The sequence below is a fragment of the Panthera uncia genome, chromosome X (assembly GCF_023721935.1).
Source record: "Panthera uncia isolate 11264 chromosome X, Puncia_PCG_1.0, whole genome shotgun sequence".
In the NCBI taxonomy this organism is placed as follows: Eukaryota; Metazoa; Chordata; class Mammalia; order Carnivora; family Felidae; genus Panthera; species Panthera uncia.
In genome coordinates, this window is record NC_064817.1 from 29702864 (window position 1) to 29774952 (window position 72089).

Genomic DNA, 72089 nt, shown 5'->3' on the forward strand with positions numbered 1-72089 from the left:
TGACTGTAGAAAAGACGACTATTTTTTTAAAAAAATTAAGTTTATTTATTTTGAAGAGGCAGAGATAGCATGAGTGGGGGAGGGGCAGAGACAGAGGGAGAGAGAGAATCCCAAGCAGGCTCTGCACTGTCAGCACAGAGCCCAACACAGGGCTTGAACTCATGAAACATGAGATCATGACCTGAGCTGAAACTGAGAGTTGAATGCTTGACCTACTGGGCCACCCAGGTGCCCCGAAATGCCTGTTTTTAGGAGATAACTTTCCTGCTCCTTCTTCATATAAAAATATTTTGAAATTGAGGAAAACCTACACACTCACACACACACACACACACACACACACACACACACAATCAACCATTCCCTCATTTTTTTCCTCCCTCTCATTTTCATTGCATATACTAATTTACCTCCACAGATGCAAATACTGTATGTGGTTGATATCCGCAAGTATTTCCACTTAATTATTGAAGCCTTTATGGGAATGGTGGTGTCAAAATGAAACTAAAAAATGAGAAACTAATTTTAGTTTCTGAAGCATTGGAACTCCTTTGCAGATCTGTCTGTATAGCTGTAATAATTCTGATTATAAGAATATCCATTGGTAAAAATAGAGATGTAATTATCAGCTGAGGACAGAAGGTGAGGAAAGTAATAATCATGTGAGCATATTTTTCATGCTACATATATCCCCCTGTCTGTAACTCAAATATGTTTGATATAAGCCCCTATGGGAGAGGGACAGACCCACCAATGACAAAAATCATGATTAAAAAAATCATGCTTCTACATTATGTCTTAAAACTGATCTGTTAGAGTCTCAATATTTTATATGAAAAATCATGTTATAAATTAATAAGCCTTTTGCTATGTTCCCAATTTGGACAGAATCTGTACAGTCATTTTATGTGGATTGAGTTGCTAACAGCTAAGTCAGTGAATAATCTGGTTGTTGGATAAAATCAGTCTCATGATAAACATAGCTGCCAACTTTAAGAGAATAAATTCAGGTTTCTAAAATAAGTATTTTAAAAAATCAAAGTTGCAACTCAACAGTCCTTAGTACTAAGGTAATAAACCTTTTAATATTAGAGAAATTTTCTGCCCTTTTAAAACAAATGTTTAGAAAGACACTTCATAAAATCAGTATTCAGAATAAGTATGTATTTAACTATAATTGTGTTTGAACAGGTATGTAACTAACTTCTGTTGTTTTTTCTTTATTTTTTTTTTAATTTAAATGTTTATTTATTTTTGAGAGAGTGAGGTAGGAGCAGAGAGAGGGAGACAGAGAATCCCAAGCAGGCTCCGAGCTGTCAGCACAAAGCCCAATGTGAGGCTCAAACTCATGAACTGTGAGATCATGACCTAAAATGAAATCAAGAGTCAGGCACTTAAATGACTGAGCTGCCCAGGCACTCCTATTGTTGTTTTTTCTATATTATAATATATAATAGTTAGCACAGGCTGGTCTTCTCAGAACTCCTCCCATTATCTGCTGTCCTCCGTGCTGTGAAGATATTTATGAACCACTAAGACCTTTAGATTCCACCCCAATGAAACTTTCTAGCCATGGCTAAATTCACGAATATGGGGTAGATAATTTTGTTTCTACAGCCAGTATCTAAACATACTTTTAAAAGAACATTCTGGGGTGCCTGGGTGGCTCAGTTGGTTGAGCGTCCAACTTCGGCTCAGGCCATGATCTTGCAGTTCATGGGTTCAAGCCCCGCATCGGGCTCTGTGCTGACAGCTCAGAGCCTGGAGCCTGCTTTCGATTCTGTGTCTCCCTCTCTCTCTTTCTTTCCCCCACTCACCCTCTCTCTCCCTCTCAAAACTGAATAAGCATTTAAAAAAATAAAAAATAAATAAATTTTTAAAAAGTACATTTTTTGGGATGCCTGGGTGGCTGAGTCAGTTGAATGGCTGACTCTTGATTTCAGCTCAGGTCATCATCTCACGGTTCGTGGGATGGAGCCCCACGTTGGGCTCTGCACTCCAGTGCGGGGCCTACTTGGGATTCTATCTCTCCCTCTCTCTTTACACCTCCCCTGCTCGCAATCTCTCTCTGTGCCTCAAAAATAAACATTAAAAGAAGAACAATTTTCTTATGATTTATATTTACATTGTCATTCCTTTATTCATTTATCCTTTATTATTTATATTTACATTTCCTTTATTATTATTATTATTATTATACATTATCCTTTATTATTTGTATTTACATTTCATTCCTTTATTCATTCTAAATTGCAAATACTAATTGAGGACTTGTTAAAATGAAAACTATGATTTTTTTCATTCTCATGGAGATTATGATCAATAGAATAGAACTGACAATAAACTGTCAATGACACAACTAGTTTTAGAATTATTGCTGTGATAACTGCTACCATGAATAAGTAAAGGAGGCTATGAGAGCATAGGGTGCTGGGACCCTGACTGCTAAGGATTCCCCAAGAGGAGACCAATATTCCAGACCTGAAGGTGAGTGAGTAAGAGTTAGCTGAGCATAGAGGGACAAATCACCTCCTAGCTATCAGAGCAGCATGTGGGAATTTTCCATGATGGAAACCAGCTTGGCCCATTTAAGAATTTATGTGGGTGGGACAGAGGGAATGGGAAGAATTTGTGAAGAGATGAAGCAGGCACATTAGACCTTAAGGCCATGCTGGGTATGGTGAGGATTTGAGACTTCTAAGAATAATAGTAGGCCATGGAATATTTTATGTGCTTATGGAGGTAATGTGCTCTTTTGATGGTAAAGTGAGCAAAAGGGGATTAGGAGAGAAGTTAATGATATTTCCGCAGTAGTTCAGACCAGGTAGTAGCTTGCACAAGGGTGAGAGGAAGATAAAGATTAAGATCAAGAAATGCTTTGCTATGTATAAAGTGGGAGATACATGAGCAGTCATGACTGGCAATATAATCACAAGATTATCATTTCTGTATTCGTACCCTTTACATATATACAAAGTGTTTAATCAAACAAGTTTCAGAGAATTGCACAGTATGATATATGGATATATATATTATATATATTATATATATATATAATATATTATATTAAATATTATATTAAATAAATAAATAAATAAATCAATATGGTAGAATTAGAAAAATTTTTAGACAGAATACTTGATTGACTTTGATAAATAATTTAAAACTATTGAATTGTAACATATTTATTTACAAAATCAATAACACTTTAATCTTACATTAAATACATTTTATGGCAAACTCAACAAAAATATCTCAGTGATGGAGAAATGAGTATCAAAGTGTAATGGAAATTGTTATCCATGTCACTTCCCTAAATCTCTGTAGTTTCCTGTGCTTTAATAATAAGCATCTAGGGGCGCCTGGGTGGCTCAGTCGGTTGGGCGTCCGACTTCGGCTCAGGTCACGATCTCGCGGTCTGTGGGTTCGAGCCCCGCGTCGGGCTCTGTGCTGACTGCTCAGAGCCTGGAGCCTGTTTCAGATTCTGTGTCTCCCTCTCTCTCTGACCCTCCCCCGTTCATGCTCTGTCTCTCTCTGTCTCAAAAATAAATAAACGTAAAAAAAAAAAAAAAAAAAAATTAAAAAAAAAAATAATAAGCATCTACATTTGTTTAACAAAGAACACAACAAGCATATAAGAAATGAAGGCTTTTACTGACGACAAATTTGAAATAGGATAGATTACAAGGTATTCAAGGAAAATAGAAGATGATGGATAAACTACCAGAAGCTACTTTCTTTGAACATATAATTAAGAAATGCCATCTGCCTACTATTATTTTTATGAAATTGCATCTTTTTGAAGGGGCATTTCATTTACATGTTTTTATTTCACTTTCATAAGGTCATTTAAAAGACCAGACATTTTTATTAATTTAAAATAATGGCATTTTCATCTGCTATGATTGTAAGAACAGTAAGCAACAAAATGAAGATTGGCCCCACATCTGATGCTCTTCTTACATGTTTTCTTTTGAAAAAAGATACCAGAAATGAAAGATAAAGGAACTTCCTGAAACAAATATTTTATCTGAGCTCTTAGCGATCACATCTAATTTCAGACTCTATCCATGATTTAGATATCATATTTTTATACTTTGTTTTCATATAATGTTCTTTTGTGTAACTCTGAAAAAACTGACTTGAGGATGAAAGATGGGCACACCAGTACTTCACTGTCACAGAATATCCAACTAGAGCTGGAAGTGTGCAGGGCATAACCTATAGCCCGCACGATAGAGTGCACTGGCCCTCAGGGTCAGAGATCAGAGGAAGAGAAGGTGGTAAAAGAGATGGAAAATGGACAGCCGCTGAGATAATAAATTAATAAAGATAGTCATGAAAACCAAGAGCAGAAAGAACTTCAACTGGTCAAATGGTAAATTCTGCTGATGGGTTGATTAAGTTTTGAGCACAAATCTGACCATTAGATGGAAGGCGTAAAAGACAAAGTTGGAGGTCTAGTCAAGGACAGTCCAACTAAAGTGGGGAGGACAGAAGCCTTAATGAAGTGAACCGACCAGAGAAGACAAAATGAGGAGAAACAAAACAAAGGGTCAAAGGGTAACGTGAGGTCATGGGGGAACCAATTACAGGTTTTTCAGGAGGTCTTTGTAATTACAAACCAAATCTCACAAGAGAGTTTACATATAATGTACAAACAAAATACACCAAGCTGACTGGCCTTGGGTGAAATGAGACCAGCCAGACTCATAAATCAGCAAGTCAAAGACAGAAAAGACAAGTTAGTCAAAAAACAATGCCCTTGAGCTGCAAAATACCTGGGAAATAGAAGAGCCATTAATCCCCTCAGGAGAACATCCCACAGAGAAACGTCACTGAACTAATCCCCAGAAAGTCACAAAGAACACCTGGACCAAGAGTTACTTAGGAAAAAGAGATACAAGTATAGGGGAACTTCTGCCTTCAGAGAATGATTTGTAGTCTTACAGAAGTGACATGGTGAAACAAAGTCTAAATATTTAAGGAGAATAATATCCTGGTAGGACAATACCACCTGATTTAAATAGAACGATTCATACATAAAACATGTTGGATAGATGTTCATTGAACCTCCTGACAACTGAGTCTGTGTTTTGTTCATTTCAGCATCTGAGACTAACCCTGGTATCCAGGAGAAAAAAGACTCACTTGACTCTGATTCAATGATAAAAGTATTAAAATGATCAATCCCAGTTAATGCAGGCAAATGGTGCATGTGAAGAGTAGGGATGGAGAGAGAGCATAGGGCTTCTGGAGTTTGCATGTAATGAGGCTTGATAGTTTTATGGGACAGGTGGAAAGAAGATGAAAATAAATGGAGAATGATAGGAAGAAAGTGGTGGAGATTCTTATATCCTACTTACTATGTTCATGTAAGGGGCCTATTCACTCACAAGGGAAAGTGTGGAAGCGAAAAACTTCCACCTTCAGTCTGCCTCCTCCATCATGACTTGCCTTCAGAGGAAAAGCAACATAGTAGATCAGTGAATTTGGGTGAACAGAACATAAGCAGAGCAGCAGACCTTTCTCTTTCTTTCCCAGTAAGTTCAATCTAGGAACCCAACCTTTCTTCTCCCCCTTCATGTGCAGGTTCCTTTTTCTCTGCACAAAGTCAACTACTAGCCAATGTGATGTGCATACATTCAATTTCAGGAAGGTAGTAATAAGCCCACTGTGTCCAAAATTCCAAACCACTTTCCAGTTTATCTTTACAAAGAAGCAGCTGACATTTTAATCTCCATCTGCCTTTTTTCTACAAGTACTTCTCAATTGGTTAGAAACTCAGATGAGGGTGTAATTAATGATCACTCCTGAAACCCCATCACAGTCCAAGCCACAGAGTGAAGTGTTTTAATTTCCACCATAAGGGATTTAACAGAGGACAGGAAATACAAAATGGCATGAACAACATGACTCTTTGGACACTATTTAATGTGCTGAGTAAATTGTATTTAAATTACACTCCTGGAGGAAAATAACTGGTTTGCCTCTGCATATACCAAAGAGTCAAATCATATTCAGAGTTGTGGCCAGAGTTGTCCTTTCATAAAGAAATAGGGGAGAAGGCAAGGGCAAGCAGGGGCACTTTGAGAGAGGGCAGGCAAGTTGGTTACACTCTTGGAATAAAGGCAGGGAAAGGAATCAAATTATTATCAGACATCTTTAAAAAGACAAGACAAGGGAGGGGTCAGCATGAAGACAGAGAAAATATTAAAATTGAGAGGGAACTGATCAAACCTACTTCTGTATAGAAATACATGCTTCAAGAGAACAAAAAGAACATTCACAAATTAAAGTGTCTTTAGCCAAAAAATTAGCTTGTTGAATTTGGTAGCACTAAGCAGAGAAAAAAATCTTTCAAAGGGAATGATGGATGAAGATAAGCCTGCAATATTTCCATATAGTTATTTTCAACATTAAATATTATTTTCCATTATGAAAAGTAATGAAGCAATACAATTAGGATCATATCAAAAATTATATTTTCAAGAACTTTTGAGAGAGGTTATTTTCCTAGTATGTCTTTCAAATTTCCCAAAATAGTTTGGCAGCTTCCATAGAGATCTTGCTCATCTAGGAAAAAGTGGACACTTTTTAGGTAGTAACTTTTAATTTTTTTTCAGTTTTATTGATATATAATTGACATAAAGCTCTGTATAAATTTAAGATGTTTAGCCTAATAGCTTCATTTACACATATTGGGAAATGATTACCGCAGTAAGTTTTGTTAACATCTGTCACCTCATGTAGTTCCAAAAAATACATGTTTTTTTCCTTGTGATGAAAACTTTTAGGATCTACAATGTTAGCAACTTTCAAATATTGTAGGTGGTAACTTTTAACCAGTTCCTATTATCAGATTTATAATTTCTTTAGGTTACAAACTGACGGATATACAAGGCAGTGAAGTAGTAAGAATATATTATGATAATTCCTATATACGAACCTTTCATTCTACCTTCCTGTATACATAGAGTCATTTTCCTTCATTAGGCTAGGTTTCCAATAGAAATCAAGCTTTGAACACTTAATCCCAGTTAAGTTTCTACAATGAAACTTAATCAGCTATTAAACGTCACTTAAGTATAGCAAAATGACACAAAACAGTCTTTTCACATCTGAATGACTGGCCGTTACTGAAGTACTATAAATATCATTTGCCTGCTCATTAAAATTTTGTTCCATTTTAATCATGAAATACTTAAGAAATTTACTTGACCCTGAAAATTAGCAGTTAAGTGTTACATATTTGAACTCTGAGTCTAATCCACTCTAGTATCTGCTTCCCTTATTTGCCTATTAGTTTTTGCTATTAGTTGAAGAAAGGAAGGCTTAGAGGGTTTAATTTGTTAAAAATTGAATTTCCAAAATTCCTTTAATTATTTTACTAAGGGAAATTCTGGATCCAGGTTGTAATAATATTTCCAAGATAAGTGAGACTGGTTTACATCTGTCTAATTTTAATTTGAAGAAATAACAATTCCATAAAGAGTAATTGTGAAAGTTGGCAATTGAATAATAGTCTATACTTTCCATGTGGATATATGCCAATTTTATTTATAAATTTAGGCCCTATGTGATTAATTTGGCCCTATCTGCAATTATAAAATTAGAATTTACTCAGATTAAAGGAAATAACTATTAAAAAGAGCATTATTAAAATTTAATTGTGTGACTTAATAATACTGTCTCCTTTTTTCTTGCAAAATGTGTATTACTAATATCTAACTAGTAAATAAAAAGAATGCAGTTTGTGTGAGGTATCAAACTTTTTCTGTAATTCCAAAGAACATACGGGATATAGTTGGGTATATACAATAGCAGATATTGATTTCATAATTCATTCTCCACTTTATTTTATTTATTCTGAGAGAGAGAGAGACAGAGAGAGCACACACATGCAAGCCAGGAAAGGGCAGCTAGAGAGGGAGAAAGAGAATCCCAAGCAGGCTCTATGCTGTCAGTGCAGAGCCCTATGTGGGGCTTGAACCCATGAACTGTGGGATCATGACCTGAGCTGAAATCAAGAGTCAAACCCTTAACTGACTGAGCCACCCAAGTGCCCCTCATTCTCCTCCTTAAAAAAAAAATAATTTCATTTCATCCAGTACCAATGGGAAGAAAATTATTCTGATTTTTTTGTTTGTTTATTAAGAAATATTTAATAGTTCCTGAACCCTACCATGTGTGTTGTCAACACTATTGTTTACAAAAAACCCACTGAAAGTTCTGTGTCCTATGCAGCATTTTAACCATGAGGAAACTGGGATTATTAGTCACCCTAGTCCTAGTCCAGTACAGTAGAACTCAGACATTTCTAGTCTCAGTAGGGGATTTGATGTATTGCCAAGAAATTGCCTGGAGCTCTATTGTAAAGAGTGGAGGGGCACCTGGGTGGCTCAGTGGGCTAAGCATCTGACTCTTGATTTCAGCTCAGGTCATGATCTCTTGGTTCATGAGATCAGCTGCCCACCATTGAGCTATGCGCTGAGTGTGGAGCCTGCTTGGGATTCTCTCTCTCCCTCTTTCTCTCTGCCCCTCCACACACACTCTCTCTCTCAAAATAAAAGATAAACATTTTTTAAAATTAAGAAAAAAAGTAGAGATAGCAATCTGATGGTAGGAGAGAGATGGTGTGATGGTGTGCATGAGGACAAGAGCTCCCCACAACATGGTGTCACCAGCACAGAAAAGTATTTCATGTGTGATGGGGTGCTCAGTAAATACTTGTGGATGGATATATGGATCGATGGATAGATTTTATAAATCCATAGTAAATAAATGATGGCAGAGACTGCTAATTGTCTCCTCAATATTTATTTCCTTCTTTCTCTTTTGTTAGTAATAGAAGGTCCCCCAATTTTATCTTGACCTGTCAAGAGACAACATTTCCCAGCCTCAGTTGCAGCAAGATGTAGCCATATGACTGAGTTCTGACCAATGAGATGCAAGTAGAAATGACGTGGGCATCTTCAGGTCACAGCTTTAAAGGGAACCAGCTTACTCTCCACTGCAGATGTCCCTGCACAATTGACATGCAGATGAGGACAACACAGTGGATGGTGCAGCAAAGGGAGAAAAGGAACCTGGGTCCCTGGATGATCTCAGGGGACATAGGCACCACACTCCCTGGACCTCCTACAAGTCTAGGCTCTCGTGTGAAAGAGAAATAAGCCTTATTTGTCATTGTTATTTGCTCACTGTTAAAACAACTGAAGTACATTCTTCATTAATATGTAAGATGACTCATTGGTTTTCTGTTTAAAATTGTTTCTGCCCCCCCAAGTATGCATGGAAGCATGGAAGATCATATGCCTAATTGATTAGGGTGTAACATCATGTAAGTGAGATTGGATTAAGTTTGGGGAGGGGCTATTAATATTATGTCAGGAATTACTTGAATTGTTAAAAATTAATATTTTTAAATGAAGTAACAGAAATAGCCATTATCATATAATATTAAAACTACAGTTGCCCCTTTAACAACATGGGTTTGAACTGTGTGAGTCCACTATACACAAATTTTTTTTTCAACAAATACAGGACAGTATTGTAGACATATTTTCTCTTATAATTTTCTTAATTTTCTTTTCTATATTACTTTATTTTAAGAATACAGTGTATAATACATATAACATACAACATGTTAATCGCCTGTTTATGTTGTCAAAAAGGCTTCCGGTCCTCAGTAAGCTATCAGTAGTTAAGATCTGGGGCAATCAAAAGTTACATGCAGATTTTCAGTTGTGCAAGGGGTCAGTGCCCCTACCCCTGCATTGTTCAAAGATCAACTGTTCTTTACCCTCTCCGTAACTCCTTTAGTTATATTTCATTTATACTCTTTTATCACTGCAAAAATTAGATCAGAGACAGAGCTGATAAAACTGGAATCAAAGTAAAACAAAATAGATATGCATGGAGAAAACTAGGTGTGTTGGGGGACCTGAAGCCTGCCATAATTATGGAGATTATGATCTGCTTAATGAGGAAGCACAAGCCACCCACAAGAGTTTAGCAGGTAGCTCCCTCAGCATCCAGTTTCCCACATTGGTGAGGTGGAAACCCCAGAATCGTTTTGCTTGAAGGTGCAGTTTCCAATATACCTACACAAAAGAAGTAAAGGCACAAGATTCATTACTTACAAGCCCTGAAAACAAGGGTGGGTGGGGGCACAGTGAGCCTGGGGAAGGGCAGTCCTCCCCTCCCAGGTCATTAGCCATCAGGAGATAGAGGGCAGGGTAGCAAGCACCTATTACTTCTACAGTGTTTGGGGCAGAGGTCACTAACTTTTTGTGGGCTTCACTCCAAGTGGTTACTTTATTTATTTATTTATTTATTTTTAATGTTTATTCTTGAGAGAGAGAGAGACACACACACACACAGAGACAGAGCATGGGAGGGGAAGGGGCAGAGAAAAAGGGAGACACAGAATTCGAAGCAGGCTCCAGGCCCTGAGCTGTCAGTACAGAGCCCAACATGAGGTTCTAACTCAGGAACAGTGAGATCATGACCTGAGCCACCCAGGCGCCCGTCCAAGTGGTTACTTTATTTTTTTATTTATATATTTTGTTCCAAGTGGTTACTTTAAAAGATGCCCTGAGAAAAGCCAAGCAGAATCCTGTGGCGGAAATCTTAAGCTCTGGTCCTTATCTCAAAGTCCAGACTCTGGGTGTGAGGAGGACTGTCATACTGTCAAATGCCTAGGCAGCGACTCATAATAGCTGTTTTCTCATCATACTTGGGAAGATATCTTTGTTCCTGCAAGGAATTGTGTGTTCAATTTTGTGGTCAACTTGCTTTTTAAATAATACATAATCATAGATTTATTTTACCCTTGAATTTAATGATAATAGTGTGCTATAGGAATTTCCCTTTTGATGTGGATTAGGCTCATTCCCAGTTAGTTCATCTGGAATTCAATTGAAAAATCAAGTTGGCATCATTGGGATTCGATTTTGCCAGATCATCATATTAACTTTTTGAGAAATCTTAAGACTAAATCTCAGAAGGATTATCAGGGCCCACATTCTTCCGAAATTCAAATGAAGATGGTTTTGTCCTTCTGTACTTGTGGGCAGTTTTAGTCCTTACTAAACTCACTTTCAGACAAGTTTGACCAAAATACTTGAATCCTAAAGCTGAACTTGTTTAAAACCGATCTTCCTCTAATTATTATTGTAATCTATTGGCAGCTAAAAAACAAATACTGCTTGACAAACACTGCAGAAGAATCATCACTTTAGGTAAGAGGGAGAGAGACATTGCCTTGCCATTATGTTAGCACTTTCATGTTTATTTCCCTTTTTACTGGTATTGTACAAAACCCAAACATTATAGTAATAAACCTGACTTTCTAGCAGACATCAGATATATCTAAAAATAATGTCTGACACAAACATAAATCACTCTACTACTACCAGGGTCAAAACATTTCATTACCAAAATGCTTACCTGAAAAGATTAACTGCCCCAAATCAATATAAGAGCAATCCATGGCTTGCCCAAAATGTGCTTTTCATTTTTGCTAGTGGCATATTATTTATTACAAGTGAAAAGTTGCATATTTGGAAAATTAGATAAAATATTTTAAATTATTTGGAGTCAAAATTAGATGGCAAATATCCAGTGAAACACTGTAATTTACATGTAATGAATACCTTATGCTTGATTATAAAATAAATGTTTGGGCATTATATCTAATTTATGTCAATTCTTCTATTTCTTTAAAAAGGAGGCGTTTTTCCCAAGCTTGTATTTCTAAAATGAAGGCTACAACACATGGGCTCAGTCATATTCCTTAAACTCAAAAGGAAATCATGAAGAGAAATGAGGTAATTTAAAGTAGGCTGGAAGTGGAAATTTCAGTTTTTAGAGATTTTCCTTTTTTCACTGTTGACAAAATCATAATCTCTGTCTTCTAGATCTATTAATAATTTTAATTACTGACATTTGGGGGTATGATAACTAAATGAAGACAGCAAATATAAGAACTGAGCACTCTTTGATCACTACTCAAATGGTGTATAAGAAAAGTAAATGAATGTTGTAAATATCTTTAAAATATTTTTCCCATTTATACTTCAAAATCATAGTGGCTATTTGACCCACCACTAAATCTTGATATTTAACGCATTCAAGAAGTATGTATATTACCATATTGAAAGTTTGTTTAATATTTTGATAACTGTTTTGCAATATAAGTGGAAACTTTTTTTTTTTTTTTGAGAAAGGGTCCAGAGACCTCACCAGACTACTAAAGGTTAAGAAGCCCTGCTTTAAAACACTCTAGCTTATCAGTTGGTTAAACGTCCAACTCTGGATTTCAGCTCAGGTCATAATCTCAGGGTTTGTGGGGTCGAGGCCCGAGTCGGGCTCTGTGCTGACAGTGCGGGGCCTGCTTGGGATTTTCTCTCCCTCTCTCTCTTCCCCTCCCCTGCATGCAGCTGTGCACACACTCTCTCTCTGTCTCTAAATAAAATGAACTTAAAAAAACCCACTCTAGCCTATTAATTAACCTTATTATGGTGATAATTTCACAGTTTAAACATACATCAAAGCATCATGTTGTACACCTTAAATTTACACAATGTTATATATTGATTGTATCTCAATAGAGTGAAGGAAAAAAACAAAAAGTGGACTGTCAGCACTATATAACTCAAGCACACTGTGTTTGTAATATTAAAAAAAAAAATCATCGTGTGGTTCTCTTACCTTGATATCTTTATTACAATTATCTGAACTCCTTTTTAAAAACACTGCACAATTTATCAGTTCTGAGGTATTTTGTTCCAACAAAATTCACCAGTCAGTACGGTTTCTGTGTTATTCTCTACCTGATTCCTAGAGAGAAATATCTCCAGGTATTTGACTCTTAATTTATATGATCATACTTGAGATAGCAGAAAATAAACTATGTCAAGCTATGTCAACTATGAAATATATACCTTTTTTGGTATGCATTATCTTGTCATTTCCTCTGGTATTTATACATAAATAAATAACTAATGTAAAATATGAGTATCTATAAATATATGAATGTGCATGCATACACACAGCTCTACCCACAGAGAGATGACTGGTAACTGGCAAAAAATATATAAGATGACAGAAATGACAACTAAATAATATACAAAAAGATACTACTACATAAAACATATCTAACAGATATGGGCTATATTAAAGAAGACTAGATTAGTACACAGGAATCTGCTCCAAGAGTATAATTATATGACTAATTCAACTGGTCACTGTGGACAAATGAATTTGCTCATTGTGGCAATAACAATCTCTTTTTTCATAAATTTGCAAAAATTAGTGTGACACTGTAAAAAATGTGCGGTATGCTTTTATGCTTTAAGTATTTTTTCTTATTCAAACAATTCCTTACTCAAACTACTTATTCCAGTACCCCTTACTAATGTATATTTAAACTCATTTAATAAAATGAAAATTTTATATTAGTAAATATACTAATGTATATTTAAACTCATTTAATAAAATGAAAATTTTGAATTTTCATTTTTTGAATTGCTTTTCCATTTACAAACTGAACAGATTAGTATGTCTTTAATCATGGAAAATAAATATCATTGTAATTAATAACCTCAAAAACAAGCTTAAATATGAGATTAAATATTCACAGGATATATATATATATATATTTTTTTTTATATATAGATGAGGAGAAACTATCAGTGATCTTGTGAAAATAAAAATATAATTTATCTATATAGACAATATTTACACAAAGACATGGTATCAATATTTTCCTTGTGCCTTAGCGCTAGAGTATTCTGGGGCCATGTGCACTAGAGTCCAAGTAAATGGGAATATTTATGTTCCTCATAAATATGCCAAATATTATACTTTTATTAAGTCAGATGCGCAGAAAATATGAATTGAATCTGTGGGAAAGGGGGAATTTTAATATAGATAAGAGCTTTTAAAATTTAGTATGCTATGTTTTTGTGACGTGAATAATCACATATTTACCTAAACTGCAAATTGGTAAGCATGCTCAAATCTATGTGTGTTTGCAATATGTAGCACATTTGTAACATAATAAAATATCAAAATACATTTATTTTTTATTCTCAAATTTATAGGTGGATATTGAACACTCTGGACCTATGAAAGTATGTGAAATAATAAAGATACAGTTAGATGTAATTTGAGAGGGTTAGGATGGCTATGGAAAATATATAGGCTTTTCTGGTTATACTTAGCTTCAGAGTCTTAAAGCATTAAATTGGAAATTAGTGACATGAAGGTAATAATTAACATCGTGTCACTGATCTTGTCCTATAAGTCTTTAAGAAATGAGTACCCTGACAATGCATGCATCACTCATTGCATACAATGGATTCACATTCCATTGTATTTCCACTATAACAGGTAGTGGAATCCTTTTCCAATTATCTGTCACAGTGGATAGGAGAAAACAGAATGCACAAAGAGAGAAAGTGGCCCATGGAACAACAATAAAGGGACCCTTGGTTTGAATAGAACCTGGATGAGATACAGCAAAATAAAATTATGTAAGTAAAAGTAAAATGACAACAGATGATCCAGTTGAAAGGGAAAAGCACAGTTAATCTTCAATGATCTAGTAAGTAAATAACGGGGACTGTGCTATATAGAATTTATATAATACATAGCTGTACAATTATATCAATGTTCTCTTTAAGGACCTCTGTACATAAGATCTTTGAGCTCTTTGATAAAATGATTCAACACCTAGTACACAATCTTTTTCAGAACATTGTCGTTACTATTTGGTTTTTCTACTATAATCCAACACAGTCTAGATGAAGACTTCATATTTAATTAAATACGTAATTACCAAGCCAAATGAATAAAGGGTGTAGAACATGTCTACCATCACCTATAACTTTCTGGACCTTGTGCCAATACTTTTGTGAAAAAATACATACAAGAAATTTATATTTTTATGTTCTCATTGGCCTTGTTTTAGACTGAAATTTCCTGCTTTACATTTTTAATTTGGGAAGAAGAGTGTTTACAGAAAATACAAGCAACATTACTGTTCAAACTCCAACAGAGCAATATCTAGGCTTTATTACATCACTTTGATCAGATGACTCTATTACAAATTTAATTTTTACAAATTTTAAATTTCATCTCTATGGAAACTATACAATCACTTATCTTCTAGAAATAAAAAAGAAACATTTTGAAATGTTTCTGAAACATCCTGAAAATAATTTAGTAGTTATGAAATATTTATATATGCTGTGTATTTTTTAACCCAAGAGTAAGAATACTGCAAGTATAAAGAAAAGTGACATTATTGTCAAAGGCACTGCTAGAATGTGGATTTTCACTCCACTTGCTAAAATTAAAACTACGTGAATAATGGTTTTGATTCCATCTGGCCTGGGTTTTAGTGTTGAAGGAGTGCTGCTTACCCCTTTACAATAAAAAAGAGCTAGACCAACTTCAAATTATATGGCTTTTCTTGAACTACCAGAGAGTTAAAGTCAATGGTCCCATATCTAAGGAAAGATCATGATGCTGCAAGGAGAAATGAAGAACAAGCACTCGCCTGGGGTAGACACAATCAGACACTGGTAAGAAGAGTTCAGCTAGCATCAGTGGCACTTGGTGAAGACCAAACATGGCCTGGTGAGACAATGTGTAATCCCTGAAATTGGCATCGGAAATTGGAGAAGTCCATATACTCTTTCATGTCCTTTTTCAACAAAACCCAACAGGCACTGACAGAAAAAGTCAGAAGGACTCCTGGAAAATACCCACTGGTGCAGGCCTGTGGGAGGGAAGCAACAGTCATAACGGAGGAACAAGAAACTCTACCAACATACTTCTCTAGATCCAGTACAGAACAATAGCTTACATCTGTGGGAAGAAGAACAACAACCATTGTCAATCTTAGCGAATGGTGAACAGTCATTGCATTTGGAATCATCAAATAAGTATAAGAACCATACTCCTGGAGAAGAGGAATGAGTATGCATGGAATCTATGAGTACAATTTGGAGAGAAGCAAGATAACCAAGAAGGCACATCCGTGCTACTCAGGTAAATGGTACATGCCAATAACTGACCCTTGGACACAACACCACCATGCCCACTGCGAAGGCAAGAAATTTTAAATAAGTAACAGTAGACTATAGCAGGAATAGAACAGGAAGTTAATAAAAGTGTGCAAAGAAACTTTGTCTGAGTCACATTACAAAGTGGCACAGTATCACCTAAGTCATGGCAGTGTTTCATTAGGATTTCCATCACTTGGTAAATGCCAGCATCCTAAGTCTTCTACTTTTCCCAGACAAACCTGTTTGAGCTTATTCTCTGGATACTGATTGTCTTTGTAGTCACTAATATCCCAATTTAAAAAGAGTCTCCTTTCATGTCTCTATGATTTATTAATGATCCTGACGATCGAACTTGTTTATCACTTTGAACTTCAAATCAACAATGATATATATATGCTATACTCATATAACACATATATTTTCCTCCTCTGAGAATAAAAATTTAATCATTTAAGACATCATGAAATAAATTCATCACCACAAAAATCCTGAATTTTATATTGTATATGCATAGCATGCAAAAGAAACCAATCAAATCAGTTAGTCAAAATAAAACAATTTCTTTTCAATGTTATTTAAATGTTGTCTTTTTACATTCAATTCATCAAAACTGCCATTTGCACCTATCATCTGAATAATCACCAGTATTGTGTATAATTTCATAAAGTTGCAGGTAACACCAGAATATCTAAATTTTATTTTGGAGATAATATATCCATAAGATAAAAACTAATATGATAAATATTTGTGAAATACCAATTTAGCAGTATCAATAAATAATCCAAATCCTTTAGTGATTATCAATTTATCAAAATCCCCTCTAAATTGAGTAATTTCAGTTCTGGATATTTTTCCAAATGAATAGAAATCAGGATATTAAAGAGATGTCTACACTCATATGTTCATTGCAGCACTATTCATAATACCTGAGATGTGGAAACAACTGTCCCTTGACAGATGAATGGGTAAAGAAGATGTGGTACATACAACAATGGAGTACAATAAAGCCTTTAAAAAGAAGGAAATTCTGTAATATGTGACGTGATGAACCTGGAGGATGCATGCTAAGTGAAGTAAGCCACTCACAGGAAGACAAATACTGCACAATTCTACTTATATGAGGTCTCTAAAATAGATTCATAGAATCAAAGTGGAATGGTGGTTCCCAGGGACTGGAGAAAGAGGGAAATGGGGACTTACTAATAAATGGGCATAAAATTTTAATTAAGCAAGATGAATAAGCTCTAGAGAACTGCTGTACAACATTGTAAGTGTAGTCAACAATAATAATGTACGATTAAAATTTGTTAGCGAAATAAGTCAGAAGAAGACAGATATCATAATTTCACTCAGATGTGGAATTTGAGAAACACAACAGATGCATAGGAAAAGGGAAGGCAAAATGAGATAAAAACAGGGAGGAAGGCAAACAATAAAAGACTCTTAAATACAGAGAACAAACTCAGGGTTGCTGGAGGAGAGGTGGGTGGGGGATGGACTAAATGGTTGACAAGCATTAAGGAAGGCACTTGCGGGGATGAGCCCTGGGTGTCATATGTAAGAGCTGAATCACTGGGTTCTACTCCTGAAACCATGATAATACTCTATGTTAACTAACTTGAATTAAAAATAAATAAAAATTAAAATTAAAAAATAATGGAAAAAATTTATTAAAAGGTCGATCTCACGTTAAATATAATTAGGACAATAAAATAACATTTAAAAAATTTTTTTAAATGTTTATTTATTTTTGAGAGAGGGAGAGACAGAGCATGAGCAGAGGAGGGGAAAAGAGAGAGGGAGACACAGAATCTGTAGCGGGCTCCAGCCTTCTGTGAGCCAAGAGCCCGACTTGGGGCTGGAACTCACGAACTGCGAGATCAAGACCTGAGCCTAAGTCAGCTGCTTACTCGACTAAGCCACCCAGGCACCGCAACAAAATAACATATTTAAAGAAACCACTTTTAAGCAAAAATTACAGTATGATGGTTTATGAGTGCACGATTACCATTTTATCTCAAAAGGTATCAACCAGCCCTATTAAAAATCAGTCTAGGCAGGGCCTGGCTGGCTCAGTCGGTAGAGCATGCAACTCTTGATCTTGAAGTTGTAAGTTCAAGCCTCACGTGGGCATAGAGCCTATTTTTAAAAAATCAGTTTATCCTTATTTCTCTGGGAAATGTCATAAGGAAGAGCTGGGGTTTCTTAACTAAGGAACCATAAAACTCATGAGTCTGTCCCACTTTACAAAGAGAAATTAAATCAAAACCCATTAGTTTCATTTTAAAAATAAAACCTTTGATTTCTGGTATTTATTTCCACTCTATAACAGGTATGGATCTCTATTTGAAGCCTCAAAATTGCTGCCAGTAATCACTGTTCATTTTCTTGACTGATCCAAGATGGAAATCAAAAACTATTTGTAAAATAAAGAATAAAATTCTCACTCTTGTGAAAGCCCTAAGGCAAAATGATTGATAGCAGTTTCCTTATGTCATACTAGATTACAATTTTTCAAACTTTACCATGTGTAAAAATCACCTGTGGAGCTTGCTAAAAAGAGAGTCAGATGAGACACACCTCCTGAGAGTCTGATTCATTCAATCTGGTTGGTGTTCAGGAAGCTGCCATTTTAACAGAAGCTTTCCTTAGCAGCTAAGGGATTCAGAATCAAATGGTCATGGGGCCACACTTTGAGAAACAACGTATCTATGACAGATATTTAGAGGTTGCAGAAGTTATGAGTTTTTTTACTGTCTGTAACAGTGGCAAATTCAGAAAGAATGACATCTTCCTTCATGATAGTGAAATGTTGTCTGTATTCTTTTCTTATTCTTTGCAATAAGGCACGAAGTATTCAAAGACAAATTTACCAAAAGTGAGATTTGTTACTAAACTATTAATAAAGTAAGAAAAAGAAAATCCCCCCTTCTCCAATATGTCCCAACTCAAGATTCTTATAATTCCACAAAATGTTAACTTTATTCCTTATTAAATGCAAATTTTCTAGCTCACTGTCACTACAGGTAACACACATAGTAATTAATGATAACTAACTATTGAGTGCTTAATATATGCTGGTCTCTGTTCTGGGTATTTGGCTTGTACCATCTCATTTAATAATCAGAAAAACCCCTATGAGTTAGGTGCTATAATTTTCCAATTTTATAACTGGGGAAATTGAGTTAACAGGATAAAAAATTTGCATAAGGTCAAAAATCTTGTAAGTTATAGTAACAACATAATTTTTCAGAAATATCAATAAAAGAATATGAGGTTAACTAAGACATCTATATAAGGCTTTTTATCTTCAAATCTGTCTTTGTAAGTTGTACATTTTTCATGAATCATTGCTTTGTGATATACCAGTTAGTTAAAAGAAATTTATTTCTAAAAAATAAATACAATAGGGGTACCTGGGTGGCTCAGTCGGTTAAGTGTCCAACTCTTGATTTCAGCCAAAGTCATGATCTCGGGGTCTTGACATAGAGCCCCGCATTGGGCTCTGCACTGAACATGGAGCCTGCTTAAGATTCTCTCTCCCCCTCTCGCTCTTTGCCCCCCTAAAAAAATTAAAAAATAAATTCAATATAAAATATTATGTCTATGATTAAATTATACATGCACTAAAATCTCGGTATATACTTATAAGAACCATTCGACTCTAAACTTCTTTCCTTTTTTTTCTTTAAGTAAGATCTAGGCCCAACATGGGACTTGAACTCAATGACCCTGAGATCAAGAGTCACATGCTCTATCAACTGAGCCAGCTAGGCCCCCACTTTCCAGTTTTATCAACACTTACTTATGATTCGTGATCATTCATAGCAAAATAAAAAGACCTTATGTTACCGGGGTGCCTGGTTGGCTTAGTCGGTTGAGTGTCTGACTTCAGCTCAGGTCATGATCTCAAGGTTCATGGGTTCAAACCCCGCATTGGGCTCTGTGCTGACAGCTTAGAGCCTGGAACCTGGTTCAGATTCCATGTCTCCCTCTCTCTCTGTCCCTCCTCTGCTCATGCTCTCTTTCTCTCTCAGAAATGAATAAACATGAAAAACAAAAAAACCTTATGTTACTAATTTAACATCTATGAATTCCCTTGCAAAGTTATGAAAGAGTAATGTAGCTGATTTTATTTCAAAGGCCACAAGTACAAATCTGACTAAATGTATAGTTTATGAAAATTCAACTCTTCTTTTTGCATTATACTACAATAATAGAGTGGTGCATTGCAAAACAGTTTTGGAACACAAAACAGTAAGAACTGATTCAAGTAAGCCGTGCATCTCAAAATAATCAAGTTTAGAAGATATCATTTAAACTTATAAAAGCTATTTTATTACTAAAAACATACTTTGATATTTATGCAACCTAAGGAAACAAAATATAGCTAAGGTTATATATATACTGTACTTGTAATATTTGAATTTAAAAGGATATGATCTTTCAAACAACTAAGCTCACTAAAGTAAAAATCTAGGGCATGTTTGCTCCTATAGCTATTTGTCACATATAAGGGAAAACCAATTTTCCCCAAAATTTACCATAAGATTTCATTAGTTTTAATTATACCTTTGAATAGTAAGAACCACTATTCTTGGTGACCTGTGAAGTTGTGGTTCAATATTCATAACTTCCAAGAAATACAATCTTAAAATTGAAAATAACTTTGAGATTTTATTAAATTTATTTAATACCTCACTGATAACAATAAACATTCCATAACATTTCTGGTGGGTTTTTTTTAGTTTATTCACTTATTTTAAGAGAGAGAGAGAGAGCAAGTGAGCATATGAACAGCAGAGGGGCAGACAGAGTGGGGGAGAGAGAGAATCCCAAGCAGGCTCTGCACTGTTAGCTCACAGCCTGTCCTGGCTCGAACTCACGAACCATGAGATCATGATCTGAGAAGGAGTCAAGAGTGGGATGCTTAACCAACTAAGCCACCCAGGTACTCCTCAACTTAGCCATTTAAAATTCTTCTGTTGGTTTGTTATATAGTATGCTCTGAATGAATAAATGGAGGAATGAATTCATGAGAGCTCTGCCTATGTGAGGTCAAACAAATATTGGCAGAGTTCAGGGGGAAAATTTGGGATACAATTTGGAAATTTCAGAATGCTTTTGAGATCTTTCAGTATGTCATTTTCATCATTATGATCATCATTCAGTATTGTACTCTTAAGCATACATATGCCATAAAAATTAAGAGCTGAGAAAGAGCAAATAAAATTTTTAAGCTTATGTATATATGTATGTCTATGAGTTTAATATTGTAATATGGCTGGGAATGGAGGGTGTAGATAACCACACAATAATACAAAAATACTCAGAATAAGCAATGTTTACATTCTATCTGGCTTGAAATTCACACTAAAAGAAGTAAAGAAAATCACTGTCGAATATGTTTATTATCTCCAGCAAACCAGAGTCACAATAAGCATCACAGAAGTGAATGAAGATCCACTTTTTCATAACATCATTTTCCTACTTTATTTCTTTTCCATGGTTTCTTTTACCTCAACTATGTTTAAGAGATCTGATTAAAAGTCTTTGTCTAGTAAGTACATTGTCTGTCCTTTTCAGGGACCATTTCTGTTTACTTTTTCCTATAAAGGACCAAAATTCCTTGTTTCTTTGGCCTTTAACAAAACTGTTTCTGTCTATCTATCTATCCATCTATATACCTATCTATTTATAATGTTTGTATTTTATTTTTGAGAAAGAGAGAGAGAGTGAGGGAAGGGCAGATGGGGAGGAAGACAGAGGATCTAAGTGGACTCTGTGCTGACAGCAGAGAGCCTGGTGCGGGGCTCAAACTCATGAACCAAGAGATCATGACCTGAGATGAAGTTGGATGCTTCACTAACTGAGCAACCTAGGTGCCCCGACAGAACTGTTTTTAATATTATCAGATTCTTCCCCTTCCTTGGAATTTGTTGTTGCTTAATATGGGTCATAGTTGCTTATTCAGTAACTCTTTAAAAGTATGTGTTAAGGATTTTTTATTCTTTTCATGTGTGACTCTCTGTTCTTTGAGCGTTTCGTCAGCCTGTGGTGTCATACAGAATTTCTTAAATGCCTAGATTACCACCACCACCACTACCACCCCACCAAAATTCTCACTGTCTTTGCAGATTGACCACATTGGGGCAGTTCTTCAATACTCAGCCAGGCCATTTACAATTCTTAGCCTTCACTTCCTTCTTGTCCTCAGCAGGAAGATCAGCCTTAGGTGAAAGCTTATTATCTTCTTAATTTTTCTGAGCATGAAACCTGACCTGGGCATCAACCTGTCTTTCTAGATTCCCCATTATCCATGGGAGCTTTCCTTCTTTTTTTTTTTAATTTTGTTTTTTTAATTTACATCCAAATTAGTTAGCATATAGTGCAACAGCGATTTCAGGAACAGATTCCTTAATGCCCCTTACCCATTTAGCCCACACTCCCCTCCCACAACCCCTCCAGTAACCCTCTGTTTGTTCTCCATATTTAAGAGTCTCTTCTGTTTATGTCTACCTCCCTGTTTTTGTATTATTTTTGCTTCCCTTCCCTTATGTTCATCTGTTCTGTGTCATAAAGTCCTCATATGAGTGAAGTCATATGATATTTGTCTTTCTCTGACTAACTTCGCTTAGCATAATACCCTCTAGTTTGATCCACATAGATGCAAATGGCAAGGTTTCATTCTTTTTGATTGCCAAGTAATACTCCATTATATATATATATATATATATATATATATATACACATACATACACACACACACACACACACACACACACCACATCTTCTGTATCCATTCGTTCGTCGATGAACATTTGGGCTCTTTCCATACTTTGGCTCTTGTTGATAGTGCTGCTATAAACACTGGGGTGCATGAGTCCCTTTGAAACAGCATACCTGTATCCCTTGGATAAATACCTAGTAGTGCAATTGCTGGGTCATAGGGTAGTTCTATTTTTAGTTTTTTGAGGAACCTCCATACTGTTATCCAGAGTGGCTGCACCAGTTTGCGTTCCCACCAGCAATGCAAAAGAGATCCTCGCTCTCTGCATCCTTGTCAACATCTTGTGTTGACTGAGTTGTTCATGTTAGCCTTTCTGGCAGGTGTCAGGTGGTATCTCATTGTGGTTTTGATTTGTATTTCCCTAATGATGAGTGATGTTGAGCATCTTTTCATGTGTCACTTGACCATCTGGATGTCTTCTTTGCAGAAGTGTCTATTCATGTCTTTTGCCTATTTCTTCACTGGATTAGTTGTTTTTTGGGTGTTGAGTTTGATACGTTCTTTATAGATTTTGGATACAAACCCTTTGTCTGATATGTTGTTTAAATATCTTCTCCCATTCCATCAGTTGCCTTTTAGTTTCGCTGATCGTTTCCTCTGCTGTGCAGAAGCTTTTTATCTTGATGAGGTCCCAGTAGTTCATTTTTGCTTTTGTTTCCCTTGCCTCCGGAGACGTGTTGAGTAAGAATTTGCTGCGGCCAAAATCAAAGAGGTTTTTCCTGCTTTCTCCTCGAGGATTTTGATGGCTTCCTGTCCTACATTTAGGTCTTTCATCCATTTTGAGGTTTTTTTTGTGTATGGTGTAAGAAACTGGTCCAGGTTCATTCTGCATGTCGCTGTCCAGTTTTCCCAGCACCACTTGCTGAAGAGACTATCTTTATTCCACTGGATATTCTTTCCTGCTTTGTAAAAGATTAGTTGGCCACACGTTTGTGGGTCCATTTTTGGGTTTTCTATTCTGTTCCATTGATCTGAGAGTCTCTTTTTGTGCCAGTAGCATACTGTATTCATGATTACAGCTTTGTAATACAGCTTGAAGTCTGGAATTGTGATGCCTCCTGCTTTGGTTTTCTTCTTAAAGATTGCTTTGGCTATTCGGTTTCTGGTTCCAAATTTTAGGATTATTTGTTCTAGTTCTGTGAAGAATGTTGGTGTTATTTTGATAGGAATTGCATTGAATGTGTAGATTGCTCTGGGTAGTATCAACATTTTAACAATATTTGTTCTTCCTATCCAGGAGCATGGAATCTTTTTCCACTTTTTTGTGTCTTCTTCAGTTTCTTTCATAAGCTTTCTATAGTTTTCAGTGTATAGATTTTTCACCTCTTTGGTTAGATTTATTCCTAGGTATTTTGTGGGTTTTGGTGCAATTGTAAATGGGATCAATTCCTTGATTCCTCTTTCTGTTGCTTCATTGTTGGTGTATAGGAATGCAATCAATTTCTGTGCATTGATTTTATATCCTGCCACTTTGCTGAATTCATGAATCAGTTCTAGAAGTTTTTTGGTGGAATCTTTTGGCTTTTCCATATAGAATATCATGTCATCTGTGAAGAGAGAAAGTTTGACCTCCTCCTGGCCGATTTGGATGCCTTTTATTTCTTTGTGTTGTCTGATTGCAGAGGCTAAGACTTTCAGTACTGTGTTGAATAACCGTGGCCAGAGTGGACATCCCTGTCTTGTTCCTGACCTTAGGGGAAAAGCTCTCAGTTTTTCCCCATTGAGGATGATATTAGCATTGGGTCTTTCATATATGGCTTTTATGATCTCGAGGTATGATCCTTCTATCCCTACTTTCTTGAGGGTATTTATCAAGAAAGGATGCTATATTTTGTCAAAGGCTTTCTCTGCATCTATTGAGAGGATCATATGGTTCTTGTCCTTTCTTTTATTGATGTGATGAATCACATTGATTGTTTTGTGGATATTGAACCAGCCCTGCATCCCAGGTATAAATCCCACTTGGTCGTGGTGAATAATTTGCTTGATATATTGTTGGATCCGGTTGGCTAATATCCTGTTGAAGAGTTTTGCATCCATGTTCATCAGGGAAATTGGTCCATAGGTCTCCTTTTTAGTGGGGTCTCTGTCTGGTTTTGGAATCAAGGTAATGCTGGCCTCATAGAAAGAGTTTGGAAGTTTTCCTTCCATTTCTATTTCTTGGAACAGCTTCAAGAGAATAGGTGTTAACTCTTCCTTAAATGTTTGGTAGAATTCCCCTGGAAAGCCATCTGGCACTGGACTCTTGCATTTTGGGGGATTTTTGATTACTAATTCGATTTTTTTACTGGGTATTGATCTGTTCAAATTTCCGATTTCTTCCTGTTTCAGTTTTGATAGTGTATATGTTTCTGGGAATTTGTCCATTTCTTCCAGATTGCCCATTTTATTGGCATATAATTGCTCATAATATTCTCTTATTATTGTTTTTATTTCTGCAGTGTTGGTTGTGATCTCTCCTCCTTCATTCATGATTTTATTTATTTGGGTCTTTTCCGTTTTCTTTTTGATCAAACTGGCTAGTGGTTTATCAATTTTGTTAACTCTTTCAAAGAACCAGCTTCTGGTTTCATCGATCTGTTCTGTCTTTTTGGTTTCCATAGCATTGGTTTCTGCTCTAATCTTTATTATTTCCTGTCTTCTACTGTTTGGGCGTTTTATTTGCTGTTCTTTTTCCAGTTCTATAAGGTGTAAGGGTAGGCTGTGTATCTGAGATCTTTCTTCCTTCTTTAGGAAGGCCTGGATTGCTATACACTTTCCTCTTATGACCGCCTTTCCTGTGTCCCAGAGGTTTTGGGTTGTGGTGTTATCATTTTCATTGGCTTGCATTAACTTTTTAATTTTCCTCTTTAACTTCTTGGTTAGCCCATTCATGCTTTAGTAGGATGTTTTTAGTCTCCAAGTATTTGTTACCTTTCCAAATTTTTTCTTGTGGTTGATTTCGAGTTTCATAGCATTGTGGTCTGAAAATATGCACAGTATGATCTCGATCTTTTTTGTACGTGTTGAGGGCTGATTTGTGTCCCAGTATGCGGTCTATTCTGGAGAATGTTTCATGTTCACTGGAGAAGAATGTATATTCCACTGCTTTAGGATGAAATGTTTTGAATGTATCTGTTAAGTCCATTTGGTCCAGTGTGTCATTCAAAGCCATTGTTTCCTTACTGATTTTTTGATTAGATGATCTGTCCATTGTTGTGAGTCAGGTGTTGAAGTCCCCTACTATTATGGTATTACTATCAGTGAGTTTCTTTATGTTTGTGATTAATTTATATATTTGGGAGCTCCACATTTGGTGCATAAATGTTTACAATTGTTAGGTTTTCTTGGTGGATAGACTGCTTAATTATGATATAATGCCCTTCTTCATCTCTTGATACAGTCTTTATTTTAAAGTCTAGATTGTCTGATATAAGTATGGCTACTCTGGCTTTCTTTTGTTGACCATTAGCATGATAGATGGTTCTCCTTCCCCTTACTTTCAATCTGAAGGTGTCTTTAGGTCGAAAGTGGGTCTCTTGTAAACAGCATATAGATGGATCTTGTTTTCTTATCCATTCTGTTAACCTGTGTCTTTTGATTGGAGCATTTAGTCCATTGACGTTTAGAGTGAGTACTGAAAGATATAAATTTATTGCCGTTATGTTGCTTTTAGAGTTGGAGTTTCTGGTGGTGTTCTCTGGTCCTTTCTAGTCTTTGTTGCTTTTGGTCATATTTATTTGTTGTTTGTTTGTTTGTTTTTTCATCTTTTCTCCCCTCAGAGACTCCTCCTTAAAATTTCTGGCAGGGCTGGTTTAGTGGACACAAACTCCTTTAATTTTTGTTTGTCTCGAACTTTTTATCTCTCCTTTTATTTTGAATGAGAGCCTTGCTGGATAAAGAATTCTTGCCTGCATGGGAATGCAAGCTGGTGCAGCCACTCTGGAAAACAGTATGAAGGTTCCTCAAAAAACTAAAAATAGAACTACCCTATGACCCAGCAACTGCACTACTAGGCATTTATCCACAGGATACGGGTGTGCTGTTTCAAAGGGACACATGTACCCCCATGTATATAGCAGCACTATCAACAATAGCTAAAGTATGGAAAGAGCCCAAGTGTCCATAGATGGATATTACTTGGCAATCAAAATGAATGAAATCTTGCCATTTGCAACTACGTGGATGGAACTGGAAGGTATAATGCTAAGTGAAATTAGAGAAAGACAAAAATCATATGACTTCACTCATATGAGGAATTTAAGAGACAAAACAGATGAACATAAGAGAAGGGAAACAAAATAAAAACAGGGAGGGGGACAAAACAGAAGAGACTCATAAATATGGAGAACAAATAGAGGGTTACTGAAGGGGTTGTCGGAGGGGGGTGTGGGCTAAATGGGTAAGGGGCATTAAGGAATCTGCTCCTGAAATCGCTGTTGCACTATATGCTAACTAATTTGGATGTAAATTTTAAAAAATAAAAAATAAAATTTAAAAAAAAAGAATTCTTGGCTGCATATTTTTCTGATTCAGCACACTGAATATATCCTGCCACTCCTTTCTAGCCTGCCCAGTTTTTGTGGATACATCTGTTGCAAACCTGATCTGTCTTCCCTTGTAGGTTAAGGGCTTTTTTTCCCTTGCTGCTTTCAAGATTCTCTCCTTGCCTCAGTATTTTGTGAATTTGACTATGATATGCCTTGTTGATGGTAGGTTTTCGTTGAATCTAATGGGAGTCCTCTGTTCTTCCTGGATTTTGATGTCTGTGTCTTTCCCCAGGTTAGGAATGTTTTCTGTTATGATTTGCTCACATAACCTTTCTACTCCTATTACTGTCTCTTCCTCTTCTGGGACCCCTATGATTCTGATGTTGTTCCTTTTTACTGAGTCACTTATTTCTCTAATTCTTAAATCATGCTCTTTTGCCCTAATCTCCCTCTTTTACTCTGCTTTATTATTCTCCATAAGTTTGTCCTCTATGTCGCTGATTCTCTGGTCTGCCGCATCCATCCTTGCCGCCGTGGCATCCATCCATGATTGCATCTCAGTTATAGCATTTTTTTATTTCATCCTGAGTAGCTCTTACTCCTTTTATCTAATCCCTATTTAGAATAGGGATTCTAACCTATTTTCAATTCCAGCTAGTATTCTTAGTATCCTGATTCTAAATTCTGGTTCAGACATCTTGCTTGTATCTGTGTTGGTTAAGTCCCTGGCTGTCGCTTCTTCATGCTCTTTCTTTTGGGGTGAATTCCTTCCTTTCATCATTTTGAAGAGAGAAAAGGAATTAATGAGGTAAAAAAAATTAAAATTCATACAAATTAAAATTTAAAAATATTAATGTTAAAAAATTAAAAACAAATACAGCACAAAAATCAAATAAATGATGCTAGATCCTAGGTGTGTTTTGGTCTGGGTGTTGAAAGGGGCTTGATAGATTAGACAAAGGGGGGGAAAAGAAAAAAAAATAAATTGTTTGAAAATTTGAAAAAATGAATACACTGAAGTATACTAAAATGAAATGATGGGAGTAAAATAAAATTTGAAAACATTTACACAAAAGTAAAAAATATAGTACAAAAAAATTAAAGAAAAATATTTTTAATAAAAATTGAAAATACAAATGATTTTTTTCTCTTTATGTATTCAAGAAAAAGAAAAGAAACAAAAAAAGAGAAAAAAAGAAAAAAAAAGAAAGAAAGAAAATTGAATAGATGGGGTAGGGAACAGAGTGAAATACGACTGAAATTACTTTGTTTTCCCCTAGAAGTCAAACTGTGAGGCACTTTATAGTCCATACACTAAGCAGGCAGAGAGATTTGTATTCCGGAAGGGCGAGGTTGGTCCAGTTGGGCAGGGCTTAGTGTAACGGCTCTGTTCTTCACGAGATGGTGCTGCTTAGCTTACTGGGGTGGATTGTTGTGGTGCTTGTAGGTGTGTATGCGCATGTGCAGGAGCGGTGAAAATGGCATCACCCAGCTCGTATCAGAACCCTCTTCTCCCTGATCAGCAATCATGCACCCGTCCTTTGTCTCAGGCTTGCATCCACCCTTCACTTTTACACAGTCCGTGACCAAGCCCCAGGCAGCACCTCCCTCCTGAATTTTGTCTCAGATGTGGCTATTTTTCCCAACTCCTTACTTCTGAGGGACTGCAGCTTTGACCCATTTTGTCCCTCTGCAGGAGGGTCTCACCAAGCAATGGCCAGGTGCTGGCTGCACCCAGGAATGTTCGCGGGACTGTGCTGTTGCTGATGCCCAGAGTCTGGCCGGGTGCCAGCCCACCCTAGAAACATTTCACGAGATAGTGTAGCAGCAGCGTTTCAGGGATTATGGAAAATCACAACACACATCTGGCACCAGGCCTCACCTTCAATGACCTTGTTCCAGCACCAGCAAATGTGGTTGTTCTCCTGGGTCCACTGGGGCCTTGCCTTTGGGGGACCCACACAGCTTCTACCAGATGTCCTCCAAGCAGGGGAACCGCTTCTTCCCTGTGGCCTGAAGAACCCTGGACTCCACTCTCCTCCTAGGGATTCGCCCTTCCCACCAGAGCACTCTCAGGTATCAAGCTGTGGAGTTTCAGACTCTGCGCTCCCCCTGTTTATAGTCTTAATGGAATGTAAACCCTCTCCTTTCTCCTTTCTCCCTTTTTGTTCAGTCCCTGCAGCTATTTCCACTTTTCCACCTTCTTTCCAGCTGCTTTTGGGGAGGGGTGCTTCCCCCCTTCTCTGTCCGCTCCCTGCAGGCAAAAGCAGCTCCCTGCCCTCCACAGCTTCTCTCTCCCCCAGTTCACCTCGCCGCGCCGTGTACCTGCTGAATTCTGTGGTTCAGGTTGTGCAGATTGTTGTGTTAATCCTCAGATCAGTTTTCTAGGTGTGCAGGATGGTTTAGTGTTCATCTGGCTGTATTTCATTGATGTGAGACACACAAAAAACTTCCATGCTTTTCTGCCATCTTGGCTCTTCCCCATGGGAGCTTTCTTAAAGTCCTTATTATGCAAAGTAATTTTCTCTCCAGCTTTTCTTTACAGGCTTTTAGCATGTCTGTTGTTTTCCTAAGCTTTAATTTTTTGTCCTAGGAGGCAACAGAATGTCCACTGACTTCTCAGTATTTCCAAGGAACACCCACTGCTTAGCACCTTTCCTGCTCTGAGGGTATTCCAATTAGGTGAAGGAAAGGCAAGCACAGCACATCCATCCTTCAGGGAACCTCCAGACAGGCCAAAACATACAGACAAAATTCCCTGGTAATAAAGACCACTCTGTTTCCCCCAGAACCAGATAATCACACCAGGAGCATGAATTGCCATCTTTGAGACCACCACCATGCCAGGAAGGGGGGATGTGGCAGGGTTACATTAAAACACCACAGAGCTCTTCCATCATGTGTGAGTTGTCTTTTTCTTCAGCATTTCCTTGGTTGCTTTAAATCTTTGACAGTTTTTCCAGAGTTCTTGCAAAGTTGATTTTTATAATTTTGGCTTGTTTTTTCCATGTTTCTTTGGAGAATGGGCCTCCCTTTTTGGACATTTCTGCTCATGTCACTACTGAAAGTCTGTATACTGATTTTATTCTACACTATATTATTATCTTATTTATCCACTCAGCAAATATTTATTAAGTACCTACTATGTGCTATTCACTATAACAAGCCCTGGGGATGAAATAATGATGAAAACAAATCCCCTGCTTTACTGGAGCACGTACTCCAGAGTGTGTTGGTAAAGGCAGGGCAGGTTCAAGTCAAACAAAAAAAATTTTCAATGCTTATGGCACTGTTAAATAAAACAGTAAGAGTTAGATAATGTGGGTTTTATTTAATACAAGGTAGCCTAGGAAAACCTATCTGATAAAGTGTCACTTGAGCAGAGCATCTGTGGAAGTTTGAAAAGCATTGTAGATATCCATGGGAGGAATACTGAGATAGCAAGTGGCTATATGAATGTGGAATGAGACATGATTTACCGAAAGGTCAAGGCTGAGGCTATCAATTTAGAATTCACTGGTATCTGTGTGTGACTGTACAGGACTTCATCAGGAATGAGGGTGGATTGAAAAGGGGTGAGGACACATATCTGTGAGAATGGCTAAAATTCACAACACAAGAAAACAGGTGTTGGTGAGGATACAGAGAAAGGGGAACCCTCTTGTACTGCTGGTGGGAATGCAAACTGGAGCAGCCACCCTGGAAAACAGTTTGGAGGTTCCTCAAAAAGCTGAAAATAGAACAACCCTACAATCCAGCAATTGCACTAATAGGTATTTACACAAAGGATACAAAAATACAGGTTCATAGGAGTACATACACCCCGATATTTATAGCAGCATATCAACAATAGCCAAACTATGGAGAGAGCCCAAATGTCCATTGACTGATGAATGGATAAAGAAAAGGTGGTGTATACACACACACACACACACACACACACACACACACTGGAATATTACTTAGCCATCAAAAATAATGAAATCTTGCCATTTGCAATGACGTGGATGGAGCTAGAGTGTAGTATGCTAAGTGAAATAGGCCAGGGAAAGACAAATACCATATGATCTCACTTATATGTGGAATTTAAGAAAGAAAACAGATAAACATGGGAAATGGGGGGAAAGGAGAGAGGGAAACAAGCCATAGGAGACTCTTAATGATAGAGAACAAACTGAGGACTGATGGAGGGAGTTGGGTGGGAGATGGGCTAGATGGGTGATGGGTACTAAGGAGGGCACTTATGATGAGCACTGGGTGGTGTATGTAAGTGACAAATCACTGAATTGTACTCTAGAAACAATATTGCACCATATATTAACAAAAATTTAAATAAAAAAGAATAAAATAAAATTTTGAAAAAAAATAAAATATTTGATATAAAAAAAAAAAAAAACCAAGGTGAAGACAGGAAACTGAGCCCTGGACCTTAGAAGTCAGAAGGACAGGAACAGAGAGAGAAACATGAGTTTTTCAAGAGAAACATGAATGAGGAGGGCTTACTAGAAAGGTAAGAGAACAATCAAGGGAAAATGGAGTTCTACCTGCCAAGGGTTTCAGAAGCAGTGGCAGATTTAACTGTGTCAAATGGAGCTCGTGGGTTGAACAGAGCAGAACTGAGATGATTAGATTTGACAGTGTTAGGTTATTGTTGAACTTAAGGACAGTCTCAGTAGACTGAAGAGGAATAGAACTGAATTGTCCAGGGTTAAAAAATAATGGTATAAGTGAGCCAGTAAGTGTATACAACCTTTTAACTTGCTCTGCTAAAAAGAGTGACCAAGAGAAGTGGGATAGTAGCTGGCAGGGATAAAGGGTAAAGGAAGGCATGCCCTTTGTCTAAAGTAATCAGATATTAAGTAGTGATGCTGGACTTGAATGCATTCAGTCTAGCCTCAGGATCCGGGCTCTTACCCAATAAACAATACCGTTATAAACAAAATATAACTGTAAAAAGTTGATAAATAACTAATAAAATAAATTTTAAACAACCATTATGATTTAACTTATATGTGTATTCTAAAAAACAAAACATATGAATAAACAAGCAAAAAGCAGAAACAGACATATAAATACAGAGAACTCATGTTTGCCAGAAGGGAGGGGGTGGGGAGGATAGGCACGTTGGGTGAAGGGGAGTTGGAAGTACTTGCTTCCAGTTATGGAAATGAATTAAGTCATGGGAATAAAAGCCACAGCATAGAGAATATAGCCAGTGGTATTGTAATAGTGTTGTATGGTGACAGATGGTAGCTACACTTGTGGTGAGCATAGCATAACATACAGAGTTGTTGAATAAATATGTTGTACACCTGAACTAATGTAACGTTGTCAACAAACCCCTCCCCCACCCTGAAAAAGAAAAAGAATTTAAAAATACTTGTCTTCCTGCCACTCAGAACTATCTTAACTAACGCTGCTCAATGTCAGGGAGCATATATTGAAAAGGAGATTAATTCCCAGGAAGTTTATTAAGAAGTGCTTTCAGGAGCAACACCTGTGGGGAAAGAGAAAGAAGCAGGATTAAACAGAGGGTTGGCTGTGATTCAATCACAAAAAGTCTTTGCTGACCTCGAGTGATGGTCTAAAGCTAGAAAGGCTCTTCAGAGTCGTCCTAAATTGAAGTGTTTGTAATCAAGACTTTCTATCCCTGCATCAACCAGTCATTGGATACAGTCTGCCTATGGAAAAAAAGTCCTGACCTTGAGCAAGCCTGCTTTCTTCCCTTCAATCAAGTGCAATTTGCCAAAAAGGATGATGGCTGCGGGCTCTCAACAGGCAGTACTTCCACTAGTTGGGGCTTCAGTTTTGAAGGGTTGGCTGGGCGGTACCTAATGGCCTCCGCCACAGCTTCCAGAGGTATAGGAAAGACACCCTGGGTAGCGTTAGCCTAAGCCATGATCTTTTAGAACACTTTATATCACAGCAGGTCAAGAGCAGTCCATATTTTGTAACTACCCTTTTTTACATACACCTTGTGGTGAGTTTGAGGGATTTCAAGGCTCATCAAGGAAAAAGATCCGATCACTAGGGGGCAGTAGCGCCCAATGAGGTTTCTTTGGGCAGCAATATGATAGGTTGCATTCAAGTGGGAAGTCTCTAACAGCAGGAAAACTTCCTGAAGCCACAGGGCAGAGCTACCCTCAGGAGTAAAGGGCAGAGGAACTCCTGGGGAAAGAGAGGAATCAGACAGGAGGTTCATGTGTATGGGTGATAATTGCTCAGCAGCACAGTGTGGGTGGGGTTCTCTCAGAGAACTCTGAAGGGAAGTAATGGCTTGGAGTCTTTTATAGCTACAGTTATCTCAACTATATATAGCAGATGTTGGGTGTGGTTTTATGGAGGTATGCAAAACAGGCAAGCTCTAAATGGCTAAAAATCTGCTTATTTGAGCTATATTTAAACAACCAGATGTATAAACATTTAGGTTTGGTGCCTATGGGCTTTTGCGCTACTGATCTTTGGCCTATGTGAAGAAGTAAAAAATAATACAGCCAAGGTTGATGGGCCATATTTGGCTCATTGATATATCACCTGCTACAGCCCTTGTCCAGGTACGAAAGCCTATATACCCAAACCAGCATATTTACAGTGTTCATTTTAATGGCATACAACTCCCATATTTTTTAATTTAATATGAAAATATGACCAATGTAGTGACATCATCAGCATATTTTTTAAAACCTTCAAATGCTGCCAAACTAAAAACAAGTAAATATTCTATGTGACTTAAGAAGTTATATTCTTTATGATTGACATGTAAAGTTTGCTATGCATGCATATTATCTACCTTTTTCATTCTGTTTCATCTACTATAGCCTTAGTGAAGTATTACAGTACTCTAATATTACTGTATTTTTATCTATTATTGTCTCTTGCATATCCTGTCTTTGCCATGTTTTTTAACTATTATATGTGCATTTTAATTCTGACTTCAGCATTAAAAAGTATCATTCTTTCCCATGTATAATGCATTTAGGCTCAGGTTATATTTGATGGCAGATATTAAATTGATTTCTTATGTTTCCTTTTGCCTGATACACCTTTAACACATCCATTTGTTTTAGCCTTTATGAACCAAACCATTTAATACAGAATATGTGTGTATCTTGAATTGTAAGTCAAATTGGATATTATATTTAATAGATGTGTTAAGCCCATTTTGTTTGTAACAGAGCTTGATTTTGAAATATTGTTTTGGACTCCTAGTCAAGTCCTCCTTGTACTATACCAGAAGCTTCCATCCCTGGATACTAAGAAGTCTAGACCCCTAGGGATACTTGAAGGAAGAAGGGCATTATATTTAAAGCTCAGATAGAAATCAATCCCCCATTTGCCCATAAAAAGGCTGCACAGGTAAATGAAGAGGTGAAGTGTATTAGCTGAAATTGTAGGAACTCAGTGAGGAAGATAACCACTCACTTCCCTCTACAGAAACTCTATTGAGCAATTTTAAATCTTAATAAGAAAATGTGTGGGGTGCCTGAGTGGCTCAGTCAGTTGAGTGTTGGGCTCTTGGTTTAAACTTAGGTCATGATTTTGCAGTTCATGAGTTCGAGCCCTGCATCTAGCTCCACGCTGACAGTGTGGAACCTGCTTGGGATTCTCTCTCTACCCCTCCACCATTTTCTCTCTCTCTCTCTCTCTCTCTCTCTCAAAATAAATAAACTTTAAAATTAATGTAGTCTTCACTGTTACACAAAAGTGTGTATTTTTTCTGTCATGAAGTATATGTAACACAAAATTTGAAATTTTACCCATTTTTTAAGGCACAATTCAGTGGAATTAATAGCATTCACAATGCAGATCTATCATTGCTCATCACTATTTCCAAAACTTCTTCTTTACCTCAAGCATAAATTATGTAGTCATTAATCAATAATTCTGACCCCCCCACCTCCACCCAGCCCCTGGTAACCTCTATCTGCATTCTAATTGTATGATTTTTTTTTCTTTTACAGATATTTCAGACAAATGGGATCATAATATGTATCCTTTTGTGTCTGACTTATTTGACCTAGCATTATATTTTTTATATTTATCCATGTTATAGCATGTATCAGCACATCATTTCTTTTAGGGCTGAATAATATTCTATTGTATGTACGTATATTTGTTTATTCTGCAAATCTGTGGATGGACACTTGGGGTTTTTCCATCTTTGGCTATTTTGAGTATTGATTCAGTGAACAATAGTGCACAATATCTGAGTTTTGTAAGTTATTTTGTGTTTGTACCTAAAAGTGTAATGCATGGATCATAATAGTAATACTCTGTTTAGCTTTTAAGTATTCAAGTCCCTTGCACATTTAATTGGGTTGTTTGTCATTTTGTTATTGAGTTGTACCATTTTATATGTATATATACACACAAATGCTATACATACATACAAACACTATACATACACATATATTGTAGAAATGAAAACTTTATCCAATACATGATTTATAAAAATTTTCTCTAATTTTGTGAGTTATATTTTCACTTCCTTGATAATGTCTTTTGAGGGACAAAAGCTTTTAATTTTAATGAAGTCCAATTACACTTTTTCTCTTGTGCCTCATGCAAATTTCAAAAATAATTCAGCAGATGCAATGACAGAATTTTAGTTACCAATGAATGCTATTGGAATTCTGGAGTTGCACTGAACTAATAATGCTATCTTATGCTTTTAATTGATGCTCAAATCATGACTTTTTCAGTGCCAGATTATTTCTATGGGTCCTAAGGGCCTATGTCACTGTAAATCAGCATGATTGGCATGTCATAATTAAGCACAAAATATGACAAATAACCATCATTCATCTTTACAAGAAATTATTTTCCTGAATACTGCTGACCTCATAACTAGGGATACAATAAAAAAAAAAAACAGTAAGGCAGTTACAGAGAAACATAAAGTGATAAAGTTATGTTGGAAGTATTAGTTAGTTTAAAAGTAATATCCTGTACTTTGATTGGCTCCTGTGATTACATCTGTTAAAACCAGACTGGCAGTTGGAATTTAAGAAAATGGGTTTGACAGCATAGCCAAATGCTCACCTATTACACAGATGACTCAATGCATAACTTCCTGGCATTTTGCTAATTGCTGAGGTTAATAAAGCACGTCAGTGATTACCATAAATAACTACAAGTAATGCATTTTGAGCACTTATTGCTAGGTGGTTGAAAATTACTGTAGTTATTAGAACAAAAGTCTGTGCTGTCTACTCAGTCTATTCTGGGCCTGCAAACAAGCATACACTTATAATCTGATGTATCCACCTACCCCACTAAGGACATACTTGAAAACTTAAGGTAAAATGGAGTTTATGCACTTAAATGATTATAGCTACCAATATTCTAAGAATAAGAAATTTGGAGTGCATTCTGTCATGCTTCACTGCTAAACCCAGCATGCAAGTGAAATTCTCCAAATGAATAATCAGGGAAGTATGTACTTGGTTATGGCTTTGTTGATGGATCCTTGAGTCTTTATCCAGCCATCCAATCCCATTCACCTTTTGAAGTTCATAGGCAGTAAAAAGTGTGGGCCCCTGAAACATAATCTTTACTATACATTGCCTTGCATAATACTCAACTGAAAGTTCTTTCAAGGTCTTGCTATATTCCTGCCGTTATAGTTTATACATATCCTTGTCTAGTCTTCTGTTCCTATACTGGATTCCTAAGCTGGGTAAGACAGGAGAAATCTAAAAGAAGTTGAGAGCTGCAGTCTACTCCTATTGGTTTATCATGTCATGAGTAGATTATTTCTGCAGCAGTCAAAAGCTTTGAAATGAACTATGGTGCTATCTAGCTCATATGTGTATTTATTTATGCCCTTATTCACAAAGATGTTAAACACAGGAAAAGGTGAAATGCAAATAAATTATTTTAGGAAGTTGAAACAACATTGTGGACATCACTTGCAATCAGGGAGGAGATATAGTACAGTCATGTCATTTCTCTGAATAAACCAAAAACTCTTTCTAGCTGCAAATGTAAGGAAGAAAAATGAAGAGTGACACAATTGTGCTCTATAGGACAGAAACCAGCCAATTGTTGGAGTCATTCCTGCTGCTAACATCTGAAAGCCATTGCTCCCAAATATTTCAAAAAGGATTGTGATGGAACAAGGAAGCCTTTGATAACATTACTACCTACACATTATGATGAATCCCTCAGAATATTTCTAGGTCATCTGATGTTTTGGGTAGATGACATCACAACACAGAAATTCATTGAATGCGGTATTAGCATGGTTGCAGGGGAATGTAGATTTCAGGTACAGGACTTTGGAACCATTTGATTCAATCCCTGAGTAGATTTCAGAGCACCTAAAGGAATTTAGAAAGATGGCAAGACTTTCCTCTAATCATTGACTAGTATTATTTATTCAGTAGAGATTTTAGATTTTGTGTATACCTAAGTGAGCAGGTAGTAAGATAGTGTTCTGTGTCTTTACTGAGAGGCCATGTGCAAAGTCATTCAGAGACCCAGCTTTGCAGTTGTGGATGTTTATCCTAGCAACATCACTTAACAGTTCTGTGAACTTGAGCAAATTGCTAAGCCTCTGTATACCTCAGTTTTCTCACCTTTAAAAATGGAGATAATGCCTATTTCTGAGGATTCCTGTCTGTCAGAGTTCCCTCAGAAGCCATTGTTGGGAAGTGATCTCAAGAACACTGGTAGGGGAGGGGCGCCTGGATGGCTCAGTCTGGTAAGCATCAGACTTCAGCTCAGGTCATGACATCACGGTTCGTGGGTTTGAGTCCTGCGTTGGGCTCTGTGCTAACAGCTCAGAGCCTGGAGCCTGCTTCGGATTCTGTGTCTCCTTCTATCTCTGCCCCTCCCCCACTCACACTCTGTCTCTGTCTCTCAAAAATAAATGTTAAAAAAAATTTTTTAAAGAAAACGGGTAGGAGGGTGGAGAAGTGAGACAAATGAAGGAAGGGATCCAATAAAGGGTGCATTATCAGGTAAGTAATACCATGGGTGATGAGGCTCAACCCTGCTGGAGAACGGTGGAAGCAGTACAGAACCCACACCTAAGAGGTGTCCCATTCAAGGGCATGGGAAGTATGATATTTATCCGCCAATTCCTGCCATGCCTTGCTTGAGGTTAATCTGACTCAAGTGGGCTGAGCGGGCTATGTCATCCAAAGAAGGAACCTAGGAAAAAAAGTTGGTGTTATTGGCGATTGGAAGATGGCACAGATAAATTCCACATGGGAAACCGAAAATTTCCTGGGATAAAAATGAAGTGCTCTGTAGAGTGCCTGTCATAATTCATTCTTAAATACTAACAATTACAGCCCATGTAAATCAGTTTAGTTACAAGTTAAACAATATGCCATAACTAATAGTTGAGTTAAAGGTTGGGTTCAGATCTTTAGGTTGAAATTGAGGAGGAAAATAAGGATTTATGCCTGAGGGGAAGGCAACCCACCTCACTTGGGAAGGTTCTTGTGAAGGGGGCCAAAACACTTAGGAAATAATTGTGAGTCTGCTTTAGCAAACAGACCAGTGTGTGATCAAGGCCCCTGATTTCTGCTCCAACTAGCACAGCCATGAAGATTTTTAGCTTGGGAGTTTTTGTTTTTTAGTTGTGCAGAAAGCAACATACTATAAAATGAATGATTTTTAAAGTGTATTTGATTGGTATTTAGTACATTCACCATGTTGCGCAGTCAACATCCATCTAGCTCCAAAACTGTCACTCTACACAAGGAAGCCTTGTGCCCATTAAGCAGTCACTCCCCAAGGCCCTTTCCTCTGGCCTTTGGCAAGCACAGATGTGCTTTCTGTACTATGGATTTACCTATACTGATACTTCATATAAATGAAATCATACAATATATCTGACCTTTTTATGTGTGGCTTCTTTCACTTTTTTCTTTATTTTTAATTTTTTTAAATGTTTGTTTATTTTTGAGAGAGACACAGAGTACAAGTGGGGGAGGGGCAGAGAGAGAGGGAGACACAGAATCCAAAGCAGGCTCCAGGCTCTGAGCTGTCAGCACAGAGCCCGAAGCAAGGCTCAAACTCACAAACTGGGAGATCATGACCTGAGCCAAAGTAGGATGCTTAACTGACTGAGCCACCCAGGTGCCCCTTTCACTTACTGTTTTCAAGGTTCTTTTACACTGTTGACTGTCTCAGTACATCATTCCTTGTATGGCTGTATAGTAATAGCACCGTTTGTTTATCTCTGTATCCATTGATGGGCATTTGGGCTATTTCCACTTTTTGACTTTTGTGACTGGTGTTATAATGAACATTTGTGCCAAGTATTTGTTTGAGTATCCTTTTTCAATTCTTATCTATTTAAACCTAGAAGTGGGATTGCTGGGTCATAGGGTAGTCTATGTTTAGCTTTATGAAAAACAGCTGAGCTGTTTTCCAGAGTGTCTGCTCCACTATTTACATTTCCACCATCTATTTATAAGAGTTTCAGTTTTCTACATCCCCACCAATACTTGTTATTTTCCTTTTTTTTTTCCAATTATGTGAAGTGGCATCTCATTGTAGTTTTGATCTACACTGCCCCAATGACAATCGACATCAATCATCTTTTCATGCGCTTATCAGCCATTTGTATAGCTTATCAGATATAGGATTTGCAAGTAGTTTCTTCTGTTCTGTGTGTTGCCTTTTCACGCTCTGGATAATATTCTAATACACAATTTTAAATTTTGTTAAAGTCCAATTTACCTATTTTCTTTTATTGCTCATGCTTTCAGTGTCCTATCTAAGAATCTGCTATCAAATCGGTAGTCAGGTTTTCATCTAAGAGTTACACTTTTAGCTCAAATATGTAGGTTATTGGTCCAGTTTGAGTTATTTTTTGTATATGCTGTGAGGTAAGGTTCCAAATTCATTCTAATGCATGTGGATAACCTTTTATCCCGGCACCATTTATTGCAAAAACAATCCCTTTCCCCAGTGAATGGTGAATTCTCTTTCTCACTCTTTCTCTTTTCACCACATGACATGAGCATCATTCTCATATATCTACTCCTCCTCTCCTTCTTCCTTCAGTACTTTTCCTCACATTTTCCATCTGCCAAACTTTAGCCAATCTTTCTTCAGGTACGAGCTCAAATGCCATCTCTCTCCAGATCTCTGCATCCACTAAGCCTGGAACGATTATTTGCCTTACTGGGATTGTGTGGCTGCTTGTTCACACATTTATTGCAGTATTTCTCACACTTATTGTAGTTCATGTTGTCTTGCCCACTGTATTGTGAGATCTTTGAAGGCAGGGTTGGTGTATTAGGCACTTGTATAGCAAATGGAGCAGTCCTTCAATGCTTGTCTGTTGTATGACTAGATGATGAATAAAATATTGTAAATATCTAGAATTTGGAATCAACAAAATACAAATAAAGTGAAAAAGAGTTCTTGAATTTGGGGGCACCTGGGTGGCTTAGTCTGTTAAGCATCTAACTCTTGATTTCGGCTTGGGTCATGATCTCACAGTTCATGGGATCGAGCCCTGTGTTGGGCTCTGTACTGACAGTGTGGAACCTTCTTGGGATTCTCTCTCTGCCTCTCTGCCTCTACCCAGCTCACTCATGTGCACACACACACACACACACACACACACACTTTCTCAAAATACATAAACATTTTTTTAAAAGAGTCCTTGAATTTTATTTTTTTTTTATTTTCTTAAGTTTTTTATTTGGAGAGAGAGAGAAAGTGAGGCACACAGAGGGACAGAGAGAGAGGGACAGAGAGAATCCCTGACACGGGGCTCAAACTCAGGAACTGTGACATCATGACCTAAGCAGAAACCAAGAGTCGGACACTTAACTGACTGAACCACCCAAGCACCCCAAGAGTCCTTGAATTTTAAATGGCAGTGTTTTGGGGACATGTGAAGAAAGTGGAAATAACCAGGATGTCATGAGGAAAAAAGATGTTAGGAAGTAAACAATCTGCAAATTTGATAATGAGTTTGCAAATCCAAAAAATCTGTTTTCTTAGAAAAACAGTAGTATTTGTTTACATGTCTATCTATCTGTGTGTATAGAGAGGAGCAGAGAGGCAAAATGAAGGATTTGAAATGCTGTGAGATCACTCATACCCACCCATTTCCCTCTTGGTAATATATTATGAATCTTGAACCTGTCACTTAACAGAGATTCTGAATTCTGTAGCATCTAAGGGCACATTCACATTGTTGGTTGAAATACAGAAAGATAGAACACAGTCTTATCATGAAATGATGGCAAGACATTTGTAAATAAAGAAGTTTTTAATTCAGTACCTTTTATAATGAGTACTTGTGGCATATATGTGAAACATTTTTACTCTTCTTGTCAGTCGTGTTTCCCTATAGCCCTTCAACAAATGCAGGCCAAATTAGGAGGTTTTGTTACCAAGGAAAATGAATACAAGTATATACATAGATGGTGTAGAAAAAACAAGAGAGAAAGAGAAAGCTATTACAAACAGGGAGATTTCCTCACAAAGAAAAGGGAAGGAGGATCCCTTTCTTTAAAAAAATTTTTTTTTGATGTTTATCTATTTTTGAGAGACAGAGCTGTCAGCCCAGAGCCTGACGCAGGGCTCAAACTCATGTGAGATCATGACCCGAGCTGAAGTCAGATGCTTAACCAACTGAGCCACCCGGGTGCCCCAGGAGGATCCTTTTCATATAGGAAAGGGAGAAAGAGAAAGAGAGAGAAGATATCAGAGGTTGGGATCTTTCCTTGACCAGATCCTTATATCGAATTTCAGAGGGGAGGGGAATGAGTAGATTAGCAAAACAAGATAATTGTTGCAAAACAAAACAAAACAAACAAACCTCAGAGAAAATCTTGTCTCTGAATTTGGGAATCTGGGTGAGAAGCACCTCACAGTGAGCACCCTGTGAACACATGGCACCCAAATCAGAATAAAATTAGAAACGTGAAGAGTAGAATTTCAGGCAGAAGGAAATTAGAAACACAGATCCATGATTTCCTAATTGCTGCATATTGAGGTCATATAAAATAGATGATGGTGTAAGCTGGAGATTTTTTCAATGCTTATTTTTCAGAGAGAGCACTAGTGGGGTAGGGGCAGATACAAAGAGACAGAGGATCCCAAGCAGGCTCTGTGCTGACAGCAGAGACCCCAATGCAGGGCTTGAACTCAGGAACTGTGAGATCATGACCTGAGCTGAAGCTGGATGCTCAGCCAACTGAGTCACCCAGTCTCCCCTAGACTGGAAATTTTGCCTGGGGATCAACAAGGTGGGTCAAAGATCCCATCTGATTAAAAGGTACTGGGCCAGGTCATCCCTGTTCTGTGATTGCAATGGAGTTAGAGTCAACCTCATGGGAACCTTCTTGCCGAGAGAAAGCCAGACCAACCCTTACACTTGTCTATGACAAGAGAACAGCCCAAGACTTTCATTAGCCTTGGATTTATATAGAGAAGACCAGGAGTACCTGGATGGCTCAGTCGATTAAGTGACCAATTCTAGATTTTGGCTCAAGTCATGACCTTGGGGTTTATGAGTTTGAGCCCCGCATCAGCCTCTGTACTGTCACAATGTGGAGATTCTCTCTCTCTCTCTGTCTCTCTCTCTCTCTCTCTCTCTGCCCCTCCTGTGTGCTCTCTCTCTCTCTCAAAATAAATAAATGAACTTAAAAAATTGAAAAGAAAATAAAAAATAAATAGAGAAGACCACCAAGGACCAAAAGGATAGTAACAAAATTCAGCTGCTGATCTAGAGATGCCTCTCCCATCATTGGAAAACACTCCAGCTGTTCCCACCCACCCACATCACTAAATGAAGGAAAAGGGGGAAAATTCTGAGTCTAAACATTTACCCAAGCGAGAGTTTACTTAAAAGAGACCATTTGAACTAGAAAAAGATTGGTATACCTTTGATTAGCAAGCTTATTGTTTTGTCTAACTATGTAGCAGAAAGTTTAAACCATTGTGGCAAATTAAGAAGACAAATTATTTCACAATTTCTTAATGTTAAAATATTGATCCAACTGTATTTTATAACACTTTCATATTTGTCTAATGCTTTATTAGTTATTTGATCTCTGTTAAGTTTCACTAGAACATATAAAACATTTAACATAGTAAATCATTTTTGGGGCACCTGGGTGGCTCAGTTGGTTGAGCATCCAGCTTTGGCTCAGGTCATGATCTCAGGGTTCATGAGTTTGAGCCCCACATTGGGCTCTCTGCTGTCAGCACAGAGCCCACTTCAGATCCTCTGTCCCCCTCTCTCTCTGCCCCTCCCCCACTAGTGCTCTCTGTCAAAAATAAACATTTAAAAAAACATAGTAAATCTTTTTTTGTTTACTATCAGATAGTTTATATATCAATGGGCTAAGCATGCATTTATAGAATAATATATAAAAATGAAATGTCTACCATCAAGAAGACAAGGAAGGACTTGGCATTCTAGTGCCCATGGGTCAAATCTGGTCCACTGCTTGTTTTTATGAATAGAGTCTTATTGGAATGTAGTCATGATCATTTTTCTAAATACTGTCTATGAGTCCATTTGCACTACAACAGCCAAGTTGAGTAGTTGCAACAGAGACCATATGGGCTGCAAAGCCCAAAATATTTACTATCTGCCCCTTTACAGATCAAGTTTGTTGAGCCCTGGTATGAGGAATCTGTCATTATAGATATTTGACATATTTTTACTTTTATACAATAACAACAGTCTGTCTCTAAAGCCTCTATTTGTTAAGGGACTTAAATTACAAATATGTTAAGATATTTTTAGAAACATACTGAGTGTCTCCATAATTATGTAAAGGCTTAGGTTTAATTAATTAACAAATGGTTGTTTACTTTTTGGCTATTTTATAAAATAAATCCTGGATGACAGAAATCAGGTAACTTGAAACCACTGCAGTACGACAAGGTACAAAGAAGAAAATCATGTTTCCTTGTTTCCCCAAGTGTCCTAAAATAATGGAGTTTTTCTACACTTCTCTGCTAAGATACATTCTGCTATTATTGAACACAATAAACAGTAGAACTCTAATATCTACTAATACCCTAGACATTGCTTAAATTTTCCACTTGGGTACAGAGAGGAAAATTAAAAAGTAACCCAGTGAGCTTGTGCATTTTTAAAAAAACAAGTAACATTTTTAGCCCATCTTAATTGCAGAGTTCTTCTAAAGGGGAGGCAGTAAAATCTTTAAAGCTCCAATTCCAATGTTTCTAAAAGATTAAAAAAAAAAAGTTGAGGGAGAAAGAGTGAATCTGGCTTGTGCACTGAGCAGAGCTCCAGATGTCAAAACTGGCTGGATATCAACAGAGTTTTCCATAGACACAGGCTGCAAGGATCTTAGACTTTTGCTGGGTTATTAAAACACTGATGTTATATCTTTCTTCAATTTTGCTATTCTGACCGTTAGCTGAAGAGAGTCAAACCATCAAGAATAAAATAAATAATGCCAACTCTTTCAAAATTAAAACTGGAAAACCTGAAAACCAAAAAAGAAAATATCAGAGTATATTTGAGACCAAAGAGAGCCAGCAATTCCCACATTTGCTGTTTACTTAATGTTCGTTTTATTCTCTTATGCAGCAATGCCATCTCATTTAGGGACTCTGGTAGCATAATATGGGTTCATGATACTTGCACATGTGAGGTCTTAACCAAATTAATATCAAGATTCAAAGTCTCCGCAAAGCAACTCTAACCTGAAGATTTTTGCAACACAGGGCTCTTTAAATGAAGGTAGACTAGAAACAAATGAAGCGAATAATCCACAGCCTTTCCCTCAGTTTGGGAAAGAGGCATATCAGAAATAGTTAAAGCTTATACTGTAAGCACTGCCATTAGGTGATTTTCTGTTTGTCACTGACTCAGTTGTGTGTCAGTTCAGATACATTTCATCAGTGAAATGAAGAGAAGAAATAAAACCTATGATTTTTTTTCTTAATGGTTAAAAATTATTTTAAACTCTTAGACCTGGAAAAATAAACCCTGGTTTTATTTTAAAAACCTCCCTGAGATGCCTGTACTTATGTGATATTTTCACAAGTTCATTCAATTAACACTGCAACGAGCTATTTTGTGCGTGTGTGTTTGAAAAGAAGGCCAACTGGATGAATTTAATAAAAGAAGAAGACTCAAATGATTCAAGGATGAAAAGGGCAGGAAAAATTGCAAAGGTTAGAGCAATATATTGAAAAGGTTGAAAGAGTCTGGAACCAGCAGCTGAAAGGATGAGTTATTGATTCAAGTCCAGCTTCAGATGAATCCTTGGGGATTTGTTACAAGGTGGAAGAAGACGCTCAGAATGAAATTGAGCACCAGCACTGAACTGGTCGACAAAAGCTTTGAGTTAATTATTTACTTGTTTCATTTCTTTTGTGTTGGGTCAAGAATTTCACTTTCAACTTGTAGACCAAGATTTTAGAAAGTGATTAAAATTTGAAACTCATTATCACCATGCTGATCTATTTGTGTAAAAGAAACTAATCTCTTCTCTATTTTCCCTTCTGTATGAGGATTACTGGTGTTTTGGTTTGGTTTTTGCCTTTTACTTTTTGGACAATCAAGAATATTTCCAAAATATTTGGTTTGGCCATGGATAAGTCAGATACCTATTACTCTCAAAACAATTCTTCTAAGAGTAAATTATTCATTTTTGGAAAAGGAGACATGTCAGTCACCCACTGGCTCTGCACTGATTTTAGAACTCCTGTATTACATTTGATTCCACTGCCTCTAGGATGGCAATTTTTGGAGCTCTTTGGTGTTCTCCAAGATACGAAGTATATTCCTCCATTGAATGTCTTCCCAGCCGAGACTTAAAAGTGAAAATGAGTAACAACAACATTAAAATGTTATCTAAAATTTTCATTGGCACTTTCAGCGTTAAAATTGCTTGGCAAACTATAGGTGGCTGTAAAAATAGACATGAAGACAAGCTGAAGTCACATATCCGGGGTTCAGCTGTCAGCTCAACCTCTTACCAGCTGCCTGATCTTGATTTCTCTTGTGTCTCAATTTCCCAATCCACAAAATGGGATTGAAAACGTGTCCACTATAGGATTGCGGTGAGAATGCACTGAGACAGTTCTCAGGCTGGTGTGGAGCACATTTAGAGATGCTCAGGAAATGATTAACCATTGTTGTTTTTCAGAGTTATTATTCAGGCATGATGAAATGGAGTGGAAAATAACACAGTATGTGCAAAACCACACTCTCTACGTTTTCGTAATTACATTTATGAGAAAGGTGAAGAGTAAAACCCAAACCAGAAAATTAACATAAATGACAATAATTTGACATTTACATTATAATTCTTATCTTTTACAACTGGGTATGGACTCTGCCTGATTCAAGCAGTCTAGTGATTCAAATATTTATTGGGTTTGAAATTTAATTAAGTTGACTTGTTCTAAGAATACTCTATCATATCTTAACATAGTGGAAGTTGACTGAAGCTTGATGAACAACTTTCATAAGTTCCCAAGGATGAAAGTGAATAGATGCCTCTATGGTGAAGTGTAGAGATGTGATCAGCTGTGCACATAGGGAAAGAAGCAAAAGAGAAACAACAATCGATACTTTTGTTTGCATCAGCATCTTTGTGTACTGGGTGTAGGCAAGGTTGATGTTCACGTGATGAATGTCTGGCTTGTGCATATCCTTCATTCTCAGCGTGACTATTTGATGAATACTGGTAAAACAGCACCTGGTAAACAGTGCTTAGTGGTGCTCACAGTGCACGGACTACACAGAATTACTGGGATGTATAAAAAGAAACCAGTTTTAATGTTTTAAGCTGATTTACAACCTCCCATACTACTAATATGCCTTTTATGTTGAAGTCCATCCCTCGGTACTCTCAAAGTATAAGGAACTTTAATTGTAGGCTTGATGAAGTTAAAAGAAATGGACTGATTCTAAACATAGGTGTATGACCTGCTTCTTCACTATGCAGTGAACTTTTCCTTATCTTCCTATCACGTATCATTCAGGGGGCTGAGATGCTCAGCCAGGATAATTGGACAATGTATGGTATTAGATTAAGTTTCCACTTCAGAAATTGTGAAAGAAGCCAGCAACTCCATCACAACATAATGAGAGCTAGAGTATCTTTTGTAATCAAAACGCTGCAGTGGGCATAATCCAGTATTTAATATCAACATTTACAGAATGAGTGATACATATTTGGAAAGTAAGTCAGTTATTTTTCACGAATGTATTTTTCCAGATAACCTTAAAAAAACAAAATTACAATTTAGCACTGTAATTCAATCTTTGTAAAATATAGCACTTGATACCAAAGAAACTTTGATAATTATCATGAAATGCAAAGAAAACCATAATTTTGAATTAATAACAGGGTCACTTCCTTATTATATATATGAGTGATTTATCTACAGCAAATATTTTTATCTCACACAGACTCTCCCTCTGACACCTCAAATGTTACAGGTTATCAATAAGTCTACTCTTCTTGAGTGTAAATTAATTTCACTATCAGCTTTAGCAAAAATGTTTAAAATGTAAATAAGAAAAGTTGTATTCTATATATTCTTGCAACTTAGCAAATATGAAAAAAAAATCTTGATGTGTGTGTGTGTGTGTGTGTGTGTGTGTGTGTGTATTTCTCTGTCTTTTATCTCTGTCTCTCTCAGTCTCTGTATCTTTACAACATAGAGACCCATCTACTTCATTGGAAAGAAGATAAATTGTCACATAAACTTGTATTTTATTCTAGTTCTACCACTTATTAACCATGTAGTTTAAGTATTTTAGCCTCCTGGCTTCAAATTCCTCTTCTAAAGCCATATGTGAGAGGTCTATGGTGAGGATTAACTGAAGAAGTGTATATAACCTATCAGTAATTCAGTCAAAAATCCTTTATTTTTGCCAAAATTTCATTGAAATTCACTGAAAATATATCTTCCATGGTTTCAAAGAAAGACAAACACCATTGGCAAGAATTTAAATGCAGCAAACTACTAGATTAGCAAAATGGGATATATTTAAGATGATGAATTTAGGAAATGTCTGAACTTTTGAAAACATTTCATTAAAAACAAGGGTCAAAAAGTGATGTCAACAAGATCATAGGAAGCCCTAGACCCTCCTTCCTCTCACAAACATACCAATTCAACAGCAATTCATGGGCAAATTTCCTTTGCAAGAAATCCAGAAGCTATTTTAAAGGCTCCTGCATCCCAGATGAATGTTAAATCAGACTCTCAAAAGCAGGTAGGAAGATTCAGGACACCCACTCACTAGTGTCCCTTCCCCAGGTGCAGCACCAATCAGGGAGAGACTCTCTATTTCCCAGCTTCACTCAAGGGAGGAAAGGGGTTAGCTCACATGTCCAGCACTCACATGTCCAATTTTTCCCAGAAGGCTCCACAGAGGTCTGGCTCTGATGGATCTAGCAGTTTAGCCATCTGAGGTGACTGGGGCTGTTAGATGGCATAGATTATCCCTTCTGCTCAGCAGAGAGTGAACAGATGAAAAAATCCCAGCTTTCAGGGGCGCCTAGGTGTCTCAGTCGGTAAAGTGTCTGACTTTTGCTTTCAGCTCAGGTCATGATGTCACATTTCGTGAGTTCAAGCCCCCCATCCAGCTCCACGCTGACAGTGTGGAGCCTGCTTGGGATTCTCTCTGCTCCCTTGCTCACTCTCTCTGTCTCTCTCAAAATGAATAAACTTAAAAAAATTTTTTTTTAAATCCCAGCTTTCACCTTCCCTTCAAAGGGGGAAGGGATGATCCATGTGTCCTGTGCCCCAGTATCTCCAGGGCCATTCAAACAACTGGCATCAGACGTGCATCTTAGATAAGACATCTGAACTGTCATCTACAAGCTCTGTTAGGTATGGCATAGTCTAGCCACTTGGGGAAAACACAGATGGTGTTTTGGACAGGGAGGTGTCATAGGCTTCCAACACCTGGATCAGCACAAGAGTAAACAGACAAAACCACAGCTACCTGCTTCTTCCTTGGGAGGGAAAGAGCTCAAGAGAGGCCCCCAGAATCTCTGTCAGGGCTGATTGATGGAGATCTTCTGTACAAACCAGTCCATGATTGCTGGTACAGGTGCCTGCTTTGTCTAATGTGCAGACACCAACAGAGAAAGTCAAGGAAACTGAAGAATCAGGTAAAGATGTTACAAACAAAGGAACAAGGTAAATCTCCAGAAACCAACCCTAATGAAACATGATTTACCTGACAGAGATCTTGGCATTTTTCCAAAGATATACAGATGGCCGAGAGACACGTGAAAAGGTGTTCAACATCACTCATCATCAGGAAAATGTAAATCAAAACCGCAGTGAGATATCACCTCACACCAATTCTAGTCCAAGATGGCAACATAGGAGTCTCCTAAAATCACCTCCTGCCAGGAGCGTACAGAATCTAGTCTAGTCATGGAGCAGTTCCCTCTAAAGAAATCCACAAACTACCTGAAGCAACTCCTACACATCTAGTGAATGAAAAAATAGCCCCATCACCCCCATCACCTGCATCAAAATGGGTGGGAAAAGCTGAGACACTCACCATTAAACCTCATTCCCAGCACATTCCATACGATCGAAGAGTGAAATCCCAACTCCAAGCTTCTCCCTGAGTTTTTGGACCCCACAGCTAGTGCCCCAACTTTAAGAAAATCCCATCTGAGGGACAGGACCCCAAGACACCTGGCTCTGAAAGCCAGCTGGTCTCGCCTCCAGGAGACCCACAAGAATATGGCAAAGAAACTGTTCTTAAAGGGGTCTTCAGCACTTACTGTGGCTGTCACCCCTAGGCTCAGAACAGAGCAGGCAAAAAACACCCAGTCCCTAGTCTTTCCCTGAAAAAGGCTTATTTGCATCCCTTAGAAAGTGCTACCTGAGGGTCAGGCTTGTCAGTTTAACACACACCTTGATGCTGAGTGTGATACTCCCCAGAGACCAGGGAAGCCTGTGGACACTCCCCTGCCCTCTCCCTCTAGCCCATTCCAAGTCACTATATCTCCCGGTCATAGGTCGGTGACCTAGCTTTGGTGGATATATACCCAAAAGTGGGGTTGCTGAATCATTATACTCAGTGAAATAAGCCAGTGACAGAAAGACAGATACTGCATGATTCCATTTATATGAGGTTGTCTAAAATAGTAAAATTTATAGAAGCAGAGAGTAGAATGGTGGTTGCTCAGGCCTGAAAGGAGAGGGAAAGAGGAAGCTGCTATTCAAAGTATACAAAGTTTCAGTTATATAAGACGTATATATAGAAATCTTGTGTACAACAGGGTGCCTATACTTAGCAATAATGTATATGTACTTAAAACTTTGCTGAGAGGGTAGGCATGCCTGCCTGGCTCAGTCCGTACAGCATGCATCTCTTCATCTTGGGGTCATGAGTTCAAGCCCCAAGCTGGGCGTAGAGGTTACTTAAAAAAAAAAAAAAAAAAAAAAAGAACAATGAGGTTGCGAAGACCTCTCCGATAAAAACAAATAATTTGCTAAAAGGGTAGATCTTATTTTAAGTGTTCTCATCACAATAAAAAATTAAAATGTCGCCTACTCTGAGAACATTGATGGTTGTCTAACTAATGAAAATTCCTTGATTTACATTTCTTTAAGAAATGTGACTGAAGAAATGACAGCCACTGTTTAAGCCATTTTTTCTTTTTAGGTTTTTATTGATCCTGAAAGTACCAAGTGAAAGGCTAAAGTTCAGTTGGACTCGTAAGTCTGGAGGAGGGAGGGCCATGGGAATGGATTTCAGGGTCAACCACAGAGGGTGAGTCCTGGAAAAGACCTTAGACTTTCCACTGGAAGCCTGAAGTAATCCACTGGAAGCCTGAATTTAAGAGTATAAACCTCAAAGCTTCTCAATTCCTGATTGGATTAATGTGATTTGAACTGCTGGCTCACCTCTCTTAGCTGACTGCTTTAAAGCATTTTTTTCTGGCATGAAAACAAAGCATTTCCAAGGTTACAAGTTACTTCTGGTATTGTGGTTGGTTGTGGTATTCCAATAGCCAAGCTCAGCAAATATCTCAACTCTTAACCTATTATCAGACTGAAAAGAAAAACTAAAGGAGATGTATGTGTACAATCTTGTCCTTTCATTTAGTTTTTGTAGTAAACGTAATATAAAAATGTGTAAGATTATTAGAATTTCATGGTTTCAAGTGCACTGTTGGTAACTACACTGGGGCACATTGAGTGATCATTGTGATGTGGTTTTTTTAAACATGTTTTATTTTGTGTTGTGATCATCTCATCATTTCTTATTTAAGGAAAATTTAGCATTAGTACTTGTTCAACTTAATGAATTTAAATCTATCGCCTGAACTGATGCAGGAAATGTAATGAAATCAAATTTGGTTTGTTGAATGCAGGTATATTTTTTACATGAATGTTATCAAGTGACATGCATCTCTGGAGGGCTCCATTTATAATCAACATGTGTTCAGCTCCAGTGGAGAGAGCTTGTGGCATTCTAAAAGCATAACTGTACTAGTTTCCCAGCTCTGTCACCATTTATTTGTGCCAATTTGAACAAGTAAATTAAGATCTACAAGCCTCATTTCCATCATGTACAAAATGGGAAGATGCATCCCTATTTCTTATGGGTGCTTAATGTGGGAAGTTTGTGTATGTGTATGTGTAAAATACCTGCCACAATGAAGGTAACAGAGTAGACAGTAAATAAGAATTAGCCAAGATTAGGGGCGCCTGGGTGGCTCAGTTGGTTAAGCACCCAACTTCAGCTCAGGTCATGATCTCACGGTTGGTGGGGTCAAGCCCCACATCCGGTTCTGTGCTGACAAGTCAGAGCTTGGAGCCTGCTTCAGATTCTGTCTCCCTCTCTCTCTGCCTCTCCCCCATTCGCACTCTGTCTGTCTCTCAAAAATGAATAAACATTAAAAAAAATTTAAAAAAATAATTAGCCAAGATTAATGTATGCTGATGAAGAAGGTACAAGATTTGGTCTCTGCTCACAAAGTTCATACGATCACACTGGGAAGATACAGGGCATTGACAGGTGGCCCCCCAAATGATCTCTCCATGTCAAATTCCTGGAACCTGTGAATTTTACCTTAAAGGTTGAATCCTATACTAGTTTTTAGACAGTATAGGAAAAAGGGTAATTTGAAGATGCAATTAATTTAAGGTCTTGAGATAAAGAGATCATCCCGAATTATCCCTGTGGGCCTTTAATGCTATGAAAATCCTTATTAAAAAGGCAGAGGGAAGGGCACCTGGGTGGCTCAGTAGGTTAAGCATCCAACTTTCAGCTCAGGTCATGATCTCATGGTTCGTGAGTTTGAGCCCGGCATTGGGCTATGCGCTGACACTGATGGTGCTGAGCCTGCTTGAGATTCTCTCTCTCCCTCTTTCTCTGCCCCTTGCCCATGTGTGTTCTCTCCCTCTCAAAATAAATAAATAATCTTAAAAAATCACTTAAAAAAGAAAAAAAAGGAAGAGGGCTATTTGAGACAGGGGAGAAAACACACAGAAGTGATAGAGGCATGGTGACCATGAGGGGTGACCATGAGGCAGAGATGGGAGCAATGGAGACAAGCCAAGAAATGTCTGCAGCTAGCAGAAACTGAAGTGGCAAGAAATTCTCCCACAGAGCCTCCTGAGGGACTATGACCCCGCAGGCTCTTGAATTCAGACTGCTGAGCTCTAGAATTGTGCGACAATACATTTCAGTTACTTTGGGCCCCCTAGTTTGTGGTAATTTGTTATTGCAGCTCTAGGAAACTAACAGGGGAGATGAGAGAAGGCTACATTTCTACTTGCAATGGATCAAAGAATGCCCATTATAATAAGTTATATCATTATTTTCTTGCTTCAAATTGCAAAATAGTCTTACCCTTTAAAATTTCACAAATTAAGTCATTTATTCATGCATTTAGATGGTAATTACATGGTTTTGATTGTATGACAGATCAGTCCCAGGAGAACAGATATGAATTATTATTATCCTGAAAAAGCTTATAAACCAGCAAAGGGCATTATAATGGAATAAAACTAAATGTAATGTACAAACCATACCTAAGCCACTTGTAGACTTTGAAGTAGCAATAAATAATTTGGAAATTAATTTTGAAACTCATAAAGTTGATTATTTTACTAAAGTAATTTAATTACTCATGTGTATGTACACACAGAGACATACATATACTTGTGTCTTTTCACAAATAAATTTTTCAAAATTAAATGCTCAAACACCTCTCAGGATTTTCAACTTAAATTCCCTTTTTTAAAGTTTATTTATTTTGAGAAAGAGAGAGAGCATGAGCAGGGGGAAGGGCAGAAACAGAGAAAGAGAGAGAGAGAGAATTCCAAGCAGGCTCTCCGTGGAGAACTCCACTTGGAGCTCAATCTCATGAACCGTGAAATCATGACCTGAGCTGAAACCAAGAGTCGGACGCTTAACCGACTGAGCTTACCAGGTTGAGCCCCCCAGGTGCCCCTTAAATTACTCCTTGTTCTACAAATGGGTTCTATGTGATTTTTGGAGAATTTAAGTGAAAATTAATTTTCATTATGGGAATTGAAAAATACAATCCTCTTGGTATAATCTTTCTATTTGGTTCTATTTTTTGTTCTTAGCAACTGAAATTAAAAACGAAAAAAAGTGAGGGTTGGGACTCCTGGGGGGGCTCAGTCGGGTGAGCATCCAACTTCAGCACAGCTCATGATCCCACAGTTTGTGAGTTCCAGCCCCACGTCAGGGTCTGTGCTGATGGCTCAGAGCCTGGAGCCCCCTTCAGATTCTGTGTCTCCCTCTTTCTCTGCCCACACCCTCGCTGGTGGTCTGTCTCTCTCTCCCTCAAAAATAAATGTTAAAAAAAAAGTTTTTTTTAAGGTGAGAACAAAAAAAAAATAGAATTATTTAATTCAATATTCGATAAAGCTATTAATAGGCAGAAATCATTTTAATTTTTAACAAGGACCAGTTGTACATAACATCTTAACATAAGAAATGAAGAATGGCCATTTCAGGCATAAATCAGAAGTGCTAATGTATGCAATTGAGAACAAGGAGATATTTTGACATTTATCAAATCACATTACAGAGGTAACAAGACAACTTTAATAATAAGGTGATGACAGAGATATTCACAAAACATATATTCTAAATCGCCATTACAACTTGGTCCATGGTTGTCTCAGAGGACCCATGTCCAGAAAATATGAACACTTTTGCACATAAAGAAGTGAGGAAATCATCCATTTTCAGATAGAGACAACATTTAGGGCAATGAATAGCATCTGGAAAGAAAAGATGGAAATGAAGGATAACATATACAAGTTTACAGTTCAACTTGAGCAAGTGTCATTTATTACAATTAAGTTTTAATTGAAAAAAACAATAAAAAATTAGTATCTACAGTAGTTACAGGAGATATTAGAAGCATGGATTCAAAAGAAAAATTGACATTTTAAGAACCATAGTAAAATAGTCAATGGTCATGATTATAAAGAAAGAAAAATAAAAATGTAAGTTGTGAAACACTGGACAATGACTAATTCTCTAGTCAACTGAGCATACTGTCTAAAAACTAGTATAGGACTCGACCTTCAAGGAAGTTGCCAGTGGCCAAACAAGTCAGCAACTAAAACAAAGGAATATGTCAGGATGACAAACACCTTCAACCATTTTTTTTCCCCTAGAAACTTTGCCTAGGGTTTAAGACAAAACATGAACATGGTATGTTTGGGCCTAGACATTAGTTCTAGCCTACTACTCAGTTGTTTAGTTCTAGCATACTACTCAGTTGTTTATTAGATGATAAATGTCAGTTCAAGAGAATGCTATAGCTTCTTCACAAAAGTAAAAATGCCAATGATTTTCAAAATGCTGTCACCATAAATCAGAGTAACTCATTCTACATCAGGATCCAGTCCATACACACACACCTTTGAAAAACAGTATCACCAAGCAATTCCTAACCTTACTACATGTGATAATCTCTGATACTTTTTATTCTCTCTTATTCTAGTCTATTTCTTTTTAATTATTGTTTATTTATTTTGAGAGAGAGAGCACAACTGGGGGAGGAACAGAGAGAGAGGGGGAGAGAGAGAATCTTAAGGAGCTTCTGCACTGTCAGTGCAGAGCCCAATGTGGGGCTTGAAGTCATGAACTGTATGTGAGATCGTGACCTGAGCTGAAATCAAGAGTTGAACACTCAACCGACTGAGCCATCCAGGAGCCCCTATTCTAGTCTATTTCTTTGAAAATAATGCTAGTTTTGATAGACTCATGGGTTGACACCTGCATGTTGAAAAATTCTGGTCTAAAGAGGAATATTGGAATATATAATTGATTTAGATCTTATTAGTTATAAGCCTTGAACACCAAATAAAACCTCTTTAAACCTACACTTTTCCCTGTGAACTGTAAGCTATCCAAAAGAGGTACGCCCTCCTCTTACAGCGATGTCATAACATTGTATGGTTGGCTGAATTAGGAAGAGTAGGAAGTGGGGACAGCAGCTATGGGGCACTTAGGTCACAGCTCCTCCTTAGCTTTTTCTTTTTCTTTTTTTCCTCTAAGTAGGGCTTGACACACAACCTCTCCCAACTGAGCCAGCCAAGTGCCCCACAGCCTTCGTGTTCTTGCCACATGCATGGGAAATATCACTAACTGATCACTTCACTCCTTATCAGTTGTATTGGACACCCCTTCAAAATCCTTCAGACAGCCGGGGTGCCTGGGTGGCGCAGTCGGTTAAGCGTCCGACTTCAGCCGGGTCACGATCTTGCGGTCTGTGAGTTCGAGCCCCGCGTCGGGCTCTGGGCTGATGGCTCGGAGCCTGGAGCCTGTTTCCGATTTTGTGTCTCCCTCTCTCTCTGCCCCTCCCCCGTTCATGCTCTGTCTCTCTCTGTCCCAAAAATAAATTAAAAAAAAAAAAAAATCCTTCAGACAGCCTTTGTTGATGGATGAGAGCTGCCTGCACTGCAGTCACTTGGAAATCCCTGAAATCTAATTCTTTGGGGTCTCTAAAATAAGCAAGACATACATTAGAATCACTAAGAAGGAATTTTTCATTACAGTTAAAAGTTTAAGCTTCCAATCAGAGTGATGTCAGCAAGGGGGTGAAATAGGAAGCCCCAGACTATCCGCCCCCCCCACCAGAAACAACTTCACAATTCCAATTGCCTTTATGAGAAACCCAGAAACTGGTTAGGAGGTTCCTATACCTAAGGTGACTCATAGACAAGAGGAACCGTGAAGAACCATATTGAATCCAGTATGAAAATTTGTGGCATTTACTCTCCATAAGCCCTCTCCACATGACAACACTGTACAGGAAAAAATTCAGTCACCAGCTTCTCAGTGGAGATGGAAAGAAAAGAGTGGAACATATATCCAACATTCAATCTTCTGACTTCCCCCAGGGCTGCCTAAAGGACTAGTTTCAGTCTTGCCTGAATCTAAATGCTGACAGGAATGTGAAATAGGTCAGGGACCTCTGAGAAAGGAAATCAATGCAGCTTAGACTAGCACCAGAATCTGCACTACTGCAGAGACACCACCAGCCAAAGCAATCTTGAAGAAGAAGAAGAAGAAGAAGAAGAAGAAGAAGAAGAAGAAGAAGAAGAGGAGGAAGAGGAGGATAGAGGCCTCACATTTCCTGTTTTCAAAACATACTACAAAAATAACAGGAACCAAGATGATGTGCTACTGGCATAAAGACAGACACATAGACCACTGGAACAAGACTGAGTTCAGAATAGAGAGACCTTGTGTATGTGGTCAAATGATCTTCAACAAGGGTGCCAAGACTACACAATGGGGAAAAGCAAATGGTGCAAGGAAAACTGGATCCCCACATGCAAAAGAATGGAGACAGACCCTTATTGTGCACAAAAATTAACTCCAGTGGATTTAAGGCCTAACCATAAGACCCAAAACTGTTAAGCTTATAGGGGAAAAAAAAAACGGAAAAACGTCACATAGATAGCAAAGATTTCTTGTCTGTGACACCAAATGCAGAGAAAACAAAAGTAAAAATAGAAAAATGAGACTATATCAACCTTAAAAACTTCTGTACATCAAAGAAAACAATCAAAATGAAAAGTCACTTTACAGAATGGGAGAATACATTTCCAAATCACTTATCTGATAAGGGGTTAAGAACCACAGTATATAAGGAACTCCTGAAACTCAAGAACCAAAAATTAAATAACCTGATTAAACAATGGACAAATGATGTTAATAGGCATTTCTCCAAAGACAATATACAAATGGCCAAAGAGCATATGAAAAGTTGCCCAAAATCACTAATCATATGCGCAATGCACATCAAAACTACAGTGAGTTATCACCTCACAACCATTAGGATGGCCAGTTTCAAAAGAGACAATAACAATTGTTTGCAAAGATATAGAGATGGTGGACCCTTGTGCATTAGTCCTGAGAATATAAAATGGTGAGGCCAGTATGAAAAAAATTAAGGAAGTTCTGCAGAAAATTAAAACTAGAATTGCCATATAAACCAGCAATGCTGGGGTGCCTGGGTGGCTCAGTCGGTTAAGCGTCTGACTTTTGATTTCGGCTCAGGTCATGATCTCATGGTTGTGAGATTGAGCTCTACACTGTCAGCAAGGAGAATCCCTGCTTGGGATTCTTTCTCTCCCTCTCTCTCTGCCCCTCCCACTGCCTGCTCGCTCTCTGTCTCTCTCTTTCTCTCTCTCAAAAATAAATATAAACTTTAAAAAAGAAAACAAGCAATTCTACTTCAGGGTATATATCCAAAAGAATGTGAAGCAGGATCTCAGAGGGATATTTGCACACCCATGTTCATTGCACCATAATTCACAATGGTCAAAAAGTGGAAGCAATCCAAATGTCCATCAAGGGATGAATGATTAAAGAAAATGTATGTGCATACAACAGAATATTATGCAGCCTTTAAAAAAGATATAGTCCTGTCATATGCTACAACATGAGTGAACCACAAGGACATTATGCTAAGTGAAATAAGCCAGTCACAAAAGGACATATACTATATGACTCCTCTCATATGAAGTATCTAAAGTAGTCAAAATCATAGAAACAGAAAGTAGAAAGGTGGTTGCCAAGGGCTGAGAGGAAGAGAATTAATATTTACTGGATATAAAGTTTCAGTTTTATAAGATGAAAAATTCTAGAGATCTGTTGCACAACGATGTGAATATACTTAACACTACTGAACTGCATACTTGAAAATGGTTAAGATGGTTGTTATGAATTTGTCAAATTAACAATTAATATGGGGAGCACAGGGTGTCAAATGGTACCTGTTGAGCTATGGTTCAACAATAGACTACAAGAATTGAAAGAGACCTTTATTACTCACAGGTCCTGGAGGAAGTACCTGGCACACCTCGAGAGGGCCATACAAGGTAGTCAAGGCAGACTGAAGACAGGGAGAGACTGGAGGCAAATGGAGCACATGCCTTAAATACTGGTTCATGGGTAGAGAGCTTTGAGGTTTCCCAGATAAGGCAGGACTGGTCAATTCAAACCAAAGGAGTGGGGTTTTGGTAAGCCGCAAGGGAATCTTATACGTGGGACACATAAGAGGAAGCCACCGGGAAGCACGGGAGACTACTAAGGACAAGGACAAGGACTGTTGGGGGGAGTCATATCAGGAACTTCCATTTCCTTGTGACTCAGCCAGCAGCTAATGAGGGCATGCGTTCATGACTTCACCTCAGGTCATGATCTCACGGTTCCCTCTTTGTGCCCCTCCCCTGCTTGTGCTCTCCCAATAAATTAATTAAGTAAGTAAGCAAGTAATAATTTCTAAATTTAATTATATAGGGAGAGTATAAAAATTATCTTCTTCTAAGTTTAAATACGAGTATCTAAATCATATCTTTAAATTAGTTTTATGTGAATAACTTTTATAAGAAATACCCATCTTGCAAATTATTGTCACTTCAAAACTAATTTAGACAATATCAGCTTCCAAACAATATTTTTAAGACTAAAAAATAGATCCTTTTTAAAATATCTATTAGACTCAGTAATTAAATGAACATTGATATTCATGGCCAAAAATAGATAAGTTCATTCTCAGGATATCTCCCTTATGTTAACTATATCATTCCAGAAATGCCTAAGTATCTTGAGTAAAAAAAAAAAAAAAACAGTTTACCTTGTTGTCTAAGGTATCCTGCCCCAGTTCCATTTTAGGATAAATGGCTCTAACACAGGCATTACAAGTCCAAAGCCTTTTGAATTTCTGTGAATAGTTTATATATAATATGTTTGAATATTTGGCTAGTATCTGGCTCACCTATGGCTTATTCCTCCACTTTGATGGATGGACTTTTATTGTTAATTCATGTTTATTGTTACTCATGTCAAATTTTTTTGAAACACAAGTAAAATAAGGAGTCACATGGAGTCTTTTCGGTTCAGTGACAGAGAGCATTCCTTTATAAGGTATCCAAGGTTTTCAAGAATAGCTTAACCAGCAAAATATTTCAATATTCTATGTGAAAGAATTTCTGCCTGTTTAAAGAAATTGCTTCCACTTCTCATATTTAGTAAAACGACTGTACCATGTATATTTAATCTTGTGGTATATGAGTACAGGTTTTTAAATAAGGATATTTTTTAAATAAAGATATTGAAAAGTTGCTGAAATTTAGAAAATTGAAAAAAATTGAAGAAATCAGAAAAGATTGAGATACTATTTTAAAATATGAACAAACAGATGTATTGAATTTTACATGCTATAAACTTTTCAGAAGAAATTTGAATACCTGTAAATTTTCAAATAAATGTAAGGTATTTGTGGCAGTTAAATATATATTTTTTATGTTCATTATTTTCTTACAATAGGAGAAACATTTGTGAGGTAGCAGACTCCTCCAGGTATATATTGAATTAAATTACTCAGCTGAAATTCCAGGGAACAGTTTAGGAAATAGTGTGCTAATATACTTTTTTTTTTTTAAAGTTGAGTTCATTTTTATGGAGAGAACTTTTAAGAAAATGAAATAACTTTAGTTCATCCACAATGGAATTCACACACAACTCCAACTAGTTAATGATTTTATGTTTTCCAAATACCACTAACACTGGTTTCTGGGCTTACAGGGCTAAATGTAGCTACTACATGGAGTCTTATTCCTCCTTTTTCTAGAACAACTTTTACCAATTAGAAGTAAAATTTTACCTCCCTTTGGAACAGTAGAATTAGGACATACTTTAACTGAGTTTCACATTGCCTCTGCTCAGTTAATTAAGTCTTCCTTTTGAAAGTTGGCCAAGAGTGGGGCACCTGGGTGACTCAGTCAGTTAAGTGTCTGACTCTTGGTTTCTGTCAGGTCATGATCTCATGGTTCCTAAGTTGGAGCCCCGCATCAGGCTTTGCACTGGGTGTGGACCCTGCTTGGGATTCTTTCTCCCCCTCTCCCTCTGCCCCTCTCCTGCTTGTGCTCTCTCAGAAAATAAATAAATAAATAAATAAATAAATAAATAAATAAAGTTAGGTAAATGAAATTATACACTATATAACCTGTTGGAATTGGCTTTTTACATTCAGCATACTTAATGGCTCATTCTTTTTACTTCTGAGTAGTAGAACATAGTGTAGATTTACCATAATTTATTTAACCATTCACCTGTCAAGGACATTGGATTGCTTTTGGCTATTACAGATAAAGCTGTGTGTTCTTACATTTCACTTATCTAGGATAAGTGCCTGAGAGTACAATTACTGGACTCTATGGTAATTGCATTTTTAGTTTTAAGAAACTACTGTACTGTTTTTCAGAGAGGTTGTACTATTTTGCATTCCTACCAGCAATGTATGAGTGGTCTGACTTCTTCACATCATCACCAGCATTAGGTACTGTCACAATTTATTTTTTACTTTAGTGATTTTACTTGTTCTTGTAGGTGTATAGTGAAATCTCATTATGGCTTTAATTTGCATTTCCCTAATAGTCAATGTGTTAAATATATTCTCATTTGCATGTGTGCCATTTATAGGCCTCATTCAGTGAAATATGTTCAGATTTTTTACTGTTTTCTAATTGGATTGTCTGATTTTTCACTGTTAAGTTTCAAGAGTTCTTTATATATTCCAGATATGTGGTTTGTAATAATTTTCTTTTTTTTTAATTTTTTTATCGTTTATTTGCTTTTGAGAGAGAGAGCAAGCATGAGTGGGGGAGGGGCAGAGAGAGAGGGAGACACAGAATCCGAAGAAGGCTCCAGGCTCTGAGCTGTCAGCACAGAGCCCAATGTGGGGCTCAAACCCACGAACTGTGAGATCATGACCTGAGCTGAAGTCGGATACTTAACTGACTGAGCCACCCAGACACCCCAAGTTTGTAATAATTTTCTCCCAGTCTTTTTATCCTCTCAGCAAGGTCTTTCTCAGAACAAAAATTTAAAATATTGATGAGGTCCAATTTATCAAATTATACTTTTCGTGTCAGGTCTAGAATTCGGCCTACACACTGATCCTGAAGATTTTCTCCTGTGTGTGTGTGTGCATGTGTGTGTGTGTGTGAGTGCGTGTGTGTGTGTGTTTTAATTAAAAGGTTTTATAATTTGGGGTTTACTAAAATTAACATCAGTGATCTACTGATCTAATTTTTGTGTAAGTTGTAACACGTAAGTAGAGATTCTCTCTTCTTTTGTTTTCGTTCATGAATTTCCAGTTGCAGCAAGCATCATTTTTTGAAAACGGATATCTTTCCTCCATTAAATTGGTTTTGCATCTTTGTCATCTTTTGCATCACTTGAACACATGTGTATAATCATTTATTAATGTCTATCTTTGTCCTATAATCCAAGCTGTACAAGATCTTCAGAGTAAACTGAACTTGGAAGTTTAAGTCCCCAGATGTTAGAGCATCTTTCTAAACACATTTGGCTTTCCAGAGATGCACATTAAAAACATTTGTGCACAGGTTCATAGTGAGCAGCCTACTGGACTGCCTACTGGAACAGGAGCCAATATATTTCAGATGAAGATAATGGGATTTGAGTTCTCTATTAGATGTTATTCAATCAAAATGGACCAGATGCACAAAAGTATATAAATGTTATCAAGAAAACTGTTGTCTACAATTAAGAGATAAAAACAGTAAGTAGAATCCAAACCAAAATGGTACAGATATTAGAAATAGGAGAAGAAGTATTTTTGTAAATATACTCAATGAATTAATATGACTGAAATTTTATAAAGGTTGGGACAGGTAAAGGAAATTACAGTTATATAAGGTTATTAAATTTATGAAATAAATTGTCAAATGACAATTGTGAAGTGGGAATTAGGAGGAGATACCATAATGCCTAATTAACGGGGAAAAATTGAATGTTTCCCCTAAGATTAGAAATAAGACAAGAATATCCATGCTCAGCATTTCTATTCAGTTTTGTAGCTGAGGCACTGGTCAGTACAAAAAGACAAGAAGGAAGGAAGGAAGGAAGGAAGGATAAAAGGAAGAAAAAGGGAGGGAGGGAGGAAGAAAGGGAGAAAGGTAGAGAGAAAGAAGGCAGGGAGGGAGGGAGGGAAGAGGGAAGGAAGGGCTTAAAGATTGAAAACAAGAGCAAAAACTTTTCTTACACATTGATGGCACGATTACCTTAAAGAAGATCCTAAGAAATCTACAAGAGAGAAAAGGTAGAAAATATAAGTGAATTTAGCAATATCATGGAATTTATAAAATTGATAAAAACCAGTTGCATTTCTCTATATTAGCAACAACGAGCTTAAAATTAAATTAAAAATTATCTTTATAATAGCCTCCAAAACACTTATAAAAAACTACAAAATATACACAATGTCACTGAACTGGAAAGTACAACACATTGCTGAGAGAAACCTAAAATGTATGGAGATTGAGAAATACATCATGTTCAGAGAGCAGGAGACAATATTCTTAAGATGCTTATTCTTCCCTATTTGATCTATACAGTCAATGTAACCCAGTCACGATACCAACAAACATTATTTTGTGGAAATTGCTAAGCTGAAACTAAAATTTATATAAAAATGTAAAAGATATGAACAACTTTTAAAAAACTAAGCAGTTGGCGAAGTTACATTATCTGAATATAATGCTGTATTAATCGAGAAAGTCTATTAGTACAGTTACATGTACTAATCAATGGAATACTAGAGGCTACACAATTAAACATATTTGGAGCCAATTGACTTTTAACAAAGATCAAACATAATTTAATAGAGAAAAGGTAGTTTTTTTAACACATGATATTAGAATAGCATGATGTGTCAATGAAAAACATGCAAAACCAACAAGAAAAAAACCTCAATACCTAACTTAAACCACACACACACAAAGCCAACATGAATCATAGATGTAGATGTAAAAGCTAAAACTATAAAATATCTAAATGAAATCAGGAGAATATCTCCATGGCCTTTCAGCTGGCAAAGCTTTCTTTGATAGGACACCAAAAGCATTAACAATAAAATAAAAAATATAAATATTAACAATTAGCTTTCATCAAAATTGATAAAATGGACTTTATTAACTTTAAAAAACATTTACTCTTTGAGAAGCACAGTTAAAACAAAAGTACATGCACAAAATGTGAGAAAGTATTCACAATTTATGCAGTTTGCAATAATCAATATACATGCAGATAACGAAAAGAAAGGATGGGTAGCTGTGTTAAGGACATAGGATGTACAGCTGTCATTTCTCACTTGAAATTCACAAGGGGAGGTTTTGTCTTTGTTAAGCTTAAGATAAGAATGCATCTGGGCCCAACATTTCCACTGCAATATGCATACTTAGAAAAACGCCTGAATAATAATAGCCAGAAACTGGAAACAATCCAAATGTCCACCAACAGTACAGTGGATAAACAAACATCATATTCTTAAAAGTGTTTATTATACTGTACTGAAAATCAAACAACTGCAGCTGCATATAATAACATAGATGAGCTTTGCCAACATAGTGTTGATACAAAGATTCCAATTATATGAATTAAGACAACATATAAAAGTAAACTATATTGTTTAGACATATATCATTTGGTACTAAAATTATTTGAAAAGCAAGTACAATAAAACCTTGGATTGTGAGTAATTTGTTCTGTGAGTGTTTGGCAAGACGAGCAAACATTCTAATAAAGATTAACTTGATAAACAAGCGATGTCTTGCAATACAAGTAGTACGTGAGGCCGAATGTCACATGATCAAAACTGAGCTGATGGTTCTTGAAATTCGCTTTGGTATATGAGTGCTTTGGATTATAAGCATGTTTCCAGAATGAATTATGCTCACCAACCAAGGTTTTACTGTCTATGGTTAGCATTAAATGTGGAATCAAGGTTATAAGGGTTTATGCATGGGAAATGACCCCTCGGTAATGTTCTATTTCTTAGGGTCATGGTTAAATTATACATTTATGTTTTATGTATTTTTTGTGTATAAGCTTATCTGTAACTATTTGGAAAAAGAGTCTAGGATTTTCCTAGCCAGAGGAATTTGACTCTTCCTCTTTAACACTCCCATTACACTCCAGTCATACAAGTAATACGTGTAGTTTTAGCTATGATTTGGGTTACTTTACATTTCTGTTTTTCTCCAAGTATTTTAAGCACTAGTGAAAGGGGCCTGGATGTCAAGATTTAAATGCAAGAAATATTTCCTGAAGTGAGCCAAATCAATAAAAGCAAATGTCTTGTAAAGAGACAGAATGGATGAAGCTGTACTTGTCATTTTGCAGATCGGAAGACATAAGTCCAGGAGTCATTAAGTACCGGGTCAAAGTTATAGTCAAGTAATAGCACATTTACCTCAGGACTGGATGCCAGGCATTTCGGATATGTTTCCCCCATTCCACTACTTCATACCAACTGGAAATGGGGCAATATCCACTAGGGCAAGCTCTGATGAGTCTTACTTTTAAAACTGCAATGTACAAAAAAGTCTCATGCTCATAGTGACTGAAGGAATCATTTAAGTGATAAACTGGCAGCTAGAAGGTCCAAATTTGCCTTCAGATGGTTTTTAATTATGCTGCCTTTTTATTTACTTATGTATTTGTTGTTGCTGGGGTGGTAGGGAAGTGAAAGGGGGTGCATTTTGAATTACTCTGGACCAACTTGGTACTCTAGAGGACACCAAAGTCACCACCACTGCTTGGTTTACTCTCATCTGTAAGGCACATTTACACTTCCCACAGGCTTAGCATTCACAACTTCCTTTAATCCCTTTCCTTGTTAAATGAGCTAAATCCCAGACAATTAATGTGATTTAACGATGGCATAGGTTGTTTGTGCCACAGCCAGATTAAAACCCAAGTCTCTTTATTCCCAGGCCAGGGATCTTTATGCTGCTTCACCTTGTTTATTTTTATTTTTTAATTTTTTTAATGTTTGTTTATTTTGAGAGGGACAGAGAGAGAGCGTGTGAGAGCTGGGGAGGGGCAGAGAGAGAGGGTGAGAGAGAATCCCAAGTCTGTGCCATCATCACAGAGGTTAATGTGGGGTTCAATCCCATGAACTGTGAGATCATGACCTGAGTCGAAGTCGAGAGTTGGATGCTTAACTGATAAAGCCAGCCAGACGCCACTGCTCCGCCTTTTTAAAAACTTTTAACAAAGAATTCTAAATTGTTAGAAGTGCAGATTGGAAGGTGCACCTGTGGCAAAACTGTTTTTGGTGTTTCACATTTATTTTCTGCTAGTTCACCACTTTGCTAATTACATGTAACTTGCTCTCTGATACATGATGATAAATGTTACATAATCATGCTGTGGACATGTAATAAATTTTAAGTAAGTGTTATTTTTCATACATTCCATTCGTTTCTTCAGTAAATATTTAGTGAATGTGTAACTTGCAAGGTGTGGTGATAAACATTCAGAATATGGCAAATCAACTGGACAGACATGACCCCACATTATTGAAGCTTCCATACTACCAAGAGAAACATAATGATTAACTTATTTATAAATGTAATTACTTAACTATAGCAGTGCTAAATTACAAAGTGTGGCTGGAATGAGAGCATACAACAGGGAACACTTGACATAAGAAACTGGAGAGTTAGTTAGAAACGGCCTACCTGGGGGACTGACTTCTAAAAAATAGTAGAAAAGTAACAGGGAGCAGGGAAAGGTAGAGCAAAGATAGAAAGAACATTCATTTCCTAAGAGGAACTCAAAAATCGCCCTTGTGGCTGGAGTGTAGAAACAAAAGAGAACAATCACAAGATTTTATGTTCAGGACCTTCTAGGACATATTAAAGAGTTTGATGTTTACCCTAAGAGCGATGTAAAACCATTGCAATATTTTATGGAGACCCTCATCATCAGATGGATTATTTTGAAAGAATATAATGAACGCTGAATGGAAGAGGAGTGTAAGGGATGCCAGACTGATTTGGAGGAATTAATAAGGTTACTACAGAGTACAAGATCCTAACGATGAAGACTTGAAATTGGGAAATGGCAGCATGGATAGAGAGAAGTAGATGAATTCCAGAGATGGTGATTTAATGGGATAGAGAGGGTGAGGAGAAGAGTTGTATTGAAAATAATGACTGGTCCATGGACACCACCGCAGAAAGCAGATGCCACCAATAAACAATAGATTATGGCACTTATCAGTGTGGACCACCTGAATAGAAGACCTGGCTGGCGAATGTCAGAGATAGTCACACCTCTCACTGAGACCTAGAATAGTGAGAACAATTTTGGGAAAACAAGTAAAAGCTTACAGAATAATGACTATGTTAAAAACAAGCTAAAGAGACAAATTAAACATATAACTGATTTCCCTTTACTCATTTTGCTCTGAAAATTCCAATCAAGGAGCATATTTTAAGGCTGAATAAACTATATTCCATAATAGTCTTATTTTTTAAAGGAGAATCTTTGAAAATTTCTACTTGTTTAATATTCACTTCAACTAATTAAACTAAGAGGAATTTTTTTTTAAAAAGACCTAATCATTTTTGCACTAAAAATATTATGTCTATTATTCTTATGAAATTAAATAAAGCTATATGAAATGCTGTTAATCATTGATAATTTAACAATGACTTTAGAGGTCACTAGAAAAGTCATTTCTAATTAAAAATTACACATTTAAAAAAATTACAACATAGGACACAAAAAGTTACAGTAACTTTCAAAATATTTTGATTTAAAAAATGCACATCCCAGTATTATATCACTTAGAGTTCCATAAAGAGTTTCTTCCCTTTATAAATATTTATTTTTCTTAAAAATTCTAGTGTATGTTCAGATAAATATAGGTTATCCCTAAAATAGCCAAGTAGCTAGCCTATAAATATTGGATAAATAAATCAAATGTGTTTTTATACTTGTTTTTTTTCTCCTAATAAAATAACACCAACATAGAACTCAGTCAGACAGCCTGAGTAATGACAGTTGCACAGTCTGCATGAACCAGTTTCCTGATTTGAAGAGAATACCTATCTTCTAAGGATATTACAATGTACAGATTCATACAAAATACAAAATGTTATTAGCCATCCAGGTGATTGAAAGGAATTATACTCACTTTACTGGCGTTAGTACTAAACAATCAAAGAACCATTATTCGCACTCTAAATTATTCTCAGCAACTTTCATAGCCATCAGGAAAACTTGTCTAGGCACCTGGGTGGATCAGTTGGTTGAGCATCCGACTCTTGATTTCAGCTTAGAATCTCAGGGGTCCTGGGATTGAGCCCCATATTGGGCTTTGTGCTGACTGCTCAGAGACTACTTAGGATTCTCTCTCTCCTCTCTCTGTGCTCCTCCCCCTGTTCACCCTCCCTCTCTCCCTCAAAATAAGTAAATAAACATTTAAAAAAAGTTGTTATAGGTTTAAGTTGGAGCAACAGCATGAAAATCCCTCTGATTTTTCCATGTGGGCATTGGTAGAGAAAGTAGAGCCAATAAGCTGTGACTCTAAAAAATCAACAGAAAACATGCCTTCAGAAATTTTGTCTTTTTCATTATTTACTTTTTTAAAGCTTATTTATTTAGAGGCACCTGGGTGGCCCAGTCGGTTAAGAGTCCGACTTTGGCTCAGGCCATGATCTAGCATCTATCGGTTGATGAGTTTGAGCCCCACATTGGGCTCTCTCTTGTCAGTGCAGAGCCCCCTCTGATCCTCTGTCTCCCTCTCTCTCTGTTCCTCCTCCACGTTCTCTCTCTCTCTCTCTTTCTCTCCCTCTCAAAAATAAATAAACATTAAAAAAAAAATTAAGGGGCACCTGGGTGGCTCAGTAGGTTAAGTGTCTGACTTCAGCTTAGGTCATGATCTCACGGTTCATGAGTTCAAGCCCCAAGTTGGGCTCTGTGTCGACAGTTCAGAGCCTGCTTTGGCTTCTGTGTCATCCTCTCTCTCTCTGCCCTTATCCTGCTTGTGTGCGCTCTCTCTCTCTCTCAAAAATAAATGAACATTAAAAAAAAATTTTGAAGCATATACAGTTTATTTATTTATTTTGAGAGAGAGAGAGAGCACATGCAGGCAGTGGAGGGGTAGCAAGAGGGAAAGAGAATCCCAAGCAGGCTCTGTGCTGAATTACGTTAATACCTAGAGTATTTTTTCTATAAAAATGGCCTCTTCAAATTTATATGTTTTAATTCTGATAACAATCCCAAGAGTTCACCATTTTATCTTTAAATATTTCCATGATTGGAGATGGGAAGGAATGTTAAGCCTACTTGCTATTTAAATGTCAAAGAAAGTTTTACCTATTAACAATTCAAGGTAACTGGAAAGCAGAGGACCAAGAAATTCTGGAATATGAAGAAAACAGGAGAAAACGCATATTTTAGTTAATAAGTTGTCTGCATATATATTCTAATTAGGAGTCTTTGTTATAACTTTTCCAATGCTGAAGATTTCATTGGCTTTTATTTCTGACTGTTGGGTAAATAAATACTTGAGCAAAATATATGATAGTAGAAACCTCTCTGATATCTTATTTGTATTTATTTTATAGCAGACATTCATATTTTGAAAAATACAAAAATCCATACTGGTTTTGTTAACTGAAATATCCACACAGGGACTAGCACAGTGCTTCCTGACTAATTACATGTATTTTCTTACAGCAAGCTGCCCACTAAAGGAGTGGGGTGTGTCACTGAAGGATATTATTGAGGGGTAGAGTCTTCTGACCAGCATCCCCTCCATAAAAATCATTGTTCCAATTTCCCATGACTTAATGTCTGTCAGAAGTTCTGCTGGTCATTTTAGCCATTTGGTCATGAGAATGCCCTCTTCTCTCTGCTACCACCCTAACAGCCCAGTCCAAACCACTATCAACTCTCATCCTGGTGACTGTAAGTCTCTACCAGGTCCCCAGTTTTCTACTCATGCCCCCTACAATTTATTCTTCACACAACAGCTAGAAGCATGTTTTAAAAACATAAATTAAATGAGGTCACTCCCCTCTTTCCACCCTCTAGTGACTTCTAGTTGCATGTGGAATAAAACCTCTTGCCCTCTGAGGTCCTGCAAAATGTGGCCCTGCCGGCACCTCTGAATGAAAGTCACCCCTGCCATTTCTGTCCAACCTCTAGGCTCACAAGCATCTTTTCTGTTCCTGGGAAGCCTGGGCTCCTTCCTACTACCTCCCTTTCCAGCAAGCTCATTTTGTTCTGAGGGCTTGTACATTTGTTCATTGCTCTACCTGGGTACATTTCCCCAGTCCTCATGCCTCCCTCAATGAAACTCTGGACTAGCTTTGTTTGTAGAATTACCAATTTATCTCAGTCATTTATTCTCATAGTGATGGGTACAGTGCATGGGCTAGACTTGGTGGGCAGCAATCTGAAAACAGTTTCTTTTGCCCACTACTGCTCTCCAAACCAGGCAGGACAGTTCCCAGTGATGTGGTTCTAGTGATGGAACAAAACGGAAAGAGCCTGGTTCCATGGATCACAACATGGAGGACACTATCCATCAATCAGAAACAAATGCACTAGACTGCTAAAATTATCACAAATTTTTATTCTGTTAAGCTATTGAAAATCTGGTTTGTTATAGCGGCTATAAATACCCTAAATAATATATTAAGTGAGTCCTAAATAAATGGCATAGCAATGCCTTTCATAACAGACAAAATTATTTATAGGGCTTAGTTTTGTGACTTTATTGGCAAATCCAGGACAACAGAACAAGTTCTGTGAAGTAGCTCATTTCAGTCGTTTGTTTTCCAACTCTGCTAGAATGTTAGCTCCATGCAAATACAGGCCTAATTTATATTGTTTATTCTGTTCCTCAGCATCTAGAACACTGCCAGAGATATCAGAGATCCTCCATAAATATTTGTTAGACAATACCTACGTGGCTCTGTCAGTTGAGTGTCCGACTCTTAATTTCAGCTCAGGTCATGATCTCCCAGTTTGTGAGATCGAGCCCCACGTTGGGTTCTGAGCTGAGAGTGGAGCCTGCTTGGGATTCTCTCCTTCTCTGTTCCTCCCCTGGTCACGCACGTACTCTCTCTCTCGCTCACTCTCAGAATAAATAAACACTTTAAATAAATAAATAAATAAACAAACAAACAAACAAATAATTCTTAGGATAAAATGTGCAGTTTATAAGAGGCTTTAGTTTTTGTGTATATAAATCTAACTATGGGCAAGCCTGATATTCTGGATAATTACAACTTTTAACTAAATAATAAAACAACCATGTAGCTAGTAAGCTGACTCAGGAGGAGTTTAAAAATCTCAAGTTAACCCAGGTTGCCTCCTGCTTGAAAGTTTTGGGATAAGGTCAGCTGCCTCAGGTGAAGCAAGACAGTGGATTAACTTTATTACTCGGTTGCAGGTTCACACCTTCTCCAAGCAAGAACAATTTAATCCATTAAATATTATTTGAGCTGAAAACCTCATCACTTCCTCCTCTCACAGGATCAGAGTAAATAAAGATTATGTTTTTGTCTATGCAGAGCTTAACTTAGTCAATGGCAATTCAATATACACTAGCGGAAAATATTTTTCACTGTATCATTTCTCAGAAGATAATCATGAGTTCACTCCAAAAGGATTATTTCTGAGATCCAAAACACACAACAATATTAATTTAAGTAAGACACATAATTGTGGAAATCTTCTATTTTGATCTTATTCAATTTGAAAACTTTACCAAGTCAATAAACAAACTGTACCAAAGGGTATTTTGTAAAGTATCATGTAATTTGGAAGAAATAACTATAATCTGTCTCAATGTCAGTGCCAGCAGTTCAGAACTCAGAGGAATCAGGTTTATAATTGTAAATTAGAAACATCATTGTCATTTCCCTGCCACTGCCATCTGCATGTCACTGCCATCTGCACCTACAGAAGTCATGTGTCACACCCACATCTCTAGTCCTCTGCCATCCAACCTAAGACACGCAGAGGTACAATCAAGGTGGGTTGCTAACACCAGATTGGGGTGATGTGGGGGGGGCGACGATTCATTGACAGGCACTGAGGAATTGTGAAAGAGCCAGAAACTCCTGTAGAGTCTATAGGTTTGTTCGTGTTTATTCAGGCATTTCCCTGTAACCTTGGGGACAGGGAGGAGGGGAGGGGAGGAAGCAGGGAGGGAGGGTAATAAAAAGCGGTGACAAATAGAAATATACCTAATTACAGGGACTGATCACTAGGAAGTACCTTCCGGCTTAGCTGTTTCACACAGAGAACTGCTGAGACAGAAATATCTTAAAATGGTCATTAACTCCCCCTTTACAAAATTCCCAAAGTGGAATGTGGGTTTTAAAAAGCCTACTTTATAACGGGACACCTGAGTGGCACAGTCGGTTAAGTAGCCAACT